We start from the raw sequence: 72,089 nt of genomic DNA, 5'->3' as shown, positions 1-72,089 counted from the left end.
TTTGTATATTTATATTTATCCAAATACACATTCTTTTATTGGTATTTTGTTTATTTATTTTAAATCAATTTACATTATTTTATGTGTATTTTGTATACATTTTTTATACGTATTTACTTAATTTTATGTGTATTTTGTATATATATTTTATAGAAATCTACGTTTTTTATTTGTATTCGTATATATATTTTGAAACAAATTTACATTGTTTTATATGTATTTTTGCATATCTCTTTCAATACAAATTTACCTTATTGTATGTGCATTTTGTATATTTATTTCAATACAAATTTAAATATTTTATGTGTATTTTGGTATATATATTTTATAAGAAATGCGCTATTTTATTGGAATTTTGCATCTTTATTTTCATACAAATTTACATTATTTTATTAATATTCGGTGTATTTATTTTGATACGAATTTACATTATTCTATTTGTTTTTTGTATATACTTTTTTATACATATTTACATTATTTAATGAGTATCATGCATATATATTTTATACAAATTTATTATCTATTATCTATTTTTATACAAATACACATTCTTTTCATGATATTTTGTTTATTTATGTTGACACGAATTTACATTATTTGATATGTATTTTGTATATATATTTTTATACGTATTTACATAATTTCATATGTATTTTGTATATATATTTCTATAGAAATCTACTTTATTTTATGTGTATTCGTATATATATTTTGAAACAAATTTACATTGTTTTATATGTATTTTTGAATATCTCTTTTAATACAAATTTACCTTACTGTATATGCATTTTGTATATTTATTTCAATACAAATTTAAATATTTTATGTGTATTTTGGTATATATATTTTTATAAAAAATGCGATAATTTTTGGGAATTTTGCATCTTTATTTTCTTACAAATTTACATTATTTTATTGATATTCTGTGTATTTATTTTGATACGATTTTACATTATTCTATTTGTTTTTTGTATATATTTTTTTATACACATTTACATTATTTAATGTGTATCTTGCATATATATTTTATACAAATTTACGTTATTTTAAGTGTATTTGTTTTTCAATTTTCATTCAAATTTACATTTATTTTAATTCGAAATTACATTATTTTATGTGTATTTTGTATACATTTTTTTATACGTATTTACTTAATTTTATGTGTATTTTGTATATATATTTTTTTAGAAATCTACGTTTTTTTATTTGTATTCGTATATATATTTTGAAACAAATTTACATTGTTTTATATGTATTTTTGCATATCTCTTTCAATACAAATTTACCTTATTGTATATGCATTTTGTATATTTATTTCAATGCAAATATAAATATTTTATGTATTTTGGTATATATATTTTATAAGAAATGCGCTATTTTATGGAATTTTGAATCTTTATTTTCATACAAATTTACATTATTTTATTAATATTCGGGGTATTTATTTTGATACGATGTTACATTATTCTATTTGTTTTTTGTATATATTTTTTATACATATTTACATTATTTAATGTGTATCTTGCATATATATTTTATACAAATTTATTATCTTCTATCTATTTTCATACAAATACACATTCTTTTCATGATATTTTGTTTATTTATTTTGACACGAATTTACATTATTTGATATGTATTTTGTATATATATTTTTATACGTATTTACATAATTTCATATGTATATTGTATATATATATATTATATATATATATATATATATATATATATATATATATATATATATATATATATATATATATATATATATATATATATATATATATATATATATATATATATATATATAGAAATCTACTTTATTTTTGGTGTATTCGTATATATATTTTGAAACAAATTTATATTGTTTTATATGTATTTTCAATATCTCTTTCAATTAAAATTTAACTTATTTTATTTGCATTTTGTATATTTATTTCAATACAAATTTAAATATTTTATGTGTATTTTGGTAAATATATTTTTTTAAAAATGCGATAATTTTTTGGGAATTTTGTATCTTTATTTTCATACAAATTTACATTATTTTATTGATATTCTGTGTATCTATTTTGATACGATTTTACATTATTCTATTTGTTTTATGTATATATATATTTTATACACATTTACATTATTTAATGTGTATCTTGCATATATATTTTATACAAATTTACGTTATTTTAAGTGTATTTGTTTATATATTTTCATTCAAATTTACATTATTTGATGTGTATTTTGTATATGTATTTCAATACAAATTTACCTAATTTTATGTGTATTTTGTATATTTCTTTTCAAACAAATTTAAATTATTTTTGTGTATTTTTGTATATAGTTTTATACAAATTTAGGTTATTTTATGTACGCATTTACATTATTTAGTGTGTGTTTTGTATATATATTTTTTTGCAAATTTATTTATTTTATGTGCATTTTTGTACATATATTTTTATAGAAATTTGCGTTATATGTATATGTTTTCTCATACAAATTTACATTATTTTATTGCTATTTTGTTTATTTATTTTGATACGAATTACATGATTATATGTGTATCAAATTTGTACATATTTTTTATACGTATCTACATTACTTAATGTGTATTTTGTTTATATATTTTTAAACAAATCTACGTTATTATATGTATTTGTATAAATATTTTGATACAGATTTACATTATTTTATGTATTTTGTATGTACATTTCAATTCAAATTTAGCTTATTTTATCTGTATTTTGTATATATATTTTCATACAAATTTAATTACTTTTGTGTATTTTACGATATTTTATGTTTATTTTGTATATTTATATTTTTACAATTACACATTCTTTTACTGGTATTTTGTTTATTTATTTTGATACGATTTTTATGTATTTTTTGTATTCATTTTTTTATACGTATTTACTTCATTTTATGTGTATTTTGTATATATTTTTATAGAAATCTACGTTATTTTATGTGCATTCGTATATATATTTTGAAACAAATTTACATTGTTTTATATGTATTTTGCATATCTATTTCAATACAAATTTGCAAATTTACTTTATTTTATGTGCATTTTTGTACATATATTTTTTTAGAAATTTGCGTTATTTTATGTGTATTTGTATATGTTTTCTCATACAAATTTACATTATTTTATTGCTATTTTGTTTATTTATTTTGATACAAATGAAAATAGATATACAAAATATACATAAAATAAACTAAATTTGTATTGAAATATATATACAAAATACATAAAATAATGTAAATTTGTATCAAAATATTTTTACAGATGCGCATAAAATAACGTAAATTTGTTTTAAAATATACAAAATACACATTAAATAATGTAAATATGTATAACAAAATATATACAAAACACAAATAGAATAATGTAAAATCGTATCAAAATAAATACACAGAATATTAATAAAACAATGTAAATTTGTATGAAAATAAAGATGCAAAATTCCCATTAAATAACGCATTTTTTATAAATATATATATGCCAAAATACACATGAAAAAATTAATTTGTATTAAAATAAATATACAAAATACACATACAATAAGGTAAATCTGTATTGAAATAGATATGCAAAATACATATAAAACAATGTAAATTTGTTTCAAAATATATATACGAATACACATAAAATAACGTAGATTTGTATAAAAATATATATACAAAATACCTATAAAATGAAGTAAATACGTATAAGAAAATGTATACAAAATACACATAAAATAATGTAAATTCGTATCAAAAAAAAAAAAATACCAATAAAAGAATGTGTATTTGTGTAAATATAAATATACAAAATACACATAAAATAACGTAAATTTGTATAAAACTATATACAAAAATACACAGAAGTAATTAAATTGGTATGAAAATAGATATACAAAATACAGATAAAATAAGCTAAACTTGAATTGAAATGTATATACAAAATACATAAAATAATGTAGATTTGTATCAAAATATTTATAAAAATACCCAGAAAATAACGCAATTTTTTATTTATAAAAATATATATACCAAAATACACATCAAAAAATTCAATTTGTATTAAAATAAATATACAAAAAACACATACAATAAGGTAAATTTGTATTGAAATAGATATGCAAAATACATATAAAACAATGTAAATTTGTTTCAAAATATATATACGAATACACATAAAATAACGTAGATTTCTATAAAAATATATATACAAAATACACATAAAATGAAGTAAATACGTATAAAAAAATGTATACAAAATACACATAAAATAATGTAAATTCGTAACAAAAAAAATATACAAAATAGCAATTAAAGAATGTGTATTTGTATAAATATAAATATACAAAATACACATAAAATAACGTAAATTTATATAAAACTATATACAAAAATACACAGAAGTATTTTAATTTGTATGAAAATAGATATACAAAATAAGGTAAATTCGTTTCAAATTCAATAAACAAAATTCAGATAAAAGAACGTATATTTGTAGAAAAAATAAATATACAAAATACACATTAAATAACGAAAATTTGTATGAAAATATATAAAAAAATAAACAAAAATAATTTCAATTTGTATGAAAATAAATATACAAAATACACATGTATTTTGTATATCTATTTTCACACAAATTTAATTACTTTTGTGTATTTTTGCATATAGTTTTATATAAATTTACGTTATTTTGTTTGTATTTTGTAAATTTATATATATACAATACACATTCTTTTATTAGTATTTTGTTTATTTATTTTGATACGAGTTTACATTATTTTATGTGTATTTTGTATACCTTTTTTTATACGTATTTACTTCATTTTATGTGTATTTTGTATATTTATTTTCATAGAAATCTACGTAATTTTATGTGTATTCGTATATATATTTTTAAAAAATTTACATGGTTTTATATGTATTTTGCATATCTATTTCAATACAAATTTTCCTTATTGTATGTGCATTTTGTATATTTATTTTAATACAAATTCAAATATTTTATGTGTGTCTTGGTATAAATATTTTTATAAAAAATGCGTTATTTTATGGGTATTTTGCATCTTAATTTTCATACAAATTTACATTATTTTATTAATATTCTGTGTATTTATTTTGATACGATTTTATATTATTCTATTTGTGTTTTGTATATATTCTTTTATACATATTTACATTATTTAATGTGTATTTTTTATATATATTTTATACAAATTTACGTTATTTTAAGTGTATTTGTTTATATATTTTCATTCAAATTTACATTATTTTATGTGTATTTTGTAAATGTATTTCAATACAAATTTACCTAATTTTATGTGTATTTTGTATATTTATTTTCATACAAATTAAAATTATTTTGTCCATTTTTGTATATAGTTTTATACAAATTTAGGTGATTTTATGTATATTGTATATCTATTTTCATACAAATACACATTCTTTTATTGATATTTTGTTTATTTACTTTGACGCGAATTTACATTATTTAATGTGTATTTTATATATATATATATATATATATATATATATATATATATATATATATATATATATATATATATATATATATATATATATATATATATATATATATATATATATATATATATATATATATATATATATATATATATATATATATATATATATATATATATATATATATATATATATATATATATATATATATATATATATGTTTACATCATTTGATGTGTATTTTGTATATATATTTCTATAGAAATCTACGTTGATTTATGAGTATTCGTATATAGATTTTGAAATAAATTTACACTGTTTTATGTGTATTTTGCATATTTTTTCAATACAAATTTACCTTATTGTATATGCATTTTGTATATTAATTTTAATACAAATTTAATTATGCTATGTGTATTTTTGTATATGTATTTTTATAAAAATATGCTTTATTTTATGGGTATTTTGCATTTTTATTTTCATACAAATTTACATTATTTAATTTATATTCTTTTTTTTTTAAACAATTTTACATTATTCTATGTGTATTTTGTATATCTATTTTTATACGTATTTACTTAATTTTATGTGTATTTTGTATATATATTTTTATAGAAATCTACGTTATTTTATGTGTATTCGTATATATATTTTGAAACAAATTTACATTGTTTTATATGTATTTTTGCATATCTCTTTCAATACAAATTTACCTTATTGTATGTGCATTTTGTATATTTATTTCAATACAAATTTAAATATTTTATGTGTATTTTGGTATATATATTTATATAAGAAATGCGCTATTTGATGGGAATTTTGCATCTTTATTTTCATACAAATTTACATTATTTTATTAATATTCGGTGTATTTATTTTGATACGATTTCACATTATTCTATTTGTTTTTTGTATATATTTTTTTATACATATTTACATTATTTAATGTGTATCTTGCATCTTTTATCGTAATTTTGTTTATTTATTTTTATACGAATTTACATTATTTTAGGTGTATTTGATATGTATATTTTTATACTTATTTATATCATTTTATTTGTGTTTTGGATATATATTTTCATAGAAATTTACTCTATTTTATGGGTATTCGTATATATATTTTGATACAAATTTACATTATTTATGTTTATTTTGCATATCTATTTCAATACAAATTTACCATATTGTATGTGTATTTTGTATATTTATTTTAATACAAATTTAATTATCTTATGTGTATTTTTGTAAAATATGCGTTATTATTTGGGTATTTTGCATCTTTATTTTCATACAAATTTACATTATTTTATTGATATTCTGTTTATTTATTTTGATACGATTTTACATTATTCTATGTGTATTTTGTATATATATTTTTATACACATTTACATTATTTAATGTATATTTTGTATATATATTTTATATAAATTTACGCTATTTTATGTGTATTTGTTTATATATTTTCATACAAATTTACAATATTTTATGTGTAATTTGTATATGTATTTCAACACAGATTTGCCTAATTTTATGTGTATTTTGCATATCTATTTTCAAACAAATTTAAATTATTTTTATGTATTTTTTATATATTTTTATACAAATTTTAGTTATTTTATTTGTATTTTGTATTTATATTTTCCTATAAATATACATTCTTTTAGTGGAATTTTGTTCATTTATTTTCATAAGAATTTACATAATTTTATGTGTATTTTGTATATATATTTTCTACGTATTTACATTATTTTATGTGTATCTTTTATATATATTTTCATAAAAATTTACGTTATTTTATTGTGTGTATTCGTATATGATTTGATACAAATTTACATTATTTTATGTTTATTTTGCATATCTATTTCAATATAGATTTACCTTATTGTATGTGTATTTTGTATATTTATTTTAATACAAATTTAATTATTTTATGTGTACTTTGTATACATTTTCTTATACGTATTTACTTCATTTAATGTGTATTTTGTATATATATTTTATAGTAATCTACGTTATTTTATGTGTATTGGTATATATATTTTGAAGCAAATTTACATTGTTTTATATGTATTTAGCATATCTATTTCAATATAAATCTACCTTATTGTATGTGCATTTTGTATATTTATTGTAATACAAATTTAAAATTTTATTATTTTGGTATATATATTTTATAAAAGAGTTTTATATAAATTTAAAATATTTTATGTGTATTTTGTATATCTAATTTCATACAAATACACATTTTTTATTGATATTTTGCTTATTTATTTTGACGCGAATTCACATTATTTAATGTGTATTATGTATATATATTTTTATACGTATTTACGTCATTTCATGTATTTTGTATATATATTTCTATAGAAATATATGTTATTTTATGTGTATTCGTATATATATTTTGAAACAAATATACATTGTTTTATGTGCATTTTGCATATTTTTTCAATATAAATTTACCTTATTGTACGTGCATTTTGTATATTAATTTTAATACAAATTTAATTATTCTATGTGTATTTTTGTATATGTATTTTCATAAAAAATGCTTTATTTTATGGGTATTTTGCATCTTTATTTTCATACAAATTTACATTATTTTATTGATATTCTGTGTATTTATTTTGATACGATTTTACATTATTCTATGTATATTTTGTATATATATTTCATACAAATGAACGTTATTTTATGTGAATTTGTTTTCATTTCATACAAATTTACATTATTTTATGTGTATTTTGTACATGTATTTAAATACAAATTTAACTAATTATATGTGTATTATGTATATCTATTTTCATACAAATTGAAATTAATTTTGTGTATTTTAGTATATATTTTTATTCAAATTTTCGTAATTTTATGTGAATTTTGTATATTTATTTTCCTACAAATATACGTTCTTTTATCGGAATTTTGTTTATTTATTTTGATACGAGTTTTCATTATTTTAGGTGTATTTGATATATATATTTTCATACTTATTTACATAATTTTATATGTATTTTGAATATATATTTTCATAGAAATTTACTCTATTTTATGTGTATTCGTATATATATTTTGATACAAATTTACATTATTTATATGTATTTATCATATCTATTTCAATACAAATTTTCGTTTTTGTATGTGCCTTTTGTATATTTATTTTGATGCAAATTTAATTATTTTATGTGTATTTTTGTATATATATTAACAAATATGCGTTATTATATGGGTATTTTGCATCTTTATTTTCATACAAATTTACATTATTTTATTGATTGTCTGTTTATTTATTTTGACACGATTTTACGTTATTCTGTGTATTTTGTATATATATTTTTAGACATATTTACATTATTTAATGTATATTTTGTACATATATTTTATGGAAATTTACGTTATCTTATGTGTATTTGTTTATATATTTTCATACAAATTTACATTATTTTATGTGTATTTTGTATATGTATTTCAATAAAAATTTGCCTAATTTCATTTGTATTTTGCATATCTATTTTCAAACAAATTTAAATTATTTTTGTGTATTTTTGTATTATTTTTATACAATTTTTTTATTTTATTTGTATTTTGTATATATATTTTCCTACACATATACATTCTTTTAGAGGAAATTTTGTTTATTTATTTTGATACGAATTTACATTATTTTATGTGTATTTTGTATATATATTTTTCTATGTATTTACATTATTTTATGTGTATTTTGTATATATATTTTCATAAAAATTTACGTAATTTTATTGTGTATTCGTATATTTTGATAAAAATTTTCATTATTTTATGTGTTTTTTGCATATCTATTTCAATAAAAATCTACCTTATTGTATGTGTATTTTGTATATTTATTTTAATACAAATTTAATTATTTTATGTGTATTTTTGTATATATATTTTTTAAATATAAGATATTTTATGGGTATTTTGCATCTTTAATTTTATAAATTTTTACATTACGTACATATCTTTTATACGTATTTACATTATTTAATGTGTATTTTGTTTATATATTTTTATACAAATTTACGTTATTATATGTGTATTTGAATATATATTTTGATACAAATTTACATTATTTTATGTATTTTCTATATTTATTTCAATTCAAATTTAGCTTATTTTATGTCTTTTGTATATCTATTTTCATACAAATTTTATTATTTTTGTTTATTTTTGTATATAGTTTTATACAATTTTACGTTATTTTATGTGTATTTTGTATATTTATATTTATACAAGTAAACATTCTTTTATTGGCATTTAGTTTATTTATTTTGATACGAATTTACATTATTTTATGTGTATTTTGTATACATTTTCTTATACGTATTTACTTCATTTTATGTGTATTTTGTATATATATTTTATAGAAATCTACGTTATTTTATGTGTATTCGTATGTATATTTTGAAACAAATTTACATTGTTTTATATGTATTTTGCATATCTATTTCAATACAAATTTACCTTATTGTATGTGCATTTTGTATATTTATTGTAATACAAATTTAAATATTTTATGTGCATTTTGGTATATATATTTTCATAAAAAATGCGTTGTTTTATGGGTATTTTGCATCTTTATTTTCATACAAATTTACATTATTTTATTAATATTCTGTGTATTTATTTTGATACTATTTTACATTATTCTATTTGTGTTTTGTATATATTTTTTATACATATTTACATTATTTAATGTGTATTTTCTATATATATTTCATACAAATTTTCGTTCTTTTAAGTGTATTTGTTTATATATTTTTATTCAAATTTACATTATTTTATGTGTATTTTGTATATGTATTTCAATAGAAATTTACCTAATTTCATGTGTATTTTGTATATATTTTATACAAATTTAAATTATTTTTTGTGTATTTTTGTATAGAGTTTTATTCAAATTTACAATATTTTATGTGTATTTTGTATATCTATTTTCATACAAATACACATTCTTTTATTGATATTTTGTTTATTTATTTTGATGCGAATTTACATTATTTAATGTGTATTGTGTATATATATTTTTATACGTATTTACGTCATTTCATGTGTATTTTGTATATATATTTCTATAGAAATATACGTTATTTTATGTGTATTCGTATATATATTTTGAAACAAATATACATTGTTTTATGTGCATTTTGCATATTTTTTCAATACAAATTTACCTTATTGTACGTGCATTTTGTATATTAATTTTAATACAAATTTAGCTATTCTATGTGTATTTTGATATATGTATTTTTATAAAATATGCTTTATTTTATGGGTATTTTGCATCTTTATTTTCATACAAAATTACATTATTTTATTGACATTCTGTGTATTTATTTTGATACGATGTTACATTATTCTATGTATATTTTGTATATCTATTTTATACCAATGTACGTTATTTTATGTGAATTTGTTTTCATTTCATACAAATTTACATTATTTTATGTGAATTTTGTACATGTATTTAAATACAAATTTAACTAATTATAGGTGTATTTTGTATATCTATTTTCATACAAATTGAAATTAATTTATGTATTTTGTATATATTTTATTCAAATTTTCGTAATTTTATGTGTATTTTGTATATTTATTTTCCTACAAATATACGTTCTTTTATCGGAATTTTATTTATTTATTTTGATACGAATTTTCATTTTTTTTAGGTGTATTTGATATATATATTTTTATACTTATTTACATAATTTTATGTATTCTGAATATATATTTTCATAGAAATTTACTCTATATGTATATGTATAGAAAATACACATGAAATAATCTAAATTCGTATCGAAATAAATGAACAAAATATAGATCAAATAATGTAATTTTGAATGAAAATATATATAGAAAATACACATAAAATAACGTAAATACAAATAAATATATGCACATAAAATGCTTCGAATTTGAATGAAAATAGATATAAACATAAACTTAAAATAAGGCAAATTTATAATGAAATATATATACAAAATACACATAAAATAATGTAGATTCGTTTCAAAAAATATATACGAATACACATAAAATAACGTAGATTTCTATAGAAATATATATACAAAATACACATGAAATGTTGTAAATACGTATAAGAATATATATACAAAATACACATTAAATAATGTAAATTCGTGTCAAAATAAATAATTAAAATATCAATAAAAGAATGTGTATTTGTATGAAAACACATATACAAAATACACATAAAATAACGTAAATTTGTATAAAACTATATATAAAAATACACAAAAATAAGTTAAATTTGTATGAAAATAAATATACAAAATACACATAAAATTAGGTAAATTTGTAAAGAAATACATATACAAAATACACATAAAATAATGTAAATTTGAATGAAAATATATAAACAAATACACTTAAATTAACATAAATTTGTATAAAATATATATAAAAAAATACTCATTAAATAATGTAAATATGTATAAAAAATATATACAAAACACAAATAGAATAATGTAAAATCGTATTAAAATAAATACACAGAATGTAAATAAAATAATGTAAATTTGTATGAAAATAAAGATGCAAAATACCCATAAAATAACACATTTTTTTAAATATACAAAATACACATGAAAGGATGTAAATACGTATAAAAATATATATAAAAAATACACATTAAATAATGTAAATTCGCGTCAAAATTAATAAACAAAATGTCAATAAAAGAATGTGTATTTATATGAAAATAAATATACAAAATACACATAAGATAACATAAATTTGTATAAAACTATATACAAAATTACAATAAAATTAGTTAAATTTGTATTAAAATAAATATACAAAATACACATAAAATTAGGTAAATTTGTATTGAAATACATATACAAAATACCCATAACATACCGTAAATTTGAATGAAAATACATAAACAAATACACTTAAAATAACGTAAATTTGTATAAAAAATATATAGAAAACACAGATAGAATAATGTAAATTCGTATCAAAATAAATTCACAGAATATTAATAAAATAATGTAATTTGTATGAAAATAAAGAAGCAAAATACCCATAAAATAACGCTTTTTTTAAATATATACAAAATACACATAAAAAATTTATTTGTATTAAAATAAATATACAAAATACACATACAATAAGGTAAATCTGTATTGAAATAGATATGCAAAAAACATATAAAACAATGTAAATTTGTTTCAAAATATATACGAATACACATAAAATAACGTAGATTTGTATAAAAATATATATATACAAAATACACATAAATCGAAGTAAATACGTATAAAAAATGTATACAAAATACACATAAAATAATGTAAATTCGTATCAAAATAAATAAACAAAATACCAATAAAAGAATGTGTATTTGTATAAATATAAATATACAAAATACACATAAAATAACGTAAATTTGTATAAAACTATATACAAAAATACACAGAAGTAATTAAATTCGTATGAAAATAGATATACAAAATACAGATAAAATAAGCTAAATTTGAATTGAAATGTATATACAAAATACATAAAATAATGTAAATTTGTATCAAAATATTTATAAAAATACATATAATTGCGTAAATTTGTTTACAAATATATAAAAAATACACATTAAGTAATATAAATACGTATAAAAAATATGTACAAAATACATATAATCATGTAATTCGTATCAAACTAAATAAACAAAATAGCAATAAAATAATGTAAATTTGTATGAGAAAACATATACAAATACATATAAAATAACGCTAATTTCTATAAAAATATATGTCCAAAAATGAAGGTAAAATAAATTAACTTTGGATAAAAATATATATACAAAACACACATTAAATAATGTAAATGCGTACATAAAATAACCTAAATTTGTATAAAACTATATACAAAAATACACAAAAATAATTTAAATTTGTATGAAAAGAAATATACAAAATACACATAAAATTAGGTTAGTTTCTATTGAAATACAGATACAAAATACACATAAAATAATGTAAATTTGAAAGAAAATATATAAACAAATACACATATAATAACGTAAATTTGTATGAAATATATATACAAAATACACATTAAATAATGTAAATATGTATAAAAAATATATACAAAACACAAATAGAATAATGTAAAAAAGTATATACACAGAATATTAATAAAATAATGTAAATTTGTATGAAAATTAAGATGCTAAATACCTATAAAATAACGCATTTTTATAAAATTATTGATACCAAAATACACATAAAATATTTGAATTTGTATCAAAATAAATATACAAAATGCACATACAATAAGGTAAATTTGTATTGAAATAGATATGCAAAATACATATAAAATAATGTAAATTTGTTTCAAAATATATGCGAATACACATAAAATAACGTAGATTTCTATAAAATACATATACAAAATACACATAAAATTAAGTAAATATTAAAAATGTATACAAAATACACATAAAATAATGTAAATTCGTATAAATATAAATAAACAATATAGCAATAAAAGAATGTGTATTTGTATAAATATAAATATACAAAATGCACATAAAATAACGTAAATTTATATAAAACTATATACATAAAATAACGCAAATTTCTATAAAAATATATGTACAAAAATGAACATAAAATAAATTTGCATAAAAATATATATACAAAACACACATTAGATAATGTAAATGAGTATAAAAATATGTATACAAAATACCTATGAAATAATCTAAATTCGTATCGAATTAAATTAAGAAAATACCAATATAATAATTAAATTTAATTGGATGAAAATATATACAAAAACATAAAATAAACTAAATACAAATACAAATATGCACATAAAATAATTTAAAATTGAATGAAATAAATATACAAAATAAACATAAAATAAGGTAAATTTGTATTGAAATATATGAAAAAATACACATAAAATAATATAAATTTGTATGAAAATATATATACAAATACACATTAAATAACATGAATTTGTATAAAATTTGTATCAAAATATATACGAATACACACAATAAAATATTTTTTTTATGAAAATGTATATACAAAATACACATAAAATAATTTAAATACGTAGAAAAATATATATACAAAAAACACATAATATAATGTAAATTTGTATGAAAATATATAAACAAATACACATAAAATAATGTAAATTTGGAGAAAATATATATACAAAATGAACATTAAATAATGTAAATATGTATAAAAAAATTGTACAAAATACACATAGAATAATGTTAAATCGTATCAAAATAAATAAAGAGAATATCAATAAAATAATGTAAATTTGTATGAAAATAAAGATGCAAAATATCCATATAATAACGCATATTTGCATAAAAATATATATACAAAAATACATATAAAATAGTTAAATTTGTATTAAAATAAATATACAAAATGCACGTACAATGAAGTAAATTTGTATTGAAATATTTATGCAAAATACACATCAATAATGTAAATTTGTATCAAAATATATATACGAATACTCATAAAATAGAGTAAATTTCTATGAAAATATACATACAAAATAGATATACAAAATACACATATAACTAGTTAAATTTGTATTTAAATACATGTACAAAAAACACATAAAATAATGTAGATTTGTATGAAATGAAAACAAATACATTTTATATAAAATATATATACAAAATACACATAGAATAATGTAAAATCATATCAAAATAAATACACAGAATATCAATAAAATAATGTAAATTTGTATGAAAATAAAGATGCAAAATACCCATAAAATAAAGCATATTTTTATAAAAATACATATACAAAAATACACATAGATTAATCAAATTTGTATTAAAATTAATATACAAAATGCACATACAATAAGGTAAATTTGTATTGAAAAAATATGCAAAATACACATAAAATAATGTAAATTTGTTTCAAAATATATATACGAACACATAAAATAACGCAGATTTCTATAGAAATATATATACAAAATACACTTGAAATAATGTAAATACGTATAAAAATATATATACAAAATACACATTAAATAATGTTAATTCGTGTCAAAATAAATAAACAAAATATCATAAAAGAATGTGTATTTGTATGAAAATAGATATACAAAATACACATAAAATAACCTAAATTTGTATAAAACTATAAACAAAAATACACAAAAATAATTTAAACTTGTATGAAAATATATATACAAAAAACATATAAAATTAGGTAAATTTGTATTGAAATACATATACAAAATACACATAAAATAATGTAAATTTGAATGAAAATATATAAACATATAGACTTAAAATAACGTAAATTTGTATCAAATATATATACAAAAAACACATTAAATAATGTAAATATGTATAAAAAAATATATACAAACACAAATAAAATAATATAAAATCGTATCAAAATAAATACAGAAAATATTAATAAAATAATGTAAATTTGTATGAAAATTAAGATGCAAAATACCCATAAAATAACGCATTTCTTATAAAAATATATATACGAAAAAACATAAAATATTTGATTTGTATTAAAATAAATAGATATACAAAATACACATAAAATAAGCTAAATTAAATGAAAAATATATACAAAATACACATAGAATAATGTAAAATCGTATCAAAATAAATACACAGAATATCAATAAAATAATGTAATTTTGTATGAAAATAAAGATGCAAAATACCCATAAAATAAAGCATATTTTTTTAAAAATACATATACAAAAAAACACATAGAATAATTAAATTTGTATTAAAATTAATATACAAAATGCACGTACAATAAGGTAAATTTGTATTGAAAAAATATACAAAATGCACATTAAAGCGTAAATTTGTTTAAAAATCTATATACGAATACACATAAAATAACGTAGATTTCTATAGAAATATATATACAAAATACACATGAAATGATGTAAATAAGTATAAAAAAATATATATACAAAATACACATTAAATAATTTAAATTCTCGTCAAAATAAATAAACAAAATATCAATAAAAGAATGTGTATTTGTATGAAAATAAATATACCAAATACTCATAAAATAACCTAAGTTTGTATAAAACTATATACAAAAATACACAAAAATAATTTAAATTTGTATTGAAATACATATACAAAATACACATATAATAATGGAAATTTGAATGAAAATATATAAACATATACACTTAAAATAACGTAGATTTGTATCAAATACAAAATACTAATTAAATAGTGTAAATATGTATAAAAAAATATATACAAAACACAAATACAATAATGTAAAATCGTATCAAAATAAATACACAGAATATTAATTAAATAATGTAATTTGTATGAAAATAAAGATGCAAAATAGCCATAAAATAACGCATTTTTCATAAAAATATATACCAAAATACTCATAAAATATTAAAATATGTACTAAAATAAATATAAAAAATGCACATACTGTAAGGTAAATTTGTATTGAAATAGATATGCAAAATACATATAAAACAATGTAAATTTGTTTCAAAATATATATACGAATACAAATAAAATAACGTTGATTTCTATAAAAAATATATACAAATACACATAAAATGAAGTAAATACGTATAAAAAAATGAATACAAAATACACATAAAAATCGTATCAAAATAAATAAACAAAATACCAGTAAAAGAATGTGTATTTGTATAAATATAAATATACAAAATACACATAAAATATCGTAAATTTGTATAAAACTATATACAAAAATACACAGAACAAATACATATTCTTTTATTGGTATTTTGTTTATTTATTTTGTTTCGAATTTATATTATTTTATGTGTATTTTGTTTACATTTTTTTATACGTATTTACCTAATTTTATGTGAATTTTGTATATATATTTTTATAGAAATCTACTTTATTTTATGTGTATTCGTATATATTTTGAAACAAATTTAGTATTTTATATGTATTTTGCATATCTCTTTCAACAGAAGTTTACCTTATTGTATGTGCATTTTATATTTATTTCAATACAAATTTAAATATTTTATGTGTATTTTGTATATATATTTTATAAGAAATGCGCTATTTGATGAAGTTTGCATCTTTATTTTCATACAAATTTACATTATTTTATTAAGATTCGGTGTATTTATTTTGATACGATTTTACATTATTCTATTTGTTTTAATATATTTTTTAATACATATTTACATTATTTAATGTATATTGCATATATATATATTATATATATATATATATTGAAACAAATTTACATTGTTTTATATGTATTTTGCATATCTATTTCAATACAGATTTACCTTATTGTATGTGTTTGTATATTTATTTTAATACAAATTAATTTTTCATGTGTATTTGGTATATATATTTTATAAAAATGCGTTATTTAATGGGTATTTTGCATCTTTTTTTTCATACAAATTTACATTGTTTTATTAATATTCTGTGTATTTATTTTGATACGATTTTACATTATTCTCTTTGTGTTTTGTATATATCTTTTATACATATTTACATTATTTAATGTATTTGTATTTTAAAAACAAATTTACGTTATTTTATGCGCATCTGTTAAAATATTTTGATACAAATTTACATTATTTTATGTATTTTGTATATATATTTCAATACAAATTTAGATTATTTTATGTATATTTTGTATATCTATTTTCATTCGTATCAAAATAAATAAACAAAATAGCAATAAAATAATGTAAATTTGTATGAGAAAACATATACAAATACACATAAATTAACGCAAATTTCTAAAAAATATATGTACAAAAATGCACATAAAATAAAGTAAATTTGCATGAAAATATATATACAAAACACACATTAAATAATGTAAATGCGTACATAAAATAACCTAAATTTGTATAAAACTATTTACAAAAATACACAAAAATATTTAAAATTTGTATGAAAAGAAATATACAAAATACACATAAAATTAGGTAAATTTGTATTGAAATACATATACAAAATACACATAGAATAATGTAAATTTGAATGAAAATATATAAACAAATACACTTAAAATAACGTAAATTTGTATAAAATATATATGCAAGATACACATTAAATAATGTAAAATCCTATCAATATAAATACACAGAATATCAATAAAATAATGTAAATTTGTATGAAAAGAAAGATGCAAAATTCCCATAAAATAGCGCATTTTTTTAAAAAATATATATACCAAAATACACATAAAATATTTAAATTTGAATTGAAATAAATATACAAAATGCATATACAGTAAGGTAAATATGTATTGAAAGAGATATTCAAAAATACATATAAAACAAAGTAAATTTGTTTCAAAATATATATACGAATACACATAAAATAACGTAGATTTCTATAGAAATATATATACAAAATACACATGAAATTATGTAAATACGTATAAAAATATATATACAAAATACATATCTAGGTAAATTCGTGTCAAAATAAATAAACAAAATATCATGAAAAGAATGTGTATTTGTATGAAAATAAATAATAGATAATAAATTTGTATGAAATATATATGCAAGATACTCATTAAATAATGTAAATATGTATAAAAAAATATATACAAAAAACAAATAGAATAATGTGAAATCGTATCAAAATAAATACACAGAATATTAATAAAATAATGTAAATTTGTATTAAAATAAAGATGCAAAATTCCCATCAAATAGCGCATTTCTTATAAAAATATATATACCAAAATACACATAAAATATTTAAATTTGTATTGAAGTAAATATACAAAATGCACATACAATAAGGTAAACTTGTATTGAAAGAGATATGCAAAAATACATATAAAACAATGTAAATTTGTTTCAAAATATATATACGAATACACGTAAAATAACGTAGATTTCTATAAAAATATATATACAAAATACACATAAATTAAGTAAATACGTATAAAAATAGATATACAAAATACACATAAAATAATGTAAATTTGTATCAAAATAAATAAACTAAATGAAAATAAAAGAATGTTTACTTGTATAAATATAAATATACAAAATACATAAAATAACGTAAAATTGTATAAAACTATATACAAAATAAGCAAAATAATTAAATTTGTGTGAAAATAGATATACAAAGACACATAAAATAAGCTAAATCTGAATTGAAATAAATATAGAAAATACATAAAATAATGTAAATTTGTATCAAAATATATATTCAAATACACATATAATAACGTAAATTTGTATAAAATATATAAACAAAATACACATTAAATAATGAAATACGTATAAAAGATATGTACGTAATGTAAAATTTATAAATTAAAGATGCAAAATACCCATAAAATATCTTATATTTAAAAAAAATATATATACAAAAATACACATAAAATAATTAAATTTGTATTAAAATAAATATACAAAATACACATACAATAGGTAGATTTTATTGAAATAGATATGCAAAAAACACAAAATAATGAAAATTTTATCAAAATATACGAATACACACAATAAAATTACGTAAATTTTATGAAAAATATATACAAATACATATAAATAATGTAAATACATAGAAAAGATATATACAAAATACACATAAAATAATGTAAATTCGTATCAAAATAAATAAACAAAATTTCCTCTAAAAGAATGTATATGTGTAGGTAAATATATATACAAAATACAAATAAAATCAGAAAAATTTGTATAAATATATAGACAAATCTACACAAAATAATTTAAATTTGTTTGAAAATAGATATACAAAATACAAATGAAATTAGGCAAATTTTATTGAAATACATATACAAAATACACATAAAATAATGTAAATTTGTATGAAAATATATAAACAAATACACATAAATAACGTAAATTTCCATAAATATATATACAAAATATACAATAAATAATCTAAATATGTCTAAAAATATATATATATATATATATATATATATATATATATATATATATATATATATATATATATATATATATATATATATATATATATATATATATATATATATATATATATATATATATATATATATATATATATATATATATACAAAATACACAGAATAACGTAAAATCGTGTCAAAATAAATAAACAGACAATCAATAAAATAATGTAAATTTGTATGAAAATAAAGATGCAAAATACCCATATAATAACGAATATTTGTTTAAAAATATATATACAAAAATACACATAAATTAATTAGATTTGTATCAAAATAAATATACAAAAGGCACATACAATAAAGAAAATTTGTATTGAAATAGATATGCGAAATACACATAAATAATGTAAATTTGTATCAAAATATATATACGAATACACATAAATTAGAGTAAATTTCTATGAAAATATATATTCAAAATACATATAAAATTACGTAAATAAGTATAAAATATATAAATCAAATACACTAAAATAATGAAAACTCGCATCAAAATAAATAAACAAAATTCCGGTAAAAGAATGTATATTTGTAGGAAAATAAATATACAAAATTCACATAAAATTACGTAAATTTGAATAAAATATATACTAAAATACAAAAAATTAATTTCAATTTGTATGAAAATATATATACATAATACACATATAATTAGTTAAATTTCTATTGAAATACATATACAAAATACACATAAAATAATGTAAATTTGAATAAAATGAAAACAAATTCACATAAAATAACGCTCATTTGTATGAAATATATATACAAAATATACATAGAATAATGTAAAATCGTATCAAAATAAATACACAGAATAGAAAATAAAGATGCAAAATACCCATTAAACAAAGCATTTTTATGAAAATACATATACAAAAATACACATAGAATAATTAAATTTGTATTAAAATTAATATACAAAATGCACCTACAATAAGGTAAATTTATATTGAAAAATATACAAAATACACATAAAACAATGTAAATTTGTTTCAAAATATATATACGAATACACATAAAATAACATATATTTCTATAAAATATATATACAAAATACACATGAAATGACGTAAATACGTATAAAAAATATATACATAATACACATTAAATAATGTGAATTTGCGTCAAAATAAATAAACAAAATATCAATAAAAATGTTTATTTGTATGAAATTAAATATACAAAATACACATAAAATATTTTAAATTTATATAAAACTCTATATAAAATATATACAAAATAATAATTTTAAAATTTGTATTACAATAAATATACAAAATGCACATACAATAAGCTAAATCTGAATTGAAATAAATATGCTAAATACATATAAAATAATGTAAATTTGTATCAAAATATATATTCAAATACACATATAATAACGTAAATTACTATAAAAATATATATACAAAATACACATTAAATAAAGTAAATACGTATAAGAAAATGTATACAAAGTACACATAAAATAATTAAATTTGTATTAAAATAAATATACAAAATACACATACAATAAGGTAAATCTATATTGAAATAGATATGCAAAATAAACATAAAATAATGTAAATTTGTATCAAATCATATACGAATACACAATAAAATAACGTAATTTTTATGAAAATATATATAAAAATACACATAAAATAATGTAAATACATAGAAAATATATATACAAAATGCACATAAAATAATGTAAATTCTTATGAAAATAAATAAACAAAATTCCACTAAAAGAATGTATATTTATAGGAAAATATAAATGCAAAATAAAAATAAAATAACTAAAATTTGTATCAAAATATATACAAAAATACCTACAAATCATTTAAATTTGTATGAAAATAGATAAACAAAATACACATAAAATTAGGTAAATTTGTTTTGAAATATATTTACAAAATGCTCATAAAATATTGTAAATTTGTATCAAAATATATAAACAAATACACATAAAATAACTTAAATTAATATAAATATATATACACAAAATATACATTAAATAATGTAAATATGTATAAAAAAATATATACAAAATATACATAGAATAATGTAAAATCGTATCAAAATAAATAAACAGAATATCAATAAAATATTGTAAATTTGTATGATAATAAAGATGCAAAATACCCGTATATTAAGGCATATTTGTTAAAAATATATATACAAAAATACACATAAAATAATTAGATTTGTATTAAAATGAATATACAAAACACACATACAATAACGTAAAATTGTAGTGAAATAGATATGCAAAATACACATAAAATAATGTATATTTGTATCAAAATATATATACGAATACCCATAAATTAGAGTAAATTTCTATGAAAATATATATCAAAATACAAATAAAATTATATAAATAAGTATAAAATATACATATCAAATACACCTAAAATAATGTAAATTCGTATAAAATAAATAAACAAAATTACGATAAAAGAATAAAATAATGTAAATTTGTATGAAAATAAATATACAAAATTCCCATCAAATAGCGCATTTCTTATATAAATATATATACCAAAATACACATAAAATATTTAAATTTGTATTGAAATAAATATACAAAATGCACATATAATAAGTTAAATTTGTATTGAAATAGATATACAAAAATACATATAAAATAATGTAAATTTGTTTGAAAATATATATAAGAATACACATAAAATAACGTTCATTTCTATAAAATATATATACAAAATACACATAAAATTAAGTAAATACGTATAAAAAAGATATACAAAATACAAATAGAATAATGTAAAATTGTTTCAAAAAAAAAATTAAATAATGTAGAAAATAAAATCCAAAATACCCATAAAATAAAGCATTTTTTATAAAAATACATATACAAAAATACACATAGCATAACATATTGTATTAATATACAAAATGCATAAACAATAAGGTAAATTTATATTGAAAAATATGCAAAATACACATAAAACAGTGTATATTTATTTCAAAATCTATATACGAATACTCATAAAATAACATATATTTCTATAGAAATATATATACAAAATACACATCACATGATGTAAACCCGAAAAAAAAAAAAATATATATATATATATATATATATATATATATATATATATATATATATATATATATATATATATATATATATATATATATATATATATATATATATATATATACACATTAAATAATGTGAATTCGCGTCAAAATAAATAAACAAAATATCAATAAAAGAATGTGTATTTGTATGAAAATAGATATACAATATACACATAAAATCACCTAAATTTGTATAAAACTATATGCAAAAATACACAAAATAATTTTTAAAATTTGTATGAAAATAAATATACAAAATACACATAAAATTAGGTAAGTTTATATTGAAATACATTTACAAAATACATATAAAATAATGTAAATTTGAATGAAAATATAAATACAAATACACTTAAAATAACGTAGATTTGCATAAAATATATATAAAAATAGACATTAAATAATGTAAATATGTATAAAGAATATATACAAAACACAATAAAATAACGCATTTTTTATAAAAATATTTATACCAAGACACACATAAAATATTTGAATTTGTATTAAAATAAATATACAAAATGCACATACAATAAGGAAAATTTGTATTGAAATAGATATGCAAAATACATATAAAACCATGTAAACTTAAAAAAAAATATATATACGAATACACATAAAATTACGTAGATTTCTATGAAAATAAATATACAAAATACACAAAATGAAGTAAATACGTATAAAAAAGGTATACAAAATACACATAAAATAATGTAAACTCGTATCAAAATAAAAAAAACAAAATACTAATAAGAGAATGTGTATTGTATATATATATATTTATAAATTTACAAAATACAAACAAAATAACGTAAATTTATATAAAACAATATGCAAAAATACACAAAAGTAATTAAATTTGTGTGAAAATAGATATACAAAATACATGTGTATTTTGTATATTTATTTTTATACAAATTGAAATTATTTTTGTTTATTTTTTTATATATTTTCATACAAATTTTCGTTATTTAATGTGTATTTTATATTTATTTTTCTACAAATATACGTTCTTTTATCTGAATTTTGTTTATTGAATTTGAAACGAATTTACCTTATTTTGTATATCTATTTTCATACAAATTAAAATACTTCTGTGTATATAGTTTTATATAAATTTACGTTATTTTATGTGTATTTTGTATATTTATATTTATAAATACACATTCTTTTATTGGTATTTTGTATATTTATTTTGATACGAATTTACATTATTTTATGTGTATTTTGTATACATTTTTTTATACGTATTTACTTCATTTTATGTGTATTTTGTATATATATATTTTTATAGAAATTTACGTTATTTTATGTGTATTCGTATATATATTTTGAAACAAATTTACATTGTTTTAAATGTATTTTGCATATCTATTTCAATACAAATTTACCTTATTGTATGTGTTTTTTGTATATTTATTTTAATACAAACTTAGTTTTTTGATGTGTATTTTGGTATATATATTTTTATAAATAAAAAAAATGCGTTATTTTCTGGGTATTTTTATAAATATTTTGATACAAATCTACATTATTTTATGTATTTCAATTCAAATTTAGCTTATTTTATCTGTATTTTGTATATCTATTTTCATACCAATTTAATTACTTCTGTGTATTTTTGTATATAGTTTTATACAAATTTACGTTATTTAATGTGTATTTTGTATATTTATATTTACACAAATACACATTCTTTTATTGGTATTTTGTTTATTTATTTTGATACGAATTTACATTATTTTATGTGTATTTTGTATACATTTTCTTATACGTATTTACTTCATTTTATGTGTATTTTGTATATATATTTTTATACAAATCTACGTTATTTTATGTGTATTCGTATATATATTTTGAAACAAATTTACATTGTTTTATATGTATTTTGCATATCTATTTCAATACAGATTTACCTTATTGTATGTGTATTTTGTATATTTATTTTAATACAAATTAATTTTTTCATGTGTATTTTGGTATATATATATTTATAAAAAATGCGTTATTTAATGGGTATTTTGCATCTCTATTTTCATACAAATTTACATTGTTTTATTAATATTCTGTGTATTTATTTTGATACGATTTTACATTATTCTATTTGTGTTTTGTATATATTTTGTTATACATATTTACATTATTTAATGTGTATTTTGTATATTTTAAAACAAATTTACGTTATTTTATGCGCATCTGTTAAAATATTTTGATACTAATTTACATTATTTTATGTATTTTGTATATATATTTCAATAGAAATTTAGTTTATTTTATGTATATTTTGTATATCTATTTTCATTTGTATCAAAATAAATAAACAAAATAGCAATAAAATAATGTAAATTTGTATGAGAAAACATATACAAATACACATATTATATATATACCAAAATAATAAAATTTTTAAATTTGTATTACAATAAATATACAAAATGCACATACAATAAGGTAGATTTATATTGAAATAGATATGCTAAATACATATAAAACAATGTAAATTTGCTTCAAAATATAAATACCAATACACATAAAATAACGTAGATTACTATAAAAATATATATACAAAATACACATTAAATGAAGTAAATACGTTTAAGAAAATGTATACAAAGTACACATAAAATAATTAAATTTGTATTAAAATAAAAATACAAAATACACATACAATAAGGTAAATTTATATTGAAATAGATATGCAAAATAAACATCAAATAATGTAAATTTGTATCAAATCATATACAAATACACACAATAAAATAACGTAAATTTTTATGAAAATATATATAAAAAATACACATAAAATAATGTAAATACGTAGAAAAATATATATACAAAATACACATAAAATTATGTAAATTCTTATGAAAATAAATGAACAAAATTCCACTAAAAGAATGTATATTTATAGGAAAATATAAATACAAAATACAAATAAAATAACTAAAATTTGTATAAAAATATATAAAAATACATAAAAATAGTTTAAATTTGTTTGAAAATAGATATGCAAAATACACATAAAATTAGGCAAATCTGTATTGAAATACATATACAAATTACACATAAAAAATTGTAAATTTGTATGAAAATATATAAACAAATACACATAAAATAGCGTAAATATATATAAAATATATATACAAAATATACATTAAATAATGTAAATGTGTATAAAAATATATATACAAAATACACATGGAATAATGTAAAATCGTATCAAAATAAATAAACAGAATATCAATAAAATAATGTAAATTTGTATGAAAATAAAGATGCAAAATACCCAAATAATAACGCATATTTTTACAAAAATACACATAAGATAATTAAATTTGTATTAAAATAAATATACAAAATACACATACAATATGGTAAATTTGTATTGAAATAGATATGCAAAATAAACATATATAAGGTAAATTTGTATCAAAATATATATACGAATACCCATAAAATAGAGTAAATTTCTATGAAAATATATATCCAAAACACAAATAAAATGATATAAATAAGTATAAAAATATACATATCAAATACACCTAAAATAATGTAAATTCGTATAAAAATAAATAAACAAAATTACGATAAAAGATGCAAGATACACATTAAATAATGTAAATATGTATAAAGAAAATATATACAAAAAACAAATAAAATAATGTGAAATCGTATCAAAATAAATACACCGAATATTAATAAAATAATGTAAATTTGTATGAAAATAAAGATGCAAAGTTCCCATCAAATAGCGCATTTCTTATATAAATATATATACCAAAATACACATAAAATATTTAAATTTGTATTGAAATAAATATACAAAATGCACATACAATAAGGTAAATTTGTATTGAAAGAGCTATGCAAAAATACATATAAAACAATGTAAATTTGTTTCAAAATATATATACGAATACACATAAAATAACGTAGATTTCTATAAAAATATATATACAAAATTCACATAAAATTAAGTAAATACGTATAAAAATAGATATGCAAAATACACATAGAATAATGTAAAATTGTTTGAAAAAAAACAGAATATAAATTAATGTAAATTTGTATGAAAATAAAAATGCAAAATACCCATAAAATAAAGCATATTTTTATAAAAATACATATACAAAAATACACATAGCATAATTAAATTTGTATTAAAATTAATATTCAAAATGCATATACAATAAGGTAAATTTGTATTGAAAAAATATGCAAAATACACATAAAACAGTGTAAATTTATTTCAAAATTTATATACGAATACTCATAAATCAACGTAGATTTCTATAGAAATATATATACAAAATACACATCAATGATGTAAACACGTATAAAAATATATATATATATATATATATATATATATATATATATATATATATATATATATATATATATATATATATATATATATATATATATATATATATATATATATATATATATATATATATATATATATATATATATATATATATATATATATATATATATATATATATATATATATATATATATATATATATATATATATATATATATATATATATATATATATATATATATATATATATATATATATATATATATATATATATATATATATATATATATATATTTATATATATATATACACATTAAATAATGTAAATTCGCGTCAAAATAAATAAACAAAATATCAATAAAAGAATGTGTATTTGTATAAAAATAGATATACAATATACACATAAAATCACCTAAATTTGTATAAAACTATATACAAAAATACACAAAAATAATTTTAATTTGTATGAAAATAAATATACAAAATACAAATAAAATTAGGTAAATTTGTATTGAAATACATTTACAAAATACACATAAAATAATGTAAATTTGAATGAAAATATATATCCAAATACACTTAAAATAACGTAGATTTGTATAAAATATATATAAAAAATACACATTAAATAATGTAAATATGTATAAAAGAATATATACAAAACACAAATAAAATAATATAAAATCGTATCAAAATAAATACACAGAATATTAATAAAATAATGTAAATTTGTATGAAAATTAAAATGCAAAATACCCATAAAATAACGCATTTTTTATAAAAATATTTTACCAAGACACACATAAAATATTTGAATTTGTATTAAAATAAATATACAAAATGCACATACAATAAGGAAAATTTGTATTGAAATAGATATGCAAAATACATATAAAACCATGTAAATTTAAAAAAAAATATATATACGAATACACATAAAATTAAGTAATTTCTCTGAAAATAAATATACAAAATAGACATAAAATGAATTAAATACGTATAAAAAAGGTATACAAAATACACATAAAATAATGTAAACTCGTATCAAAATAAATAAACAAAATATTAATAAAAGAATGTGTATTGTATATACATAAATTTACAAAATACAAACAAAATAACGTAAATTTTATATAAAACTATATTCAAAAATACACAAAAGTAATTAAATTTGTGTGAAAATAGATTTACAAAATACATGTGTATTTTGTATATTTATTTTCATACAAATTGAAATTATTTTTGTTTATTTTTTTATATATTTTTATACAAATTTTCGTTATTTAATGTGTATTTTGAATATTTATTTTTTCTACAAATATACGTTCTTTTATCTAAATTTTGTTTATTGAATTTGAAACGAATTTACCTTATTTTCTATATCTATTTTCATACAAATTAAAATACTTCTGTGTTTTTTTGTATATAGTTTTATATAAATTTACGTAATTTTATGTGTATTTTGTATATTTATAATTATACAAATACACATTCTTTTATTGGTATTTTGTATATTTATTTTGATACGAATTTACATTATTTTATGTGTATTTTGTATACATTTTTTATACGTATTTACTTCATTTTATGTGTATTTTGTATATATATTTTTATAGAAATCTACGTTATTTTATGTGTATTCGTATATATATTTTGAAACAAATTTACATTGTTTTATATGTATTTTGCATATCTATTTCAATACAAATTTACCTTATTGTATGTGTTTTTTGTATATTTATTTTAATACAAATTTAATTTTTTGATGTGTATTTTGGTATATATATTTTTATAAATAAAAAAAATGCGTTATTTTCTGGGTATTTTTATAAATATTTTGATACAAATCTACATTATTTTATGTATTTTGTATATACATTTCAATTCAAGTTTAGCTTATTTTATCTGTATTTTGTATATCTATTTTCATACCAATTTAATTACTTCTGTGTATTTTTGTATATAGTTTTATACAAATTTACGTTATTTTATGTGTATTTTGTATATTTATATTTACACAAATACACATTCTTTTATTGGTATTTTGTTTATTTATTTTGATACGAATTTACATTATTTTATGTGTATTTTGTATACATTTTCTTATACGTATTTACTTCATTTTATGTGTATTTTGTATATATATTTTTATACAAATCTACGTTATTTTATGTGTATTCGTATATATATTTTGAAACAAATTTACATTGTTTTATATGTATTTTGCATATCTATTTCAATACAGATTTACCTTATTGTATGTGTATTTTGTATATTTATTTTAATACAAATTAATTTTTTCATGTGTATTTTGCTATATATATTTATAAAAAATGCGTTATTTAATGGGTATTTTGCATCTTTATTTTCATACAAATTTACATTGTTTTATTAATATTCTGTGTATTTATTTTGATACGATTTTACATTATTCTATTTGTGTTTTGTATATATTTTGTTATACATATTTACATTATTTAATATGTATTATGTATATTTTAAAACAAATTTACGTTATTTTATGCGCATCTGTTAAAATATTTTGATACAAATTTACATTATTTTATGTATTTTGTATATATATTTCAATACAAATTTAGTTTATTTTATGTATATTTTGTATATCTATTTTCATTTGTATCAAAATAAATAAACAAAATAGCAATAAAATAATGTAAATTTGTATGAGAAAACATATACAAATGCACATAAAATAAAGTAAATTTTCAAATTTGTATTGAAATAGATATGCAAAATACATATAAAACAATGTAAATTTGTTTCAAAATATATATACGAATACACATAAAATAACGTAGATTTCTATAAAAATATGTACAAAATACTCATAAAATGAAGTAAATACGTATAAAAAAATGAATACAAAAAATACATAAAAATCGTATCAAAATAAAAAAACAAAATACCAGTAAAAGAATGTGTATTTGTAAAAATATAAATATACAAAATACACATAAAATATCGTAAATTTGTATAAAACTATATACAAAAAGACAAAGAAGTAATTGAATTTGTATGAAAATATATATACAAAATACAGCTAAATTATGCTAAATTTGAATTGAAATGTACATACAAAATACATAAAATAATGTAAATCTGTATCAAAATATTTATACAAATACATATATTAACGTAGATTTGTTTAAAAACATATAAACAAAATACACATTATGTAATGTAAATACGTATAAAAAATATGTACAAAATACACATATAATCATGTAATTCGTATCAAAATAAATAAACAAAATAGCAATAAAATAATGTAAATTTGTATGAGAAAACATATACAAATAACGCAAATTTCTATAAAAATATATGTACAAAAATGCACAGAAAATAAAGTAAATTTGCAAAAAATTATATATACAAAACACACACTAAATAATGTAAATGCGTACATAAAATAACCTAAATTTGTATAAAACAATATACAAAAATACACAAAAATAATTTAAATTTGTTTGAAAAGAAATATACAAAATACACATAAAATTAGGTAAATTTGTATTGAAATACATATACAAAATACACATCAAATAATGTAAATATGAATGAAAATATATAAACAAATACACTTAAAATAACGTAAATTTGAATAAAATATATATGCAAGATACACATTAAATAATGTAAATGTGTATAAAAAATATATATACAAAAAGCAAATAGAATAATGTAAAATCGTATCAAAATAAATACACAGAATATTAATAAAATAATGTAAATTTGTATGAAAATAAAGATACAAAATTCCCAAAAATTATCGCATTTTTTATAAACATATATTTACCAAAACACACATAAAATATTTAAATTTGTATTGAAATAAATATACAAAATGCATATATAGTAAGGTAATTTTGTATTGAAAGAGATATTCAAAAATACTTATAAAACAATGTAAATTTGTTTCAAAATATATATACGAATACACATAAAATAAAGTAGATTTCTATAGAAATATATATACAAAATACATATGAAATTATGTAAATACGCATAAAAATATATATACAAAATACATATCAAATAATGTAAATTCGTGTCAAAATAAATAAACAAAATATCATGAAAAGAATGTGTATTTGTATGAAAATAGATAATAGATAATAAATTTGTATAAAATATATATGCAAGATACACATTAAATAATGTAAATATGTATGAAAAAGTATATACAAAAAACAAATAGAATAATGTAGCATCGTATCAAAATAAATACACCGAATATTAATAAAATAATGTAAATTTGTATGAAAATAAAGATGCAAAATTCCCATAAAATAGCGCATTTCTTATAAAAATATATAAAAAAACACATAAAATATTTGAATTTGCATTGAAATAAATCTACAAAATGCACATACAATAAGGTAAATTTGTATTGAAAGAGATATGCAAAAATACATATAAAACAATGTAAATTTGTTTCAAAATATATATTCGAATACAAATAAAAAAACGTAGATTTTTATAAAAATATATATACAAAATACACAAAATTAGGTAAATACATATAAAAAAAATGTATACAAAATACACATAAAATAATGTATTTTCGAATTAAAATAAATGTAAATTTGAATGAAAATATAAAAACAAATACACTTAAAACAACGTAAATTTGTATAAAATATATAAGCATGATACACATTAAATAATGTAAATGTGTATAAAAAAATATATACAAAAAACAAATAGAATAATGTAAAATCGAATCAAAATAAATACACAGAATATCAATAAAATAATGTAAATTTGTATGAAAATAAAGATGCAAAATTCCCAAAAATTATCGCATTTTTTATAAAAATATATATACCAAAATCCACATAAAATATTTAAATTTGTATTGAAATAAATATACAAAATGCATATACAGTAAGGTAAATTTGTATTAAAAGAGATATTCAAAAATACATATAAAACAATGTAAATTTGTTTCAAAATATATATACGAATACACATAAAATAAAGTAGATTTCTCTAGAAATATATATACAAAACACATTTGAAATTATGTAAATACGTATAAAAATATATATACAAAATACATATCAAATAATGTAAATTCGAGTCAAAATAAATAAACAAAATATCATGAAAAGAATGTTTATTTGTATAAAAATAGATAATAGATAAAAAATTGGTATAAAATATATATGCAAGATACTCATTAAATAATGTAAATATGTATAAAAAAGTATATACAAAAAACAAATAGAATAATGTAAATTCGTATCAAAATAAATACACCGAATATTAATAAAAAATGTAAATTTGTATGAAAATAAAGATGCAAAATTCCCATAAAATAGCGCATTTCTTATAAAAATATATATACCAAAATACACATAATATATTTAAATTTGTATTGAAATAAATATACAAAATGCACATACAATAAGGTAAATTTGTATTGAAAGAGATATGCAAAAATACATATAAAACAATGTAAATTTGTTTCAAAATATATATACGAATACAAATAAAAAAACGTAGATTTCTATAAAAAATATATATACAAAATACATATAAAATTAAGTAAATACGTATAAAAAAATGTGTATTTGTAAAATGATAAATATACAAAATACACATAAAATATCGTAAATTTGTATAAAACTATATACAAAAATACACAGAAGTAATTAAATTTGTATGAAAATATATATACAAAATACAGCTAAAATAAGCTAAATTTGAATTGAAATGTACATACAAAATACATAAAATAATGTAAATCTGTATCAAAATATTTAAACAAATACATATAATAACGTAGATTTGTTTAAAAATATATAAACAAAATACACATTAAGTAATGTAAATACGTATAAAAAATATGTACAAAATACACATATAATCATGTAACTCGTATCAAAATAAATAAACAAAATAGCAATAAAATAATGTAAATTTGTATGAGAAAACATATACAAATAACACAAATTTCTATAAAAATATATGTACAAAAATGCACATAAAATAAAGTAAATTTGCATAAATATATATATACAAAACACACACTAAATAATGTAAATGCGTACATAAAATAACCTAAATTTGTATAAAACTATATACAAAAATACACAAAAATAATTTAAGTTCGTTTGAAAAGAAATATACAAAATACACATAAAAATAGGTAAATTTGTATTGAAATACATATACAAAATACACATCAAATAATGTAAATTTGAATGAAAATATATAAACAAATACACTTAAAATAACGTAAATTTGTATAAAATATATATGCAAGATACACATTAAATAATGTAAATGTGTATAAAAAATATATATACAAAAAACAAATAGAATAATGTAAAATCGTATTAAAATAAATACACAGAATATCAATAAAATAATGTAAATTTGTATGAAAATAAAGATGCAAAATTCCCAAAAATTATCGCATTTTTTAAAAAAAATATATTTACGAAAATACACATAAAATATTTAAATTTGTATTGAAATAAATATACAAAATGCATATACAGTAAGGTAAATTTGTATTGAAAGAGATATTCAAAAATACATATAAAACAATGTAAATTTGTTTCAAAATATATATACGAATACACATAAAATAAAGTAGATTTCTATAGAAATATATATACAAAATACATATGAAATTATGTAAATACGTATAAAAATATATATACAAAATACATATCAAATAATGTAAATTCGTGTCAAAATAAATAAACAAAACATCATGAAAAGAATGTGTATTTGTATGAAAATAGATAATAGATAATAAATTTGTATAAAATATATATGCAAGATACACATTAAATAATGTAAATATGTATAAAAAAGTATATACAAAAAACAAATAGAATAATGTAACATCGTATCAAAATAAATACACCGAATATTAATAAAATAATGTAAATTTGTATGAAAATAAAAATGCAAAATTCCCATAAAATAGCGCATTTCTTATAAAAATATATATACCAAAATACACATAAAATATTTAAATTTGCATTGAAATAAATATACAAAATGCACATACAATAAGGTAAATTTGTATTGAAAGAGATATGCAAAAATACATATAAAACAATGTAAATTTGTTTCAAAATATATATACGAATACAAATAAAAAAACGTAGATTTCTATAAAAATATATTCAAAATACACATAAAATTAAGTAAATACGTATAAAAAAAATGTATACAAAATACACATAAAATAATGTAAATTCGATTTAAAATAAATAAACAAAATACCAATAAAAGAATGTGTATTTGGATAAATATAAATATACAAAATACATATACAAAATAAACATAAAATAAGGTAGATTTGTAATAAAATATATGTTCAAAATACACATAAAATAATGTAAATTTATATGAAATATATATACAAATACACATGAAATACCATGAATTTGTAAAAAAATATATATTCAAAATAAATATTAAATAATGTAAAAGCGTATAAAAATATATATACAAAGTACATATAAAATAATGTAAATTCGTATCAATATAAATCAACAAAATACCAATAAAATAATATATATTTGAATGAAAATAAATTTACAAAATACGCATAACATAACTAAAATTTGTATTAAAATATATACAAAAATACATAGAAATAATTTGAGTTTGTATGAAAATAGATATACAAAATCTGATAATCTGAGTTTATATTATTTTTATAATATCTGAATTTTGTTTATTGAATTTGAAACGAATTTACCTTATTTTGTATATCTATTTTCATACAAATTAAAATACTTCTGTGTATTTTTGTATATAGTTTTATATAAATTTACGTTATTTTATGTGTATTTTGTATATTTATATTTATACAAATACGCATTCTTTTATTGGTATTTTGTATATTTATTTTGATGCAAATTTACATTATTTTATGTGTATTTTGTATACATTTTTTTTATACGTATTTACTTCATTTTATGTGTATTTTCTATATATATTTTTATAGAAATCTACGTTATTTTATGTGTATTCGTATATATATTTTGAAACAAATTTACATTGTTTTATATGTATTTTGCATATCTATTTCAATACAAATTTACCTTATTGTATATATTTTTTAAATATTTATTTTAATACAAATTTAATTTTTTTATGTGTATTTTGGTATATAGAGAGAGGTAAATTTGTATTGAAAGAGATATTCAAAAATACATATAAAACAATGTAAATTTGTTTCAAAATATATATACGAATACACATAAAATAACGTAGATTTCAATAAAAATATGTACAAAATACACATAAAATGAAGTAAATACGTATAAAAAATGAATACAAAATACACATAAAAATCGTATCAAAATAAATAAACAAAATACCAGTAAAAGAATGTGTATTTGTATAAATATAAATATACAAAATACACAAAAAATATCGTAAATTTGTATAAAACTATACAAAAATACACAGAAGTAATTAAATTTGTATGAAAATATATATACAAAATAAAGCTAAAATAAGCTAAATTTGAATTGAAATGTACATACAAAATACATAAAATAATGTAAATCTGTATCAAAATATTTATACAAATACATATAATAACGTAGATTTGTTTAAAAATATATAAACAAAACACACATTAAGTAATGTAAATACGTATAAAAAATATGTACAAAATACACATATAATCATGTAACTCGTATCAAAATTAATAAACAAAATAGCAATAACATAATGTAAATTTGTATGAAATATATATATACAAATAAATATATATATATATATATATATATATATATATATATATATATATATATATATATATATATATATATATATATATATATATATATATATACAAAACACACACTAATTAATGTAAATGCGTACATAAAACTACCTAAATTTGTATAAACTATATACAAAATACACAAAATAATTTATATTCGTTTGAAAAGAAATATACAAAATACACATAAAATTAGGTAAATTTGTATTGAAATACATATACAAAATACACTTCAAATAATGTAAATTTGAATTAAAATATATAAACAAATACACTTAAAATAACGTAAATTTGTCTAAAATATATATGCAAGATACTCATTAAATAATGTAAATGTGTATAAAAAAATATATACAAAAAACAAATAGAATAATGTAAAATCGTATCAAAATAAATACTCAGAATATCAATAAAATAATGTAAATTTGTATGAAAATAAAGATGCAAAATTCCCAAAAATTATCGCATTTTTTATAAAAATATATTTACCAAAATACACATAAAATATTTAAATTTGTATTGAAATAATTATACAAAATGCATATACAGTAAGGTAAATTTGTATTGAAAGAGATATTCAAAAATACATATAAACCAACGTAAATCTGTTTCAAAATATATATATACGAATACACATAAAATAAAGTAGATTTCTATAGAAATATATATACAAAATACATATGAAATTATTTAAATACGTATAAAAATATATATACAAAATACATATCAAATAATGTAAATTCGTGTCAAAATAAATAAACAAAATACCAATAAAATAATATAAATTTGTATGAGTAAACGTGTATGTTGCATAATACAAATTTACCTTATTATATACGCATTTTGTATATTAATCTTAATACAAATTTAATTATTCGAAGTGTATTTTGTATCTGTATTTTATAAACTTATTCTTTATTTTGGTTATTTTGCATCTTTATTTTCATACAAATTTACATTATTTTATTGATATTCTGCTCATTCATTTTGATAGAATTGACATTATTCTATGTGTATTTTGTATATATTTTCATACAAATTTACGTTATTTTATGTATTTGTTTATATTTTGACACAAATTTACAATATTTTATGGGTATTTTGTATATACATTTCAAAAGAAATTTACCAAGTTTTATGTGTATTTTGTATATCTATTTTCATACAAACTCAAATTATTGCTATGTATTTTTGTATATATTTTAATACAAATTTTAGTTATGTTATGTGTATTTTGTAAATTTATTTTCATTCAAATATATATTATTTTACTGGTGTTTTGTTGATTTATATTCATACGAATTTACATTATTTTATATGTACTTTGTATATATATTTTTATACGCCTTTCCATTATTTAATATTTATTTTGAATATATATTTTTATACAAATTCATGGTATTTTATGTGTATTTGTATATATATTTTCATATAAATTCACATTATTTTATGTGTATTTTGTACATATATGTTATTACAAATCTACCTTATTTTATGTTTATTTTGTATGTGTATTTAGTATATTTATATTTATCCAAATACTCATTCTTTTATTGGCATTTTGTTTATTTATTTTAATTCGAATTTACGTTCTTTTATCGGAATTTTATTTATTTATTTTGATACGAATTTTCATTTTTTTTAGGTGTATTTGATATATATAATTTTATACTTATTTACATAATTTTATATGTATTTTGAATATATATTTTCATAGAAATTTACTCTATATGTAAATGTATAGAAAATACACATGAAATAATCTAAATTCGTATCGAAATAAATTTACAAAATACTTATAAAATAATGTAATTTTGAATGAAAATATATATAGAAAATACACATAAAATAACGTAAATACAAATGAATATATACACAAAATGATTTGAATTTGAATGAAAATAGATATAAAAATAAACTTAAAATAAGGCAAATTTATAATGAAATATATATACAAAATACACATAAAATAATGTAGATCTGTTTCAAAATATATATACGAATACACATCAAATAATGTAGATTTCTATAGAAATATATATACAAAATACACATGAAATGTTGTAAATACGTATAAAAATATATATACAAAATACACATTAAATAATGTAAATTCATGTCAAAATAAATAATTAAAATATCAGTAAAAGAATGTGTATTTGTATTAAAATAAATATACAAAATACACATACAATAAGGTAAATCTGTATTGAAATAGATATGCAAAATACATATAAAATAATGTAAATTTGTTTCAAAATATATATACGAATACACATAAAATAACGTAGATTTGTATAAAAATATATATACAAAATACACATAAAATGAAGTAAATACGCATAAGAAAATGTATACAAAATACACATAAAATAATGTAAATTCGTATCAAAATAAATCAACAAAATACCAATAAAAGAATGTGTATTTGTATAAATATAAATATACAAAATACACATAAAATAACGTAAATTTGTATAAAACTATATACAAAAATACACAGAAGTTATTAAATTCGTATGAAAATAGATATACAAAATACAGATAAAATAATCTAAATTTGAATTGAAATGTATATACAAAATACATAAAATAATGTAAATTTGTATCAAAATATTTATAAAAATACATATAATAACGTAAATTTGTTTAAAAATATATAAACAAAATACACATTAAGTAATGTAAATACGTATAAAAAATATGTACAAAATACACATATAATCATGTAATTCGTATCAAACTAAATAAACAAAATATCAATAAAATAATGTAAATTTGTATGAGAAAACATATACAAATACATATAAAATAACGCTAATTTCCATAAAAATATATGTCCAAAAATGAACGTAAAATAAAGTAACTTTGGATAAAAATATATATACAAAACACACATTAAATAATGTAAATGCGTACATAAAATAACCTAAATTTGTATAAAACTATATACATAAAATACACAAAAATAATTTAAATTTGTATGAAAAGAAATATACAAAATACACATAAAATTAGGTTAATTTGTATTGAAATACATATACAAAATACATATAAAATAATGTGTATTTGTATAAATATATATATACAAAAAACACATAAAATATCGTAAATTTGTATAAAACTATATACAAAAATACACAGAAGTAATTAAATTTGTATGAAAATATATATATACAAAATACAGCTAAAATGAGCTAAATTTAATTTGAAATGTACATACAAAATACATAAAATAATGTAAATCTGTATCAAAATATTTATACAAATACATATAATAACGTAGATTTGTTTAAAAATATATAAACAAAATACACATTAAGTAATGTAAATACGTATAAAAAATATGTACAAAATACACATATAATCATGTAATTCATATCAAAATAAATAAACAAAATAGCAATAAAATAATGTAAATTTGTATGAGAAAACATATACAAATAACGCAAATTTCTATAAAAATATATGTACAAAAATGCATATAAAAATAAAGTAAATTTGCAAAAAAATATATATACAAAACACACACTAAATAATGTAAATGCGTACATAAAATAACCTAAATTTGTATTAAACTATATACAAAAAAACACAAAAATAATTTAAATTTGTTTGAAAAGAAATATACAAAATACACATAAAATTAGGTAAATTTGTATTGAAATACATATACAAAATACACATCAAATAATGTAAATTTGAATGAAAATATATAAACAAATACACTTAAAATAACGTAAATTTGTATAAAATATATATGCAAGATACACATTAAATAATGTAAATGTGTATAAAAAATATATATACAAAAAACAAATAGAATAATGTAAAATCGTATTAAAATAAATACACAGAATATCAATAAAATAATGTAAATTTGCATGAAAATAAAGATGCAAAGTTCCCAAAAATTATCGCATTTTAAAAAAAAATATATTTACGAAAATACACATAAAATATTTAAATTTGTATTGAAATAAATATACAAAATGCATATACAGTAAGGTAAATTTGTATTGAAAGAGATATTCAAAAATACATATAAAACAATGTAAATTTGTTTCAAAATATATATACGAATACACATAAAATAAAGTAGATTTCTATAGAAATATATATACAAAATACATATGAAATTATGTAAATACGTATAAAAATATATATACAAAATACATATCAAATAATGTAAATTCGTGTCAAAATAAATAAACAAAATATCATGAAAAGAATGTGTATTTGTATGAAAATAGATAATAGATAATAAATTTGTATAAAATATATATGCAAGATACACATTAAATAATGTAAATATGTATAAAAAAGTATATACAAAAAACAAATAGAATAATGTAACATCGTATCAAAATAAATACACCGAATATTAATAAAATAATGTAAATTTGTATGAAAATAAAGATGCAAAATTCCCATAAAATAGCGCATTTCTTATAAAAATATATATACTAAAATACACATAAAATATTTAAATTTGCATTGAAATAAATATACAAAATGCACATACAATAAGGTAAATTTGTATTGAAAGAGATATGCAAAAATACATATAAAACAATGTAAATTTGTTTCAAAATATATATACGAATACAAATAAAAAAAACGTAGATTTCTATAAAAATATATACAAAATACACATAAAATTAAGTAAATACGTATAAAAAAATGTATACAAAATACACATAAAATAATGTAAATTCGATTTAATATAAATAAACAAAATACCAATAAAAGAATGTGTATTTTGATAAATATAAATATACAAAATACATATACAAAATAAACATAAAATAAGGTAGATTTGTAATAAAATATATGTACAAAATACACATAAAATAATGTAAATTTATATGAAATATATATACAAATACACATAAAATACCATGAATTTGTATAAAAATATATATTCAAAATAAATATTAAATAATGTACAAGCGTATAAAAATATTTATACAAAGTACATATAAAATAATGTAAATTCGTATCAATATAAATCAACAAAATACCAATAAAATAATATATATTTGAATGAAAATATATTTACAAAATACACATAACATAACTAAAATTTGTATTAAAATATATACAAAAATTCATAGAAATAATTTGAGTTTGTATGAAAATAGATATACAAAATCTGATAATCTGATTTTATATTATTTTTATAAAATCTGAATTTTGTTTATTGAATTTGAAACGAATTTACCTTATTTTGTATATCTATTTTCATACAAATTAAAATACTTCTGTGTATTTTTGAATATAGTTTTATATAAATTTACGTTATTTGATGTGTATTTTGTATATTTATATTTATACAAATACGCATTCTTTTATTGGTATTTTGTATATTTATTTTGATGCAAATTTACATTATTTTATGTGTATTTTGTATACATTTTTTTATACGTATTTACTTCATTTTATGTGTATTTTCTATATATATTTTTATAGAAATCTACGTTATTTTATGTGTATTCATATATATATTTTGAAACAAATTTACATTGTTTTATATGTATTTTGCATATCTATTTCAATACAAATTTACCTTATTGTATGTATTTTTTAATTATTTATTTTAATACAAATTTAATTTTTTTATGTGTATTTTGGTATATATGGAGAGGTAAATTTGTATTGAAAGAGATATTCAAAAATACATATAAAACAATGTAAATTTGTTTCAAAATATATATACGAATACACATAAAATAACGTAGATTTCAATAAAAATATATACAAAATACACATAAAATGAAGTAAATACGTATAAAAAAATGAATATAAAATACACATAAAAATCGTATCAAAATAAATAAACAAAATACCAGTAAAAGAATGTGTATTTGTATAAATATAAATATACAAAATACACAAAAAATATCGTAAATATTTATAAAACTATATACAAAAATACACAGAAGTAATTAAATTTGTATGAAAATATATATACAAAATACAGCTAAAATAAGCTAAATTTGAATTGAAATGTACATACAAAATACATAAAATAATGTAAATCTGTATCAAAATATTAATACAAATACATATAATAACGTAGATTTGTTTAAAAATATATAAACAAAACACACATTAAGTAATGTAAATACGTATAAAAAATATGTACAAAATACACATATAATCATGTAACTCGTATCAAAATTAATAAACAAAATAGCAATAAAATAATGTAAATTTGTATGAGAAAACATATACAAATAACGCAAATTTCAATAAAAATATATGTACAAAAATGCACATAAAATAAAGTAAATTTGCATAAATATATATATATACAAAACACACACTAATTAATGTAAATGCGTACATAAAATAACCTAAATTTGTATAAAACTATATACAAAAATACACAAAAATAATTTACATTCGTTTGAAAAGAAATATACAAAATACACATAAAATAAGGTAAATTTGAATTGAAATACATATACAAAATACACTTCAAATAATGTAAATTTGAATTAAAATATATAAACAAATACACTTAAAATAACGTAAATTTGTATAAAATATATATGGAAGATACACATTAAATAATGTAAATGTGTATAAAAAACATATACAAAAAACAAATAGAATAATGTAAAATCGTATCAAAATAAATACACAGAATATCAATAAAATAATGTAAATTTGTATGAAAATAAAGATGCAAAATTCTAAAATTATCGCATTTTTATAAAAATATATTTACCAAAAATACACATAAAATATTTAAATTTGTATTGAAATAATTATACAAAATGCATATACAGTAAGGTAAATTTGTATTGAAAGAGATATTCAAAAATACATATAAAACAATGTAAATCTGTTTCAAAATATATATATACGAATACACATAAAATAAAGTAGATTTCTATTGAAATATATATACAAAATAAAGTAAATTTTCAAATTTGTATTGAAATATATATACAAAATACATATAAAATAATGTAAATTTGTTTCAAAATATATATACGAATACACATAAAATAATGATTTCTATAAAAATATATACAAAATACTCATAAAATGAAGTAAATACGTATAAAAAATGAATGCAAAAAATACATAAAAATCGTATCAAAATAAAAAAACAAAATATCAGTAAAAGAATGTGTATTTGTAAAAATATAAATATACAAATACATAAAATATCGTAAATTTGTATAAAACTATATACAAAATACACATTAAGTAATTAAATTTGTATGAAAATATATATACAAAATACAGCTAAATTATGTAAATTTGAATTGAAATGTACATACAAAATACATAAAATAATGTAAATTTGTATCAAAATATTTATACAAATACATATAATAACGTAGATTTGTTTAAAAATATAAACAAAATACACATTATGTAATGTAAATACGTATAAAAATATATACAAAATACACATATAATCATGTAATTCGTATCAAAATAAATAAACAAAATACAATAAAATAATGTAAATTTGTATGAGAAAACATATACAAATAATGTAAATTTCTATAAAATATATGTACAAAAATGCACATAAAATAAAGTAAATTTGCAAAAAATTATATATACAAAACACACATAAATAATGTAAATGCGTACATAAAATAACCTAAATTTGTATAAAACAATATACAAAATACACAAAATAATTTAAATTTGTTTGAAAAAAATACAAAATACACATAAAATTAGGTAAATTTGTATTGAAATACATATAAAATACATCAAATAATGTAAATTTGAATGAAAATATATAAACAAATACACTTAAAATAACGTAAATTTGTATAAAATATATATGCAAGATACACATTAAATAATGTAAATGTGTATAAAAATATATATACAAAAACAAATATAATAATGTAAAATCGTATCAAAATAAATACACAGAATATCAATAAAATAATGTAAATTTGTATGAAAATAAAGATGCAAAATATATAACAAAATACACATAAAATATTTAAATTTGTATTGAAATAAATATACAAAATGCATATACAGTAAGGTAAATTTGTATTGAAAGAGATATTCAAAATACATATAAAACAATGTAAATTTGTTTCAAAATATATATACGAATACACATAAAATAAAGTAGATTTCTATAGAAATATATATACAAAATACATATGAAATTATGTAAATACGTATAAAAATATATATACAAAATACATATCAAATAATGTAAATTCGTGTCAAAATAAATAAACAAAATATCATGAAAAGAATGTGTATTTGTATGAAAATAGATAATAGATAATAAATTTGTATAAAATATATATGCAAGATACACATTAAATAATGTAAATATGTATAAAAAAGTATATACAAAAAACAAATAGAATAATGTAACATCGTATCAAAATAAATACCCCGAATATTAATAAAATAATGTAAATTTGTTTAAAAATAAAGATGCAAAATTCCCATAAAAGAGCGCATTTCTTATCAAAATATATATACCAAAATACACATAAAATATTTAAATTTGCATTGAAATAAATATACAAAATGCACATACAATAAGGTAAATTTGTATTGAAAGAGATATGCAAAAATACATATAAAATAATGTAAATTTGTTTCAAAATATATACGAATTCAAATAAAAAAACGTAGATTTCTATAAAAATATATATACAAAATACACATAAAATTAAGTAAATACGTATAAAAAAATGTATACAAAATACACATAAAATAATGTAGTTTCGAATTAAAATAAATGTAAATTTGAATGAATATATAAAAACAAATACACTTAAAATAACGTAAATTTGTATAAAATATATATATGCAAGATAAACATTAAATAATGTAAATGTGTATAAAAAAATATATACAAAAAACAAATAGAAGAATGTAAAATCGTATCAAAATAAATACACAGAATATCAATAAAATAAAGTAAATTTGTATGAAAATAAAGATGCAAAATTCTCAAAAATTATCGCATTTTTAATAAAAATATATATACCAAAATACACATAAAATATTTAAATTTGTATTGAAATAAATATACAAAATGCATATACAGTAAGGTAAATTTGTATTAAAAGAGATATTCAAAAATACATATAAAACAATGTAAATTTGTTTCAAAATATATATACGAAAACACATATAATAAAGTAGATTTCTATAGAAATATTTATACAAAATACATATGAAATTATGTAAATACGTATAAAAATATATATACAAAATACATATCAAATAATGTAAATTCGTGTCAAAAAAAAAAATATCATGAAAAGAATGTGTATTTGTATAAAAATAGATAATAGATAATAAATTTGTATAAAATATATATGCAAGATACTCATTAAATAATGTAAATATGTATAAAAAAAGTGTATACAAAAAACAAATAGAATAATGTAAATTCGTATCAAAATAAATACACCGAATATTAATAAAATAATGTAAATTTGTATGAAAATAAAGACGCAAAATTCCCATAAAATAGCGCATTTCTTATAAAAATATATATACCAAAATACACATAAAATATTTAAATTTGTATTGAAATAAATATACAAAATGCACATACAATAAGGTAAATTTGTATTGAAAGAGATATGCAAAAATACATATAAAACAATGTAAATTTGTTTCAAAATATATATACGAATACAAATAAAAAAACGTAGATTTCTATAAAAATATATATACAAAATACACATAAAATTAAGTAAATACGTATAAAAAAATGTATACAAAATACACATAAAATAATGTAAATTCGATTTAAAATAAATAAACAAAATACCAATAAAAGAATGTGTATTTGGATAAATATAAATATACAAAATACATATACAAAATAAACATAAAATAAGGTAGATTTGTAATAAAATATATGTACAAAATACACATAAAACAATGTAAATTTATATGAAAATATATATACAAATACACATAAAATACCATGAATTTGTATAAAAATATATATTCAAAATAAATATTAAATAATGTAAAAGCGTATAAAATATATATATACAAAGTACATATAAAATAATGTAAATTCGTATCAATATAAATCAACAAAACACCAATAAAATAATATATATATATATATATATATATATATATATATATATATATATATATATATATATATATATATATATATATATATATATATATATATATATATATATATATATATATATATATATATATATATATTTATATATATGAATGAAAATAAATTTACAAAATACACATAACATAACTAAAATATGTATTGAAATATATACAAAAATACATAGAAATAATTTGAGTTTGTATGAAAATAGATATTCAAAATACACATAAAACTAGGTAAATTTCTTTTGAAATGTATATACAAAATAGCCATAAAATATTGTAAATTTGTGTCAAAATATATAAACAAATACACATAAAATAACGTAAATTTGTATGAAAAATATATCCAAAATTCACATAGAATAATGTCAATTCGTATCAAAATGAATGAGCAGAATATCAATAAAATAATGTATATTTGTATGAAAATAAAGATGCAAAATACATAAAAAAATAAAGCATATATTTATAAAAATACAGATACAAAAATACACATCGAATAATTAAATTTGTATTAAAATTAATATACAAAATGCGTATATAATAAGGTAAATTTGTATTGAAAAAATATGCAACATACACGTTTACTCATACAAATTTATATTATTTTATTGGTATTTTGTTTATTTATTTTGATACGAATTACATGATTATATGTGTATTTTGTACACATTTTATTATACGTATTTACATTATTTAATGTGTATTTTGTTTATATATTTTCATACAAATTTACGTTGTTATATGTGTATTTGTATAAATATTTTGATACAAATTTACTTTATTTCATATATTTTGTATATATATATATCAATTCAAATTTAGCTTATTTTGTGTGTATTTTGTATATATTTTCATACAAATTTAATTACGTCTGTGTATTTATGTATATAGTCTTATATATATGTGTATTTTGTATATTTATTTATACAAATACACATTCTTTTATTGGTATTTTGTTTATTTATTTTGATACGAATTTACATTATTTTATGTGTATTTTGTATACATTTTTTTATACGTATTTACTTAATTTTATGTGTATTTTGTATATATATATTTATAGAAATCTACGTTATTTTATGTGTATTCGTATACATATTTTGAAACAAATTTACATTGCTTTATATGTATTTTGCGTATCTATTTCAATACAAATTTACCTTATTGTAAATGTTTTTTATATATTTATTTTAATACAAATCTTATTTTTTTATGTGTATTTTGGTATATATATTTTTATAAATAAAAAAATGCGTTATTTTACGTGTATTTTGCCTATTTATTTTCATCCAAATTTACATTATTTTATTAATATTCTGTGTATTTATTTTGATACGATTTTACATTATTCTATTTGTGTTTTGTATATATTTTTTTATCCAAATTTACGTTATTTTAGGTGTATTTGTTTATGTATTTTCATTCAAATTTACATTATTTTATGTGTATTTTGTATATGTAAATCCAGACAAATTTACCTAATTTTATGTGTATTTTGTATATTTATTTTCATACAAATTTAAAATATTTTTTGTGTATTTTTGTATATTGTTTGATATAAATTTAGGTTATTGTATGTTTTTTTTTAATATCTGTTAAATATATATACAAAATACATATGAAATTATGTAAATACGTATAAAAATATATATACAAAATACATATCAAATAATGTAAATTCGTGTCAAAATAAATAAAGAAAATATCATGAAAAGAATGTGTATTTGTATGAAAATAGATAATAGATAATAAATTTGTATAAAATATATATGCAAGATACACATTAAAAAATGTAAATATGTATAAAAAAGTATATACAAAAAACAAATAGAATAATGTAAAATCGTATCAAAATAAATACACCGAATATTAATAAAATAATGTAAATTTCTATGAAAATAAAGATGCAAAATTCCCATAAAATAGCGCATTTCTTATAAAAATATATATACCAATATACACATAAAATTTTTAAATTTGTATTGAAATAAATATACAAAATGCATATACAATAAGGTAAATTTGTATTGAAAGAGATATGCAAAAATACATATAAAACAATGTAAATTTGTTTCAAAATATATATACGAATACAAATAAAAAAACGTAGATTTCTATAAAATATATATACAAAATACACATAAAATTAAGTAAATACGTATAAAAAAATGTATTCAAAATACATATAAAATAATGTAAATTCGAATTAAAATAAATAAACAAAATACCAATAAAAGAATGTGTATTTGGATAAATATAAATATACAAAATACACATACAAAATAAACATAAAATAAGGTAGATTTGTAATAAAATATATCTTCAAAATACACATACAATAATGTTAATTCATATGAAAATATATATACAAATACACATAAAATACCATGAGTTTGTATAAAAAATTATATTCAAAATAAATAATAAATAATGTAAGAGCGTATAAAAATATATATACAAAGTACATATAAAATGAAAATTAAGATGCAAAATACCTATAAAATAACGCATTTTTTTATAAAATTATTGATACCAAAATACACATAAAATATCTGAACTTGTATTAAAATAAATATACAAAATGCACAAACAATAAGGTAAATTTGTATTGAAATAGATATGGAAAATACATATAAAATAATGTAAATTTGTTTCAATATATATATACGAATACACATAAAATAACGTAGATTTCTTGAAAAATACATATACAAAATACACATAAAATTAAGTAAATACGTATAAAAAATGTATACATAATACACATAAAATAATGTAAATTCGTATAAATGTAAATAAACAATATACCAATAAAAGAATGTGTATTTGTATAAATATAAATATACAAAATGCACATAAAATAACGTAAATTTATATAAAACTATATACATAAAATAACGCAAATTTCTATAAAATTATATGTACAAAAATGAACATTAGATAAATTTGCATAAAAATATATATACAAAACACACATTAGATAATGTAAATGAGTATAAAAATATGTATACAAAATACCTATAAAATAATCTAAATTCGTATCGAGTTAAATTAAGAAATACCAATAAAATAATGTAATTTTGGATGAAAATATATATACAAAATACACATAATATAACCTAAATACAAATACAAATATACACATAAAATAATTTAAAATTGAATGAAATAAATATACAAAATAAACATAGAATAAGGTAAATTTGTAATGAAATATATGAAAAAATACACATAAAATAATATAAATTTGTATGAAAATATATATAGAAATACACATTAAATAACATGAATTTGTATAAAATTTGTATCAAAATATATACTTATACACACATTAAAATAACGTAATTTTTTTTATGAAAATGTATATACAAAATACACATAAAATAATTTAAATACGTAGAAAAATATATATACAAAAAACACATAAAATAGTGTAAATATGTATGAAAATATATAAACAAATACACATAAAATAATGTAAATTTGGATGAAATATATATACAAAATTAACATTAAATAATGTAAATATATATATATATATATATAAAAATATATACAAAAAACACATAGAATAATGTTAAATCGTATCAAAATAAATAAAGAGAATATCAATAAAATAATGTAAATTTGTATGAAAATAAAGATGCAAAATATCCATATAATATCGCATATGTGCATAAAAATATATATATAAAAATACATATAAAATAATTAAATTTGTATTAAAATAAATATACAAAATGCACGTACAATAAAGTAGATTTATATTGAAATAGATATGCAAAATACACATTAATAATGTAAATTTGTATCAAAATATATATACGAATACTCATAAAATAGAGAAAATTTCTATGAAAATATACATACAAAATAGATATACAAAATACACATATAACTAGTTAAATTTGTATTCAAATACATGTACAAAAAACACATAAAATATTGTAGATTTGTGTGATATGAAAACAAATACATTTTTTATAAAATATATATTCAAAATACACATAGAATAATGTAAAATCATATCAAAATAAATACACAGAATATCAATAAAATAATGTAAATTTTTATAAAAATAAAGATGCAAAATACCCATAAAATAAAGCATATTTTTATAAAAATACATATACAAAAATATACATAGATTAATCAAATTTGTATTAAAATTAATATACAAAATGCACATACAATAAGGTAAATTTGTATTAAAAAAATATGCAAAATACACATAAAACAATGTAAATTTGTTTCAAAATATATATACGAATACACATAAAATAACGCAGATTTCTATAGAAATATATATTCAAAATACACTTGAAATAATGTAAATACGTATAAAAATATATATACAAAATACACATTAAATAATGTTAATTCTTGTCAAAATAAATAAACAAAATATCATGAAGAGAATGTGTCTTTGTATGAAAATAGATATACAAAATACACATAAAATAACCTAAATTTGTATAAAACTATATACAAAAATACACAAAAATAATTTAAACTTGTATGAAAATAAATATACAAAAAACATATAAAAATAGGTAAATTTGTATTGAAATACATATACAAAATACACTGAAAATAATGTAACTTTGAATGAAAATATATAAACATATAGACTTAAAATAACGTAAATTTGTATCAAATATATATACAAAAAAAACATTAAATAATGTAAATATGTATAAAAAAATATATACAAAACACAAATAAAATAATGTAAAATCGTATCAAAATAAATACAGAAAATAATAATAAAATAATGTAAATTTGTATGAAAATTAAGATGCAAAATTCCCATAAAATAATGCATTTTTTATAAAAACATATATACGAAAAAGCATAAAATATTTGATTTTGTATTAAAATAAATAGATATACTAAATACTCATAAAATAAGCTAAATTTGAATTGAAATATATATGCAAAATACATAAAATAATGTAAATTTGTATCAAAATTCTTTTACAAATACACATATAATAACGTAAATTTGTATAAAAATATATAAACCAAATACGCATTAAATAATGTAAATACGTATAAAAAAATGTACAAAATACACAAATAATCATGTAATTCATATCAAAATAAATAGAAAATACCAATAAAATAATGTAAATTTCTATGAGAAAACATATACAAAATACACATAAATAACGCAAATATCAATAAAAATATATATAATATAATATATTTTTAAACATATTTAAAATATTTAATGTATATTTTGTATATATATTTTATCCAAATATACGTTATTTTATATGTATTTGTTTATATATTTTCATACAAATTTACATTATTTTATGTGAGTTTTGTATGTATTTCAATACAAATTTGCCTAACTTTATGTGTATTTTGCATATCTATTTTCAAACAAATTTAAATTAGTTTTGTGTATTGTTGTATATCTTTTGATACAATTTTTAGTTATTTTCTTTGTTTTTTGTATATATATTTTCCTACAAATATACATTCTGTTATTTGAATTTGGTGTATTTTATTTTTTACGAATTTACATTATTTTATGTGTATTTTGTATAAATATTTTTCTACGTATTTAAATTATTTTATGTGTATTTTATATATACATTTTCATACAAATTTACGTTATTTTATGTGTATTTGTTTATATATTTTGACACAAATTTACAATATTTTACGGGTATTTTGTATATATATTTCAAAAGAAATATACCTAGTTTTATGTGTATTTTGAATATCTATTTTCATACAAACTCAAATTATTTATATGTATTTTTGTATATATTTCAATACAAATTTTAGTTATATTATGTGTATTTTGTAAATCTATTTTCTTTGAAATATATATTATTTTATTGGTATTTTGTTGATTTATATTGATACGAATTTACATTATTTTATATGTACTTTTTATATATATTTTTATACGCATTTACATTATTTAATATTTATTTTGAATGTATAATTTTATACAAATTCATGGTATTTGATGTGTATTTGTATATATATTTTCATATAAATTTACATTATTTTATGTGTATTTTGTACATATATTTCATTACAAATTTACCTTATTTTATGTTTATTTTGTATGTGTATTTTGTACATTTATATTTATACACGTTTACACATACAAATTTATATTATTTTATTGGTATTTTGTTTATTTATTTCGATACGAATTACATGATTATATGTGTATTTTGTACACATTTTTATACGTATTTACATTATTTAATGTGTATTTTGTTTATATATTTTCATACAAATTAACGTTATTATATGTGTATTTGTATAAATATTTTGATACAAATTTACTTTATTTCATGTATTTTGTCTATATATTTCAATTCAAATTTAGCTTATTTTGTGTGTATTTTGTATATATTTTCATACAAATTTCATTACTTCTGTGTATTTTTGTATATAGTTTTATATAAATTTACGTTATTTTAAGTGTATTTTGTATATTTATATTTATACAAATACACATTCTTTTATTTGTATTTTGTTTATTTATTTTGATACGAATTTACATTATTCTATGTGTATTTTGCATACATTTTTTTATACGTATTTACTTCATTTTAGGTGTATTTTGTATATATATTTTTTATAGAAATCTACGTTATTTTATGTGTATTCGTATACATATTTTGAAACAAATTTACATTGCTTTATATGTATTTTGCATATCTATTTCAATATAAATTTACCTTATTGTACATATAAAACAATGTAAATTTGTTTCAAAATATATGTACGAATACAAATCAAATAACGTAGATTTCTATAAAAAATATATATACAAAATACACATAAAATTAAGTAAATACGTATAAAAAAATGTAAACAAAATACACATAAAATAATGTAAATTCGAAACAAAATAAATAAACAAAATACCAATAAATAAACGTGTATTTGTATAAATATAAATGTACAAAATACACATACAAAATAAACATAAAATAAGGTAAATTTGTAATGAAATATATGAACAAAATACACATAAAATAATGTAAATTTATATGAAAATATATATACAAATACACATAAAATACCATGAATTTGTATAAAATTATATATTCAAAATAAATATTAAATAACGTAAATGCGTATAAAAATATATATACAAAGTAAATATAAAATAATGTAATTTCTTATCAATATAAATGAACAAAATACCAATAAAATAATATATATTTGAATGAAAATAGATTTACAAAATACACATAACCTAACTAAAATTTGTATTGAAATATATACAAAAATACATAAAAATAATTTGTGTTTGTATGAAAATAGATATTCAAAATACATATAAAACTAGGTAAATTTCTTTTGAAATATATATACAAAATACCCATAGAATATTGTAAATTTGTATCAAAATATATAAACAAATACACATAAAATAACGTAAATTTGTATGAAAAATATATACAAAATACACATAGAATAATGTCAAATCGTATCAAAATGAATGAGCAGAATATCAATAAAATAACGTAAATTTGTATGAAAATAAAGATGCAAAATACGCATAAAATAAAGCATATTTTTATAAAAATACATATAAAAAAATACACATAGAATAATTAAATTTGTATTAAAATTAATATACAAAATGCATATACAATAAATTTAAATTTGATTATATTAAATGAAATAAATATACAAAATAAACATAAAATAAGGTAAATTTGTAATAAAATATATGTAAGAATACACATAAATATAAATTTGTATGAAAATATATATACAAATACACATAAAATAACATGAATTTGTATAAAATTTGTTTCAAAATATATACGAATACACACAATAAAATAACGTAAATTTTATGAAAATGTATATATAAATACATAAAATAATTTAAATACGTAGAAAATATATATTCAAAATACACATAAAATAAAGTAAATTCGTAAAAATTAAATACACAAAATTCAAATAAAAGAATGTATATTTGTAGGAAAATATGTATACAAAAAACAAATAAAATAACTAGAATTTGTATAAAAATATATACAAAAATACACAAAAATAATTTAAATTTGTTTGAAAATAGATATGCAAAATACACATAAAGTTAGGCAAATTTGTATTGAAATACATATACAAAACTCACATAAAATAATGTAAATTTGTATTAAAATATATAAACAAATACATATAAAATAACGTAAATTTGGATAAAATATATATACAAAATATACATTAAATATTTTAAATATGTATAAAAATATATTATATTATATATATTTTTATTGATATTTGCGTTATTTATGTATATTTTGTATATGTTTTATAAGATAAATTTACATTATTTTATTGGTATTTTGTCTATTTATTTTGACACGAATTACATGATTATTTGTGTATTTTGTACATTTTTTTTATACGTATTTACATTATTTAATGTGTATTTTGTTTACATGATTTTATACAAATTTACGCTATTATATGTGTATTTGTATAAGTATTTTGATACAAATTTACATTATTTTATGTATTTTGTATATATATTTCAATTCAAATTTAGCTTATTTTATGTGTATTTTGTATATCTATTTATTTTAATACAAAATCAAATATTTTATGTTTTTTCGTATATATATTTTTTTAAAAAATGCGTTATTTTATGGGTATTTTGCATCTTAATTTTCATACAAATTTACATAATTTTATTAATATTTTCTGTATTTATTTTGATACGATTTTACATTATTTTATATGTGTTTTGTATATATTTTTGTATACATATTTACATTGTTTAATGTTTTTTGTATATATATTTGATACAAATTTACGTTATTTTAAGTCTATATGTTTATATATTTTCATTCAAATTTACATTATTTTATGTGTATTTTGTATATGTATTTCAATACAAATTTACCTATTTTTATATGTTTTTTGTATATTTATTTTCATACAAGTTTAAATTATTTTTGTGTATTTTTGTATATAGTTTTATACAAATTTAGGTTATTTTATGTGTATTTTGTATATCTATTTTCATACAAATACACATTCTTTTCATGATATTTTGTTTATTTACTTTGACACGAATTAACATTATTTAATATGTATTTTGTATATATATTTTTATACGTATTTACATTATTTCAAGTGTATTTTGTATATATATTTCTATAGAAATCTGCGTTATTTTATTTGTATTCGTATATTTATTTTGAAACAAATTTACATTTTTTTATGTGTATTTTGCACATTTTTTCAATACAAATTTACCTTATTGTATGTGCATTTTGTATATTAATTTTAATACAAATTTGATTAATCTATGTGTATTTTTGTATATGTATTTTTATAAAAATATGCTTTATTTTATTGGTATTTTGCATCTTTATTTTCATACAAATTTACATTATTTTATTGATATTCTGTTTATTTATTTTGATATGTTTTTACATTATTCTATGTGTATTTTGTATATATATTTTATATAAAATGTATTTGTTTTCATTTCATACAAATCTACATTATTTTATGTGTTTTTTGTACATGTATTTAAATACAAATTTAACTAGTTATATGTGTATTTTGTATATCTATTTTGTATGTATTTTCATAGAAATTTACTCTATTTTATGAGTATTCGTATATATATTTTGATACAAATTTACATTATTAATGTGTATTTTGCATATCTATTTCAATACAAATTTACTTTATTGTACGTGCATTTCGTATATTCATTTTAATACAAATTTAATTATTTTATATGTATTTTTGTATATATATTTTTATGCAAATGTGCGTTATTATATGGATATTTTGCATCTTTATTTTCATACAAATTTACATTATTTTATTGATATTCTCTTTATTTATTTTGATACGATTTAACATTATTTTATGTGTATTTTGTATATTTTTTTATACATATTTACATTATTTAATGTTCATTTTGTATATATATTTTATCCAAATTTACATTATTTTATGTGTATTTGTTTATATATTTTCATACAAATTTACATTATTTTATGTGTTTTTTTTGTATATATATTTTTCTACGTATTTAAATTATTTTATGTGTATTTTGTATATACATTTTCATAAAAAAAATTACGTTTTTTTATTGTGTGTATAAGTATATATTTTGATACAAATTTTATACAAATTCATGTTATTTAATGTGTATTTGTTTATATATTTTCATACAAATTTATATTATTTTATGTGTATTTTTTCATATATTTCATTACAAATTTACCTTATTTAATGTTTATTTTGTATATTTATTTCATTCAATTTTAAATTATTTTATGTGTATATTTGTATTTGTATTTAGGTTATTTTATGTGTATTTTGTATATATATTTTCATCCAAAATTACTTTATTTTATTGATATTTTCTTAATTTAATTCGATACGAATTTAGATTATTTCATAGATATTTTGTATACATATTTTTATACTCATTTACATTATCTAAAGTGTGTTTTTATTATATATTTTTATGCAAATTTATTTTATGTTTATTTTTGTACATATATTTTTATAGAAATTTGCGTTATTTTATGTATATAGTTTTATATAAATTTACGTTATTTTATGTGCATTTTGTATATTTATATTTATACAAATACACATTCTTTTATTGGTATATTGTTTATTTACATTTATACGAATTTACATTATTTTATGTGTATTTTGTATACATTTTTTTATACGTATTTACTTAATATTATGTGTAATTTGTATATGTATTTTTATAGAAATCTACGTTATTTTATGTGTATTCGTTTATATATTTTGAAACAAATTTACATTATTTTATATGTATTTTGCATATCTATTTCAATACAAATTTAACTTATTATATGTGCATTTTGTATATTTATTTTAATACAAATTCAAATATTTTTTGTGTATTTTGGTATCAATATTTTTATAAAAAATGCGTTATTTTATAGGTATTTTGCATCTTAATTTTCATACAAATTTACATTATTTTATTAATATTCTGTGTATATATTTTGATACGATTTTACATTATTCTATTTGTGTTTTGTATATATTTTTTTATACATATTTACATTATTTAATGTGTATTTTGATTATATATTTCATACAACTTTACGTTATTATATGTGTATTTGTTTATATATTTTCTTTCAAATTTACATTATTATATATGTATTTTGTATATGTATTTCAATAGAAATTAACCTAATTTTATGTGTATTTTGTATATTTCTTTTCATACAAATTGAAATTATTTATGTGTATTTTTGTATATAGTTTTATACAAATTTATGTTATTTTATGTACGGATTTACATTATTTAATATGTGTTTTGTATATATATTTTTATCCAAAGCTACTTTATTTTACGTTCATTTTTGGACATATATTTTTATGGAAATTAGCGTTATTTTATATGTATTTGTATATATTTTCTCATACAAATTTACATTATTTTATTGATATTTTGTTTATTTAGTTTGATACGAATGACATGATTATATGTGTATTTTGTACATATTTTTATGTGTATTTACATTACTTAATGTTTATTTTGTTTATATATTTTTAAACAAATTTACGTTATTATATGTATTTTTATAAATATTTTGATACAAATTTACATTATTTTATGTATTTTCTATATACATTTCAATTCAAATTTAGCTTATTTTATCTGTATTTTGTATATCTATTTTCATACGAATTTAATAACTTCTGTGTATTTTTGTATATAGTTTTATAAAAATTTACGCTATTTTATGTGTATTTTGTATATTTATATTTATACAAATACACATTCTTTTATTGGTATTTTGTTTATTTATTTTGAAACGAATTTACATTATTTTATGTGTATTTTGTATACATTTTCTTATACGTATTTACTTCATTTTGTGTATTTTGTATATATATTTTTATACAAATCTACGTTATTTTATGTGTATTCGTATATATATTTTGAAACAAATTTACATTGTTTTATATATATTTAACATATCTATTTCAATACAGATTTACCTTATTGTATGTGTATTTTGTATATTTATTTTAATACAAATTAATTTTTTCATGTGTATTTTGGTATATATATTTTTATAAAAAAATACGTTATTTAATGGGTATTTTACATCTTTATTTTCATACAAATTTACATTGTTTTATTAATATTCAGTGTATTTATTTTGATACGATTTTACATTATTCTATTTGTGTTTTGTATATATTTTTTTATACATATTTACATTATTTAATGTGTATTTTGTATATTTTAAAACAAATTTACGTTATTTTATGCGCATCTGTTAAAATATTTTGAGACAAATTAACATTATTTTATGTATTTTGTATATATATTTTAATACAAATTTAGTTTATTTTATGTATATTTTGTATATCTATTTTCATTCGTATCAAAATAAATAAACAAAATAGCAATAAAATAATGTAAATTTGTATGAGATAACATATACAAATACACATAAAATAACGCAAATTTCTAAAAAAATATATGTACAAAAATGCACATAAAATAAAGTAAATTTGCATAAAAATATATATACAAAACACACATTAAATAATGTAAATGCGTACATAAAATAAACTAAATTTGTATAAAACTATATACAAAAATGAAAAGAAATATACAAAATACACATAAAATTAGGTAAATTTGTATTGAAATACATATACAAAATACACATAAAATAATGTAAATTTGAATGAAAATATATAAACAAATACACTTAACATAACGTAAATTTATATAAAATATATATGCAAGATACACATTAAATAATGTAAATGTGTATAAAAAATATATACAAAAAAAAATAGAATAATGTAAAATCCTATCAATATAAATACACAGAATATCAATAAAATAATGTAAATTTGTATGAAAAGAAAGATGCAAAATTCCCATGAAATAGCGCATTTTTTATAAAAATATGTATACCAAAATACACATAAAATATTTAAATTTGTATTGAAATAAATATACAAAATGCATATACAGTAAGGTAAATATGTAATGAAAAAGATATTCAAAAATACATATAAAACAAAGTTAATTTGTTTTCCAAATATATATACGAATACACATAAAATAACGTAGATTTCTATAGAAATATATATACAAAATACACATGAAATTATGTAAATACGTATAAAAATATATATACAAAATACATATCTAGGTAAATTCGTGTCAAAATAAATAAACAAAATATCATGAAAAGAATGTGTATTTGCATGAAAATAAATAATAGATAATAAATTTGTATGAAATATATATGCAAGATACACTTTAAATAATGTAAATATGTAAAAAAAATATATATACAAAAAACAAATAGAATAATGTGAAATCGTAACAAAATAAATACACCGAATATTAATAAAATAATGTAAATTTGAATGAAAATAAAAATGCAAAATTCCCATCAAATAGCGCATTTCTTATAAAAATATATATACCAAAATACACATAAAATATTTAAATTTGCATTGAAATAAATATACAAAATGGACATACAATAAGGTAAACTTGTATTGAAAGAGATATGCAAAAATACATATAAAACAATGTAAATTTGTTTCAAAATATATATACGAATACGCATAAAATAACGTAGATTACAATAAAAATATATATACAAAATACACATAAAATTAGGTAAATACGTATAAATATAGATATACAAAATACACATAGAATAATGTAAAATTGTTTAAAAAAAATAAACAGAATATAAATAAAATAATGTAAATTTGTTTGAAAATAAAAATGCAAAATACCCATAAAATAAAGCATATATTTATAAAAATACATATACAAAAATACACATAGCATAATTAAATTTGTATTAAGATTATTATACAAAATGCATATACAATAAGGTAAATTTGTATTCAAAAAATATGCAAAATACACATAAAACAGTGTAAATTTATTTCAAAATCTATATACGAATACTCATATATATATATATATATATATATATATATAAAATATATATATATATATATATATATATATATATATATATATATATATATATATATATATATATATATATATATATATATATATATATATATATATATATATATATATATATATATATATATATATATATATATATATATAATACACATTAAATAATGTAAATTCGCGTCAAAATAAATAAACAAAATATCAATAAGAGTGTGTATTTGTATGAAAATAGATATAAAATATACGCGTTATTTTATGTGTATTCGTATATATATTTTGAAACAAATTTACACTGTTTTATTTGTATTTTGCGTTTTTTTTTCAATACAAATTTACCTTTTTGTATGTGTGCATCATGTATATTAATTTTAATACAAATTTAATTATTCTATGTGTATTTTTGTATATGTATTTAAAAAAAATGCTTTATCTTATGGGTATTTTGCATCTTTATTTTCATACAAATTTAAATTATTTTATTGATATTCTGTGTACTTATTTTGACACGATTTTACATTATTCTATGTATAACAAAAATAAATATATACAAAAATACACAAAAATAATTTAAATTTGTTTGAAAATAGATATGCAAAATATGTGTATTTTGTATATATATTTCAATTCAAATTTAGCTTATTTTGTGTGTATTTTGTATATATTTTCATACAAATTTAATTACTTCTGTGTATTTTTGTATATAGATTTTTATAAATTTACGTTATTTTATGTGTATTTTGTATATTTATATTTATACAAATACACATTCTTTTATTGGTATTTTGTTTATTTATTTTGATACGAATTTACATTATTTTATATGTATTTCGTATACATTTTTTTATACGTATTTACTTCATTTTACGTGTATTTTGTATATATATTTTTATAGAAATCTACGTTATTTAAGTGTATTCGTATATATATTTTGAAACAAATTTACATTGTTTTATATGTATTTTGCATATCTATTTCAATACAGATTTACCTTATTGTATGTGTTTTTTGTATATTTATTTTAATACAAATTTAATTTTTTGATGTGTATTTTGGTATATATATTTTTATAAATAAAAAAAATACGTTATTTTATGGGTATTTTGCTTCTTTTTTTTCATACAAATTTACATTATTTTATTAATATTCTGTGTATTTATTTTGATACGATTTTACAATATTCTATTTGTGTTTTGTACATATTTTTTTTATACAAATTTACGTTTTTTTTATAAAATTATTGATACCAAAATACACATAAAATATTTCAATTTGTATTAAAATAAATATACAAAATGCACATACAATAAGGTAAATTTGTATTGAAATAGATATGCAAAATACATATAAAATAATGTAAATTTGTTTCAAAATATATATACGAATACACATAAAATAACGTAGATTTCTATAAAAATACATATACAAAATACATATAAAATAAAGTAAATACGTATAAAAAATGTATACAAAATACACATAAAATAATGTAAATTCGTATAAATGTAAATAAACAATATACCAATAAAAGAATGTGTATTTGTATGAATATAAATATACAAAATGCACATAAAATAACGTAAATTTATATAAAACTATATACATAAAATAACGCAAATTTCTATAAAAAATATATGTACAAAAATGAACATAAAATAAATTTGCATAAAAATATATATACAAAAAACACATTAGATAATGTAAATGAGTATAAAAATATGTATAGAAAATACCTATGAAATAATCTAAATTCGTATCGAATTAAATTAAGAAAATACCAATAAAATAATGAAATTTTGGATGAAAATATATATACAAAATACACATAAAATAACCTAAATACAAATTCAAATATACACATAAAATATTGTATTTTGTATATACATTTCAATTCAAATTTAGCTTATTTTATCTGTATTTTATATATCTATTTTCATACGAATTTAATTACTTCTGTGTATTTTTGTATAGTTTTATACAAATTTACGTTATTTTATGTGTATTTTGTATATTTATATTTATACAAATACACATTCTTTTATTGGTATTTTGTTTATTTATTTTGATACAATTTACATTATTTTATGTGTATTTTGTATACATTTTCTTTTAGGTATTTACTTCATTTTATGTGTATTTTGTATATATATTTTTATACAAATCTACGTTATTTTATATGTATTCGTATATATATTTTGAAACAAATTTACATTATTTTATATGTATTTTGCATATCTATTTCAATACAGATTTACCTTATTTTAAGTGTATTTTGTATATTTATTTCCATACAAATTTAAAATATTTTTGTGTATTTTTGTATATAGTTTGATACAAATTTAGGTGATTTTATGTGTATTTTGTATATCTATTTTCATACAAATACACATTCTTTTATTTATATTTTGTTTATTTATTTTGACGCGAATTTACATTATTTAATGTGTATTTTGTATATATATTTTTATACGAATTTACATCATTTCATGTGTATTTTGTATAGTTTTAAACAAATTTATATTATTTAATGTGTATTTTGTATATATATATTTATACAAATACACATTCTTTTATTGGTATTTTGTTTATTTATTTTGATACTAATTTACATTATTTTATGTGTATTTTGTATACATTTTTTATACGTATTTACTTAATTTTATGTGTATTTTGTATATATATTTTATAGAAATCTACCTTATTTCATGTGTATTCGTATATATATTTTGAAACAAATTTACATTGTTTATATGTATTTTGCATATCTATTTTTGTGTATGTATTTATTTTTGTTATACATAGAATAATGTAAAATCGTATCAAAATAAGTACACAGAATATCAATAAAATAATTTAAATTTGTATGAAAATAAAGATGCAAAATACCCATAAGATAAAGCATATTTTTTTTAAATACATATACAAAATACACATAGAATAATTAAATTTGTATTAAAATTAATATACAAAATGCACACATACAATAAGGTAAATTTGTATTGAAAAAAAAACGCAAAATACAAATAAAACAGTGTAAATTTGTTTCAAAATATATATACGAATACACATAAAATAACGTAGATTTTATATATATATACAAATACACTTTTATTGATATTTTGTTTAAAATATATATATAAAATACATTATTTAATGTATTTTATATATATATCTATATATATATATATATATATATATATATATATATATATATATATATATATATATATATATATATATATATATATATATATATATATATATATATATATATATATATATATATATATATATATATATATATATATATATATATATATATATATATATATATATATATATATATATATATATATATATATATATATATATATATATATATATTATATATATAATTTTATATTTATTTGATGTGTATTTTGTATATATTTATATAGAAATCTACGTTGATTTATGAGTATTCGTATATAGATTTTGAAATAAATTTACACTGTTTTATGTGTATTTTGCATATTTTTTCAATACAAATTTACCTTATTGTATATGCATTTTGTATAATAATCTTAATACAAATTTAATTATGCTATGTGTATTTTTGTATATGTATTTTTATAAAAATATGCTTTATTTTATGGGTATTTTGCATTTTTATTTTCAAACAAATTTACATTATTTTATTTATATTCTGCTTATTTTTTTTAAACAATTTTACATTATTCTATGTGTATTTTGTATATCTATATTTATACGTATTTACTTAATTTTATGTGTATTTTGTATATATATTTTTATTGAAATCTACGTTATTTTATGTGTATTCGTATATATATTTTGAAACAAATTTACATTGTTTTATATGTATTTTTGCATATCTATTTCAATACAAGTTTACCTTATTGTATGTGCATTTTGTATATTTATTTCAATGCAAATTTAAATATTTTATGTGTATTTTGGTATATATATATTTTTATAAAAAATGCGCTATTTGATGGGAATTTTGCATCTTTATTTTCATTCAAATTTACATTATTTTATTAATATTCGGTGTATTTATTTTGTTACGATTTCACATTATTCTATTTGTTTTTTGTATATATATTTTTTTTACATATTTACATTATTTAAAGTGTATCTTGCATATATATTTCATACAAATTTATTATCTATTATTTATTTTCATGCAAATACACATTCTTTTCATGATATTTTGTTTATTTATTTTGACACGAATTTACCTAGATATGTATTTTGTATATATTTTTTTATACGTATTTACATAATTTCATGTGTATTTTGTATATATATTTCTATAGAAATCTACGTTATTTTATGTGGATTCGTATATATATTTTGAAAGAAATTAACTTTGTTTTATATGTATTTTTTAATATCTCTTTCATTACATATTTACCTTACTGTATATGCATTTTGTATATTTATTTCAATACAAATTTAAATATGTTATGTGTATTTTGGTATACATATTTTTATAAAAAATTTTGCATCTTTCTTTTCATACAAATTTACATTATTTTATTGATATTCTGTGAATTTATATTGATAGGATTTTACATTATTCTATTTCTTTTTTGTATATATTTTTTTATACACATTTACATTATTTAATGTGTATCTTGCATATATATTTTATACAAATTTACGTTATTTTAAGTGTATTTGTTTATATATTTTCATTCAAATTTACATTATTTTATGTGTATTTTGTATATGTATTTCAATACAAATTTACCTAATTTTATGTGTATTTTGTATATTTCTTTTCATACAAATTTTAATTTTTTTGTCTATTTTTGTATATAGTTTTATACAAATTTAGTTTTTTTTATGTACGCATTTACATTATTTAATGTGTGTTTTGTATATATATTTTTATGCAAATTTACTTTATTTTATGTGCATTTTTGCACATATATTTTTTTAGAAATTTGCGTTATTTTATGTGTATTTGTATATGTTATCTCGTACAAATTTACATTATTTTATTGCTATTTTGTTTATTTATTTTGATACGAATGAAAATAGATATACAAAATATACATAAAATAAACTAAATTTGTATTAAAATATATATACAAAATACATAAAATAATGTTAATTTGTCTCAAAATATTTTAACAGATGCGCATAAAATAACGTAAATTTGTTTTAAAATATACAAAATACTCATTAAATAATGTAAATATGTATAAAAAAATATATACAAAACACAAATAGAATAAAGTAGAATCGTATCAAAATAAATACACTGAATATTAATAAAACAAAGTAAATTTGTATGAAAATAAAGATGCAAAATACCCATTAAAGAACGTAAATTTATATAAAACTATATACCAAAATACACATGAAAAAATTAATTTGTATTAAAATAAATATACAAAATACACATACAATAAGGTAAATCTGTATTGAAATAGATATGCAAAATACATATAAAACAATGTAAATTTGTTTCAAAATATATATACGAATACACATAAAATAACGTAGATTTGTATAAAAATATATATACAAAATACACATAAAATGAAGTAAATACGTATAAGAAAATGTATACAAAATACACATAAAATAATGTAAATTCGTATCAAAATAAATAAACAAAATACCAATAAAAGAATGTGTACTTGTATAAATATAAATATACAAAATACACATAAAATAACGTAATTTTTTTAAAACTATATACAAAAATACACAAGTTATTAAATTCGTATGAAAATAGATATACAAAATACCGATAAAATAAGCTAAATTTGAATTGAAATGTATATACAAAATACATAAAATAATGTAAATTTGTATAAAAATATTTATAAAAATACATATAATAACGTTAATTTGTTTAAAAATATATAAACAAAATACAGATTAAATAAAGTAAATACGTATAAAAAATATGTACAAAATACACATATAATCATGTAATTCGTATCAAACTAAATAAACAAAATATCAATAAAATAATGTAAATTTGTATGAGAAAACATATACAAATACATATAAAATAACGCTAATTTCCATAAAAATATGTCCAAAAATGAACGTAAAATAAAGTAACTTTGGATAAAAATATATATACAAAACACACATTAAATAATGTAAATCCGTACATAAAATAACCTAAATTTTTATAAAACTATATACAAAAATACACAAAAATAATTTAAATTTGTGTGAAAAGAAATATACAAAATACACATAAAATTAGGTTAATTTCTATTGAAATACATATACAAAATACATATAAAATAATGTAAATTTGAAAGAAAATATATAAACAAATACACATATAATAACGTAAATTTGTATGAAATATATAATCAAAATACACATTAAATAATGTAAATATGTATAAAAAAATATATACAAAACACAAATAGAATAATGTAAAATCGTATCAAAATATATACACAGAATATTAATAATATAATGTAAATTTGTATGAAAATTAAGATGCAAAATACCTATAAAATAACGCATTTTTTATAAAAATATTGATACCAAAATACACATAAAATATTTGAATTTGTATTAAAATAAATATACAAAATGCACATATAATAAGGTAAATTTGTATTGAAATAGATATGCAAAATACATATAAAATAATGTAAATTTGTTTCAAAATATATAAACGAATACACATAAAATAACGTAGATTTCTATAAAAGTACATATACAAAATACACATAATATTAAGTAAATACGTATAAAAAAATGTATACAAAATACACATAAAATAATGTAAATTCGTATAAATGTAAATAAACAATATACCAATAAAAGAATGTGTATTTGTATAAATATAAATATACAAAATGCACATAAAGTAACGTAAATTTATATAAAACTATATACATAAAATAACGCAAATTTCTATAAAAATATATGTACAAAAATGAACATAAAATAAATTTGCATAAAAATATATAATAAAAACACACTTTAGATAATGTAAATGAGTATAAAAATATGTATACAAAATACCTATGAAATAATCTAAATTCGTATCGAATTAAATTAAGAAAATATCAATAAAATAATGTAATTTTGGATGAAAATATATATACAAAATACACATAAAATAACCTAAATACAAATACAAATATACACATAAAATAATTTAAAATTGAATGAAATAAATATACAAAATAAACATAAAATAAGGTAAATTTGTAATGAAATATATGAAAAAATACACATAAAATAATATAAATTTGTATGAAAATATATAAACAAATACACATTAAATAACATGAATTTGTATAAAATTTGTATCAAAATATATACTTATACACACAATAAAATAACGTAATTTTTTATGAAAATGTATATACAAAATACACATAAAATAATTTAAATACGTAGAAAAATATATATACAAAAAACACATAAAATAATGTAAATTTGTATGAAAATATATAAACAAATACACATAAAATAATGTAAATTTGGATAAAATATATATACAAAATGAACATTAAATAATGTAAATATGTATAAAAAAAAATATACAAAATACACATAGAATAATGTTAAATCGTATCAAAATAAATAAAGAGAATATCAATAAAATAATGTAAATTTGTATGAAAATAAAGATGCAAAATATCCAAATAATAACGCATATTTGCATAAAAATATATATACAAAAATACATATAAAATAGTAAAATTTTTATTAAAATAAATATACAAAATGCACGTAAAATAAAGTAAATTTGTATTGAAATAGATATGCAAAATACACATCAATAATGTAAATTTGTATCAAAATATATATACGAATACTCATAAAATAGAGTAAATTTCTATGAAAATATACATACAAAATAGATATACAAAATGCACATATAACTAGTTAAATTTGTATTTAAATACATGTACAAAAAACACATAAAATAATGTAGATTTGTATCAAATGAAAACAAATACATTTTATATAAAATATATATACAAAATACACAAAGAATAATGTAAAATCATATCAAAATAAATACACAGAATATCAATAAAATAATGTAAATTTGTATGAAAATAAAGATGCAAAATACCCATAAAATAAAGCATATCTTTATAAAAATACATATACAAAAATACACATAGATTAATCAAATTTGTATTAAAATTAATATACAAAATGCACATACAATAAGGTAAATTTGTATTGAAAAAATATGCAAAATACACATAAAATAATGTAAATTTGTTTCAAAATATATATACGAATAAACATAAAAAAACGCAGATTTCTATAGAAATATATATACAAAATACACTTGAAATAATGTAAATACGTATAAAAATATATATACAAAATACACATTAAATAATGTTAATTCGTGTCAAAATAAATAAACAAAATATCATGAAAAGAATGTGTATTTGTATGAAAAAAGATATACAAAATACACAGTATGTGTATTTTGTATATTTATTTTAACACAAATTTAATTATTTTATGTGTACTTTGTATAAATTTTCTTATACGTATTTAATTAATTAATGTGTATTTTGTATATATATTTTTATAGTAATATACGTTATTTTATGTGTATTGTTATATATATTTTGAAGCAAATTTACATTGTTTTATATGTATTTAGCATATCTATTTCAATATAAATCTACCTTATTGTATGTGCATTTTGTATATTTATTGTAAGACAAATTTAAATATTTTATTATTTTGGTATATATATTTTAATAAAAAGTTTTATATAAATTTATAATATTTTATGTGTATTTTGTATATCTATTTTCATACAAATACACATTTTTTATTGATATTTTGTTTATTTATTTTGACGCGATTTCACATTATTTAATGTGTATTGTGTATATATATTTTTATACGTATTTACGTCATTTCATGTGTATTTTGTATATATTTCTATAGAAATATATGTTATTTTATGTGTATTCGTATATATATTTTGAAACAAATATACATTGTTTTATGTGCATTTTGCATATTTTTTCAATATAAATTTACCTTATTGTACGTGCATTTTGTATATTAATTTTAATAGAAATTTAATTATTCTATGTGTATTTTTGTATATGTATTTTCATAAAAAAATGCTTTATTTTATGAGTATTTTGCATCTTTATTTTCATACAAATTTACCTTATTTTATTGATATTCTGTGTATTTATTTTGATACGATTTTACATTATTCTATGTATATTTTGTATATATATTTCATACAAATGAACGTAATTTTATGTGAATTTGTTTTCATTTCATACAAATTTACATTATTTTATGTGTATTTTGTACATGTATTTAAATACAAATTTAACTAATTATATGTGTATTATGTATATCTATTTTCATACAAATTGAAATTAATTTTGTGTATTTTAGTATATATTTTTATTCAAATTTTCGTAATTTTATGTGAATTTTGTATATTTATTTTCCTACAAATATACGTTCTTTTATCGGAATTTTGTTTATTTATTTCGATACGAATTTTCATTATCTTAGGTGTATTTGATATATATATTTTTATACTTATTTACATAATTTTATATGTATTTTGAATATATATTTTCATAGAAATTTACTCTATTTTATGTGTATTCGTATATATATTTTGATACAAATTTACATTATTTATGTGTATTTCGCATATCTATTTCAATACAAATTTTCTTTATTGTATATGCCTTTTGTATATTTATTTTGATGCAAATTTAATTATTTTATGTGTATTTTTGTATATATATTTTTAAACAAATATGTGTTATTATATGGGTATTTTGCATCTTTATTTTCATACAAATTTACCTTATTTTATTGATTGTCTGTTTATTTATTTTGATACGATTTTACGTTATTCTGTGTATTTTGTATATATATTTTTAGACATATTTACATTATTTAATGTATATTTTGTACATATATTTTATGGAAATTTACGTTATCTTATGTGTATTTGTTTATATATTTTCATACAAATTTACATTATTTTATGTGTATTTTGTATATGTATTTCAATAAAAATTTGCCTAATTTCATTTGTATTTTGCATATCTATTTTCAAACAAATTTAAATTATTTTTGTGTATTTTTGTATTATTTTTATACAATTTTTTTTTTATTTGTATTTTGTATATATATTTTCCTACACAGATACATTCTTTTAGAGGAAATTTTGTTTATTTATTTTGATACGAGTTTACATTATTTTATGTGCATTTTTTATATATATTTTTCTATGTATTTACATTATTTTATGTATATTTTGTATATATATTTCATACAAATGAACGTAATTTTATGTGAATTTGTTTTCATTTCATACAAATTTACATTATTTTATGTGTATTTTGTACATGTATTTAAATACAAATTTAACTAATTATATGTGTATTATGTATATCTATTTTCATACAAATTGAAATTAATTTTGTGTATTTTTGTATATATTTTTATTCAAATTTTCGTAATTTTATGTGTATTTTGTATATTTATTTTCCGACAAATATACGTTCCTTTAACGGAATTTTATTTATTTATTTTGATACGAATTTTCATTTTTTTTAGGTGTATTTGATATATATATTTTTATACTTATTTACATAATTTTATATGTATTTTGAATATATATTTTCATAGATATTTACTCTATATGTATATGTATAGAAAATACACATGAAATAATCTAAATTCGTATCGAAATAAATCAACAAAATACCGATAAAATAATGTAATTTTGAATGAAAATATATATAGAAAATACACAAAATAACGTAAATAAAAATAAATATATACACATAAAATGATTTGAATTTGAATGAAAATAGATATAAAAATAAACTTAAAATAAGGCAAATTTATAATGAAATATATATACAAAATACACATAAAATAATGTAGATTTGTTTCAAAATATATATACGAATACACATAAAATAACGTAGATTTCTATAGAAATATATATACAAAATACACATGAAATGTTGTAAATACGTATAAAAATATATATACAAAATACACATTAAATAATGTAAATTCGTGTCAAAATAAATAGTTAAAATATCAATAAAAGAATGTGTATTTGTGAAATACATATACAAAATACACATAAAATAACGTAAATTTGTATAAAACTATATATAAAAATACACAAACATAAGTTAAATTTGTATGAAAATAAATATACAAAATACACATAAAATTAGGTAAATTTGTAAAGAAATACATATACAAAATACACATAAAATAATGTAAATTTGAAT

Source organism: Eriocheir sinensis, unplaced genomic scaffold (genome assembly GCF_024679095.1).
Source record: "Eriocheir sinensis breed Jianghai 21 unplaced genomic scaffold, ASM2467909v1 Scaffold149, whole genome shotgun sequence".
Classification (NCBI taxonomy): Eukaryota; Metazoa; Arthropoda; class Malacostraca; order Decapoda; family Varunidae; genus Eriocheir; species Eriocheir sinensis.
This window is presented reverse-complemented; position numbering follows the sequence as displayed.